The sequence below is a fragment of the Silene latifolia genome, chromosome 6, assembly GCF_048544455.1.
Source record: "Silene latifolia isolate original U9 population chromosome 6, ASM4854445v1, whole genome shotgun sequence".
Classification (NCBI taxonomy): Eukaryota; Viridiplantae; Streptophyta; class Magnoliopsida; order Caryophyllales; family Caryophyllaceae; genus Silene; species Silene latifolia.
Window position 1 is genome coordinate 133,898,071 of NC_133531.1, and position 72,089 is coordinate 133,970,159.

Genomic DNA, 72,089 nt, shown 5'->3' on the forward strand with positions numbered 1-72,089 from the left:
TTAGATTAAATCATCTTTCCTTTCACCCATTGTTAGATTGTTGCATGTTTAGTAGTGAATTTCATCTTCCCACCATGTTTGTGACCAAAGTTTCCATCTTTATTGTTTATTTTGCAATTAGGACAATGATTAGTGAGTAGTCCTCCACTAGGGCTCGGTTTGACCCAACATGAGTAATTTCATTAATTGAATTTCTTAAGGGCTAATTAATTGGGGAAATTGGTGAGGGTAGGTTAGAGGATTGACTTGGTTTATGGGTTGACTTTTGGGTAGTGTTGACTTACGACCCTTGACCACCAACGAGAGTTGGTTAGGTTGTGATTTGGATACCCATGATTTGACCCTATTGTTGACCTTGGTTGAGACCGAAAGGGAGAACCGGGGTAGAACACCTCTAATCTAGCGTTTGAAATCGACCCTCGAGAGAGGGAGTGGGATGACCAGGGAATTGTGGGGCTTAATGACCTTAGCAAATATTGGACTACCTTGGGAATAATGCATGTTTTTGGGGTAGTCGGGTATTGAGTTAGGGATTCCGACCTTCGAACCCGAGAGGGGTTGGTGGGTAGCACTAGTGTCCTATTTCGAACCCGAGAGGGGGTCTTAGGCGAATTAGAGTCGTCACCTCCTCACCTATCTACCCTTGTGATTAGCCTAGAGATTTGATTGTGTGGAATTACGAATTGTTTGGGGAGAACCGAGTCTTAGGCTTTTAAATTATTTGATTTCCATCTATTTACTTTGTCTAGCTCTTTCTCTTATTTCTTTATTTAATTTGATTTACCTTGTTGTTAGTTGTCCTAGTATAACCTTCATCCCTTATTGTTGACTTAGCTAAACGATAGGATTAGAACAATTAGTAATCTTTTCAACTCCTTGTGGGATCGACCCTTAATAGTGTACAACGATAAAATCGTGCACTTGCGAGGTATAGCTTGATACCATCAGTCAACGAGCCAGGGGTCAAAAGCAGAGGTAGATGCAGTAGCGGTATGTGCTTGGGGACGAGAATTGGGATAGCGGTTGGGACGAGTGTATGGTGTGAGAGTGAAGGATGGGTGATTTTTCTTTGATTTGTAGGATGTGACCCCGAGAAGGGTTGGCAAATGTGGAGGAAAGGGTCGTCCAAGCCTCACGTGCAGACTTGGACTGTGTGATGAGCGGGGAAATTGAAAAAGTTCGAGACCTTCGAGGAAGGATTGGATTTGGAAGGCCCATTGAGTGTAATTGGAGGAGGTGAGTTTGGTGCTCTGATACCATATAAGATTAAAGACACTGTGAATGAAAATTGTAATTATATTGATGTGTTTTACGTACAAGAGCTATGTATATATACATGAGGTTGTTCCTAAATATAAGCTATTGATAACTATAAAGAAGGAATAAAGTCAAGACTAAAAGATAGGCTATGAACAAACTATAAGCTATACAAGATATTTGCTAATGATATAAAATATCAAGAATAAAAGTTGTTATTCTTCCCTTGACTGAAGATGCGATTGATTTGTTTCCTTAATAGTAATTACCCTCCTGCACTTTGTAATCCATCCTTTAATGTAAGGGTTTGAGCCATGATTTTAGATGCGTATTCTAATAAACAACGCTAAATTACTTATAATAATTTCCGCTCATAATTCTCAAACTTAAACACATGAATTCACAGCGACACTTATATATCAAGAAGATTCAATAATACAACATCAACTAGAGTCTTCACAAGAGTACTTGTGGATACTAAATTACAAACTAAGGGATAGATGGTTGATTACCTCAATGATCAGATGGGCTCGCCGCGCTACGTCTAAAACTAATGCTAATCTAATCTAAGGCTAAAAATCTAAAATCTTAAGATAGACTAAGTTGTAGTTGTTGTTTGAGTTGTGTGTGCTTGCTTGGATGAATTTTTTCTTTATATAGACAATATCCGACACCTTAGTAATTACTCCTTAGAGGAGAGGCGGTTGAATAACTGCCGAGTCTTCTTGAAACTTCATCCATGCGGTTGATATAACAATCCTCTGGCTTGTGGTTCTCCTCCTTGGACTTTGTTTATCTTCAATGTGGATCAACATACTCTTAAAATATCTTATTCTTTAGTGTATAGACCCACATACTCTTAAAATAATTAATGTGGCAGTCCGTCTCATTGTAGACGGCCACTATCCGTCTAAAGTTGAAGACGTATAGTGATCCTCTCACAAAATGCAAGTGGAAGGGTAATTGGGGTATCCATTTTCTACCCACTTGCACTATTCACTTACATTTTGTGAGAGGGACACTATCCATGTTCAGCTTTAGATGGATAGTATCGGTCTACAATGAGAATTTGTGTTAATTTAGTACTTTAACTAAGTTAGGCGGCAACACTTATATATACAAGTGATATGATATTTGACCCATGTTAAATTTAAAACGGATACCTCCCTTTTAAATAAGGGGTTAACCTGGAGGATACACACTACTAGACATAACTTTTTGTGAGACAGCATGTTCGGCTGTGATCATGTTCAAAAGAATGTTTGGGCTGTTGCGCGGTCTTTCTTAGCGGCCTGTCTTCTTATTTTTCATAAAGTTAACGGTTTACTTGGCTTTAAATTAAAGGATTGTCATTGATTTTTGTCTTTTGACAAAAAAAATAAAATAAAAAATTAATGCACAATAGGATGAGTTTTAAGAAGGAGAAACACTTTCACGTATGTTTATATTTCCTTTACTTTCCCCCACAAAATAAAAAAAGAGTAAACATATTATCGGAACGGAGGGAGTAGAACAATAAAACTCTCTTACCCTAATTATCAATTATTATTATTATAGATTATAGACTAGATTCAACACTTTGCCCTTTAGATTATTGTATATCAGATTTGTTCTTTACATTCAACTTGTTCAGTCATGAAGTAATCATGTTTTTACTCTCTCTTGATTTTTTTCTATTGTTGTTTTAGTTATGGTTTGTTTGCTTCTCGTATTACGAGTAACTATACTCTTCTAGGGTTTGTAGGATCATTTTAGGGACGACAAATATAAATGAATACGGTATTAAATATCGATTGATCAAATTACTACCTTAGAAGCAATTAATTGTCAAAGCAAATTGAGAGTTGTTTTGTGAAAGGCCTTATCTACATCATCTGGTTCGGGTTATAACTAAATAAATCATTTTAAAGAAAGTTAACCTTGTTTATAATCGATTACTCCCTCCGTCCCGGTCATTTGTTGTCCTTTGATTTTGGCACAAAGACCAAGGAAAGAGGAGATGACCAATAACTAAATGACAAGTGGAACAAATTGAGTGTGAATGATCAAACTACTCATCAAGTTCATTATTAAAATAGAAAGGACAACAAATGACTGAGACACCCCAAAATGGAAAAGGACAACAAATGACCGGGACAGAGGGAGTATTATTCATAGAAGCGTCTAATTGACAATTAAGACTACGCTATCAATGTTAATGCCTCTAATGTTGGGTCCCACCCAAGTTTTTCACTTGGTGAAATTGTTCAAGAAATAGTATGAGCTAGCCTTATTGTTCATTTTTCGGCTACATGCATAGTAGCTCATTATTGTTGACTTTTGCATGTGGACATAGGAAAAATGGGATTGGTAGTTTGCACGTTTCTTGTGTCCCTGACAAATAGTGAAGTTGCACTTGCCTATATATAGGACGCTCCTCACTTGGAATTGGCAGAGGGAAGGAAACAAAAAGAGAGCTTATATCGAAATTGTAAGTGTCTCTTTGGTATTATACTTCACTGAAATTTGGTGGAGTATAAGGCAGGCCTTACGGTATTGGTAAAGTAAGGTACTCACACAAATAACAAGAGGTTGTGATTCGGGTAACGGTTCAACCGGGTTTGAGTGTGTGAGGCAGTATAACGGGTCTTCCTCTTACAATAATTTAGAGGGTTACTCTAGGGGTATAATTGGTGGTGTTTTCCAATTATACTGGAGGGTCTAGAGGGTACTAGTTTGTATTCCTAAATTATTGTCGGGTCCAAATTCGGTGTGTAATTTGGTACCGGTTACGTTGTACTGACACTATCTTTATAGTGGCACTATTTTATAGTGGATTCAGTCTTTTCGGCTGGTGGATTTTACCTCCGTCTTGGAGGGTTTTACTCTGGGTATTGACCCTAAATCTCGTCTCAACTTATTATTAGCTTGCGGTTTATTTTACTTTTACATTATATATCGATCGGTACTTCCGTTGCGTGTGGGAGATTGGAGCTAATTTCCCAACATCTAATTCGGTTGAACTATTCACCTGCATGAGTACGAAGTTTAATCAATATAAGTAGTTTAATTTATTACTTGGTAAGGCTTTGAATAGCAATTTGGGTAGCGTCTAATTCGAGTGGTAATTCGGTAATCATCAAACTTTAGCTACGCTTGTCGGCCTATAACACGACCATGAGCGTAGACTCTTTTGATTAAATCCACTGTAAAAGAGTAAAACAAAGGAAATTTATTGTTATATTACATGGAACATTACACTATAAAGTGTCAAGCATAGGATACACTCGACTCTCGCGCACACTACACACATGCAAACATGCATATTATAATAAAGTCGTTCACGAAGATGAACACGAACAAATACTCGACACGATCTTAGCTTCATCTCCATTTTGTATAGATTGTCTTGACGAAAGCATTAGTGAAAAACTTGACGTCCTGTCAAAGTCAATAGAGATCGATGTCATGAACTATCCATACATTCATATTTATACTTTGATGTATTTCATGCATCAAATAGTAATTAAAGAGAAAGCACATAGTGATCGAGGTGAAATGAGTTACGTACATTAAAAACATAGAGATGAAGTCAATTCACTTGAGTTAAGGACTGGGGAAAAAACCTAGAAATAAAATAAAACGATTAGTAAAATTGAAACATGGTCAAGTAATTTAATAATTAATTAATTAAGTATAGGTATGTATGTATGTATATAGAAAGAATGAATACATACTCGGGCACAAAGATTGTAAAGTGCCGTCAATAGCACACAAGGTCAAGAGGTCGGCGACATTAGTGGCAAAGTTAGGGTCTTGAGCACCGGTTGCAAGTATGCCACAAAAGCATGTCCTGTCGGTATCAGCGACAACACTAAGGCCGTCACAACAAGTTGCCAGACCGCTTGCTGTAACGAGTTCATCATCATTGCATATGGTTTTGAGTTCCATCGAATTAGTCCCGCAGTCTTGTGACACGACCTTTGTTATCTGTTGCGAGTATATGATCGCCATTATCGCCAACCCCATCATCATCATCTTCATCTTCATGCTTTTTTAATTAGTGTGTAATTGGTTTAATTGTTATGATATTATTATTTGCTTGCACTGATCTTTTCTTAACAAACTTACATCAAATTTATACACTTTAAGTGTGAAATAATCAATGGTATGTATAGTGAAGCCTTCATTTTTTAATAATTGTGGAAGGATTCTGGATATTACAAGTAATTTTTTAGGGCAACTGTAATATATACTTTATTCATTTTGGACTATGGAGTATTCAACATTACAAGTACCATTTGATTACTATATTTGTTTAATATAAAAGAATGGTTCGTTATTGTAGATGTATCCTAATATGACAAATAACGTCCCTAAATTCACCCCTTCAAAATTTTGGAGTCGTGTATACTCCATTCGTCCTGATTATATATTTACAATGGATTAACATTCCTGTTAATAAAAATAATTAAAAATAAAAAAGGCAAATAATTTACGAGTAATATTTTAATAAAAGGTAAACAAATAATTAGGACAGATATAACTTTTTTGGTTGAACTTAGTAAATTTTCTAATATAGAAATACAATAATTTCTAATTTTTATAACTCAATACTGATCAGTTACTCCTAATGAGCCATTCTAATTTCTATATATACATGCAATAATTTCAACTAGCTTAGTAGGGAAATTAAAGTTATAAGAGGAAGTGCTCATGACAAAGGTTCAAATCTCGTCATCATCAAAATCGCACTTGTGTCTCCCTTTTACACAAAATAAAAATAAAAATGAGCCATTCTTAATACAAGTATATGTTGTTTATTATGATAACGAAGAGTTGTTCAATTCGATTGATAGTAGAAATATCAGCTTGTATAGCCGAGTCATTCTTCAATCTCTTTCAAATGAAGGATGACGAAGGAGTTAACACCTTGTTATTATTAGCTAGTTCGCATACAATGTCATCAATACTTTGCTTTCATCTCCTTTCATTATCTAATAGCGGTAGCTTACCCGCAACTTAATCTCTGTTGAAATCGTAGCAAAATAGCCTACTCTGATCTCTATGGAAATGTTCGACGATACTACGGAGTATTATATTACGATGAACACAATATAACACCACAAATTCTTTATATTAGTGCAATATATAGAGTCATCAGTACTGGATCAATGCTCAATCTTTGTTTGGGATAATACTCCGATATATTAGCATGGATCAACACTGTTAAACTAGCATGCATGGGATAATATATTAGCATGGTGCATGGATCAACACTGTTAAATCTTAAATCTTAAATAGTTAATATATTAGCATGGTGCATGGATCAACCCTAATCATAAACTCATAGACTTACTACCATCACCAATAGGGCAATACCTATATATGGCCATATCATTCTCTACAGTATATTCCAATATGCCGTATCCCTGGTCATCTTTCGATCGTACCATATCGATTTAAGCTTAATCACCAGATCAATTCAAAATATTATCAAATTAATCTTGGTAACATTGTTAAAATGAACAAGTAACCAGTGTAACGTGTCTGGGTAACTTAGAAATGTTCATAGCATGAAGAACATTTCAGTGAAAGAATAGGCCATTGATGATCTGATTGATGCATTATTACTAATTATTCTTCTCCAAAATGAAGAATTAATCTACAATAGTAATTTACTAATTAAACAAGTGAGTGATTCTCATTGATTAATTCATACTATGTAGTGTATAAATTAGATGCATTACAAAGCCGAAACACAAACAGTAGACACACACAGTAAGTAATTATAGATACATTTAATTAACAACAACAATAATTCCAATAACAAATAAAATGGAATTCTTGAAATCAATGAAGATAATAATGGTGTTAGCAATAATAGGAGTATTATTTATACAAATAACCCCGTCAATGGCACAAACCACATGCACTATGACGGTGGATAACATCGTCGCTGATTGCAGCACACTCGATACTGACCGGCAACTCAAAAACTGTTGTGAAGAAATGAATGTGGCAGCTGAAACCGATACGGTCTGCTTCTGCCTTATCGTTGCCTCTATCTACTCTGACAGCACTACTTTCACCGACGACACCTCCGCACTTTTCAGCCTGTGTTCCATCGAAGGCTCCTTTATGTCTGTATGCCCTGGTACGTACTACTACATCATCTTTACTTAACTCCTCCTTCCTTGACTAATTTTAATTTAAAATTAAAAAGTCAACTCATTTTTAATTTTATCGTATTTATTGAAGTTTTTTCTCCGTCAGAATGTTGAATTTCTCATATAATCTTTTAATATATGCCCTAAAAATATGCTTTAGAAAAATAGAATGATAAATAATGTTTAAATCATTGGGTTATTTTGCCAGATTTTGCGACGCCAAGTCCATAGTTGGAGCTTAACTCAGAGTATCAGACAACTGAAGTCACAAGTTTGGTTTAATTATGAAGCTAATAATAAGATCGTGTGAAGATCATGTTTGCAAATGTCTAATGAAGTTTGAGAGTTGATTGTGTTTGCTTGAGTGAGCGTATTGTGCTTGAAATGAGAGAATATTAATTGTTGATTATATTTTATCATATTTTCTTTGTAATCTATCATCAATAAATAATTACCTTACTTATATATCATACGGAGTACTCAGTAACTATTCTTTGTTAATTTATCGTTTTGGAGATATCCGTAATTCCATTATAAACCTCGAGTATCGAATTTCAAGTCTCTCTAACAACACGTACAATCCCCTATAACCCCCTCATGGAAGTCCTGGCTCTCCTCCAAGTCTCTACAACTCCAACAACCTCCCTAAACTTGTCGCGAGTACGTCTCAACAACTGCATGCGACAACCTCAGCAACCTCATCCAGCCTCGTCCCGAGGTGCTGGCCACCCCGGGCTAAGCCAAGGTCTCTAAGGTCCCCATGACCTCATCCTCTCTCCCGAGCCTCGGACTCGCAGCCAACAGGCCCCGAAACTCCATAACACTCTGTAACACCTCCATACACCAAGGTGCCTTACCGGGACCACCTAATGCATGAGACAGCTACCATTTCGGTTACCCGAGACAATGAATATATATAAAATAGACCATAATAGCAGGTACTTTAAATAGATAAGTTTAAAGTGATTATATAACAAAATCCAAAACTGTGAAAAGTGATACAACTACTGTTCCAAATCCAAAAACAAACTAAAGTAAATGAAAAGTTCGATGGCACAACAGAAGACTTTTAAACGACTCGTGAAGACTCAAGCCCAGCTATCCCTCGCACATCCATATCATACATGCTCAATAACTGCTCACCATCTCCGAATGGATCACCACAATTTTTAAAACAATTAAACGGGGTCAGTTACTGATTACACAACATAAGACAATACAACAACAACAATACACACAGTTCTCCAACACCGTCACATCACCAATTACCTGACTAGTCTGAAGGTCTAGTCCTGCCAAATTACGGCCGCAACCAGTAATCCACACCGCAAGTGAGGGACCGCAGCCGTTCCCACTTAAGCCTCACTCATCTATACCGAGCGCAAACCCATGTTCCTTAATGTGCATATTCCCTCTTGTGGCGGGTTCCACAAAGGACAAATCAAGGGCGTGAAGCTACTCCCGAAAGTGACTCTACTCAGCCGAGGGCGCACCTCGCGAACCACAGACAACACAACAACCAACTACAACATCAACAATTGCCAATTCAAATACTCCCTCCTATTCTACATAACTCTCCCCTTTCATGGACCGCACGAGAATTAAGGGAGGGGAGTATTATATGATAAAGTATTGGAGTGGGGTAGGAGATTGGAGAGAGGGAAGGTATTGTGTGGTTAAAATAAGTATTGTTGTGGGGTAAGATGATTAAAATAAGGATTGTTGTGGGGTAAAGTGATTAAAATAAGATAAAATATGAGTATTGTGGGATATTGTTGTGGGGTGAGGTGATTAAAATAAATATAAATGTTTGCCAAATAAGGAAATAGGGAGAGTATTGTGAATACACGAAAAAGGAAATAGGGAGAGTTATTTAGAATAGGAGGGAGTATGATATATACAAATGCCATTAATCAACAATCAACAAGCAATCAACCATCTCGTATCATGTAAACAATAACTGAGTAGGAAACCCTACCCGAAAGTGCAATCACCACAACCGTCACAACAACGAATCAGAAATGTTCCTCTATGAAATCACTTCCTATCAATCATACAATCATAGAATAACCATCTAATATCAAAATACTCCCAAAACCCCCAAATTACCCAATTAGGGTAAACCAAAATCAACGAAACAATATAAAAACTATACTAAGATCTTACCCCCAATGCGACGGTCCGTCAGGAAAATCAACCAAAATCAACGAAACAATTTGTTAGGAAAGTCAACATTTTATTGACTTTACTGACGGAATTTTCGTCAGGAAATCCTAATTCCAGACGATTTTTCCGTCAGTAAAGTCAACCAAATGTTGACTTTCCTAACGGATTTTCCGTCATGAAAATTATAGGCATTGGCTGAAAACAGCAGCTTGCTGCCCAGGCACAATGCAAAATTTGCATTGTTTTACACACCAAACCTGCAAAAAACCATATATAACCGTCGACCGCCAAGCGGGAATCCATTATCATGTCAACCGCATGAGCGGGAATCAAGAGTAGACAACGAAATTATCGATAGAAAACCGAACACGATTAGAAGAACGAAGTTGTTACATAAAAACTAAAGGTCAAATTTTTACATGTCTCATAAAACAATGTCTTTTACATACCAACTAAAATACTAATCCATAATCATAAGTTTCTAAAATAAGGTAGCCTTAACTGTGGGAAATAATCTTTATACTTCCCTTAATATAGAAGGATTATAACGAATTTAACAGTGATGATCAATAGTCATAAACAAAATACATAAACAAAGTATAAACGATTCAGAATTAACCTTCGGTCCTAGCAAAATTGGCCTAAGAACAATATCAAAATTGATATTCGCCTATCAGTTGCACCCAAGACAATATGAGATATGCCCTATTGATTGTGCTAGAATCGATCTAAAATTTTTTGTAAAATTTAGTTGTTTTGTGTTTTTTTTTTTCTAATGAGAGAGGAGGCTAGGTCAAGAAAAAGAATTAGGGTAGAATAATCATCCACCTTTCTTTCTTATACTGACCGAGATATGGAGTCAATTAGGAAAGAATAAATCTTTCCTAATTTCGGCCCATCTGACCGAAATAAGGAGTATAATCTCCTTATTTTTCGTCTTTCCAAAAATATATAAAATGTGTTGAATTGTCATCTAGTGAGGATCAAACCCAAGACCTCTTGGTATGTGTACCCTCACTATTACCACTATGACACATTCATCTTGTTGATATTAAATATAACTGATTATATTTAATTACGAATTAACAGATTAATTCGTCCAAGCTAACATTACATACATTTAATTAGATATAACTTATTATATTTAATTTACGAATTGACAGTTAATTCGTCTCAACTAATATTATTTAATTTTCATTAAATAATTATCTCATCAACACATTGACTAACTATTTAGTCATATTGGGCATCAATGTGATTATATTTCTATAACCACATTTCTCAAACACATCCTATAGGTGTGACCTTTAGGGACCAGTTGATCAGCGCCATCTGTATGATAATAACGTCAAACTTTCTAGCAAGCCAACCGTTATTAGGTAAACGTTAATCAACTGATTAAATATACGAAGTATACCCTTGTGAACCTGTAAGAGATTTACAAATGTTATCACACTAATTTGTGGAGGACACAAGCTCCAACATTAACATACTAACATAAGAACATAGACGACGATACTAATAATTACCTAGAGGCTCAACATGTTCATTACCAAAGCCATGCCCGTCATCCGCATTGTCGTCTCTACCAAAAGGGCGGGGGAAACCTGCGCACGAGGGAGGGGGTTGAGATTGCTGCATCTCAGCCAAAACTTTTTCCATGGCTGCCATCTGCTCAGCTTGGAGACGGACTATTTCTTGAGTGGTGCGCATTTGTTCCTCAAGACTTTGTCGTGCGGCTCGCTCATTGTTTATTTGGGTTACAAATTGAGAAACCACGGTAGGAGTGTAAGAAAATGATCGACGAGTACCTTTGTTACACGGACGTTCATACCACATTTCGGCCGCTACATCACTGTTCCCTAAAAATCTTCCACGATTGTCAAAATCATCGACAGCGGTATAGAACGAACGGTACTCGTCTGGAGCCTCTCTGATCCGAGGGGCGTTGTTCGACTCATCTCTTCCTGATAAACGGCCTAAAAGAACAACAAATAAGGAAAAAGTAATGTTATATTTAAAAATGAGGAAAATACAATAAATATTAACATTAAGAATTAGAGAAATACAATAAATATTAACTTGCGTCGGTCTTAGCAGCTCGAGGATTAACCCACTCCCCCTTCTTGTTTTTCTTGGTCTTTTGAAACAACTTGTAGGGTGTGGCCAACTCACCCTGAAAGTAGCATAAAAACATAAATTGATTATATTCGGCAATCAGTAATTCTAACCAATTTGTGAAAATAATAAATACAATACTTACCAATTCCTTGAAAGCATCGGAGGAACTCTTACGGCATAGAGTATGAGTGCCTAATGCTTTCCCGTCTTTAGCACTCGACTTTCTATTTGTCGTGTTTATTTTAGAAATTTTGGCAAATTCAGGGTCTTTTTCCTCTCAAACCTTGAGATTCACCCACCAAGTGGCCGGGACCCAATCCGGATTTTAGAAATTTTGGCAAATTCAGGGTCTTTTTCCCTTCTTGACCCGAATTAACCCGCATTCAATGAGAGACCCGAACCCGACCCGTTGACCCATTTTTCCAGGTCTAGTTCCAATCAACTTCCAGTGACATCTGCCGACTGAACCAGCCATGCAAATTTCAAGCGTTACCGAGGACGGTAACAGATTTAGGTTGCACGGACACGCCTAGTTTTGAGCGTTCCAGTGTCGAACACCGTGTCGGATACCAACACTCGTAGGACACGCCTGAAAACGTTTTGGACACGCCTTAAACCGTATCCCCGGTTTTTATGTTAAAAGAAAACATGTCGCACACGGTCCAACATGGTTGGACACGGCCCGTGTCCGCTGGACACGCCAAAAAAGCAGCTTTGAAATCAAAATCTCACTATATCGGTTATCACGACATCTCACTTTTCCATTTTCCCCTTACATCCCACTTATCCCCTTTTTTCTCTTGCATTGCGACACCTTCCAGCCTCCCCTCGCCTCCGTCCGGCCTCCCTTCCACGTCGGCAACCTCTGGTCGCCGTGTAGCTCGCCTTTTCATTTTCCCCTAATTTCTCAATCTATATTTTATTTCTATATTAATCTCTATATATATTATACATATTAATAAGTTTCTAAATAATCAAATTAATCAAAATAAATCGTTATAATGATTATTATTGTTGTTATTAAATTTGGGGGTTTTAAATTTGGAGATTGTTGATTTTTCGGAAGCTAGTGTTTGTTTGATTTAGGGTTATTTTCGGAAGCGAATAACTGAGTTGTTATTCCCACTTATTGAAAGAAGTAAATGAATAATTACAATGGTACAAAAAGATGATCCGTGAACTCCTTTTTTTAGTTTTTTGGGAGCATTGTATGTCCAACTTATTTCTGGTGCCTTTTAATGTTAATATATTTTGCGGAAAATATTCGGTTTGATAATTGTGACGAATAGTATTGTAAGACTCGAATTTGAGTTTGTAATTTGGAACCTTTGATACTTTTTATTTAATTTTGTAAGACTTGGGTGCTTATTTAAATTTGGGTTTGTAATTTGGAAATTTGTAGCTTTTAAGACATGTTGATTTTACCGTATAAGACATTAATATTTGTTGTCATTTTACGATTTTGTGACTTTAAAATATTTAAATGACCAAAGTTTAGATGTTGGTTATGATGTTCTTCAAATTCCCTTTATTTTAATATGTATATTGATTTTTTTTTTGCCGTGTCCGTGTCCTGAAAATTTCGAAGTGTCGTGTCGCGTGTCCGTGTCCGTTTTCGTGCAACCTAGCAACAGATTAGGTGGGGGGAGTGTAAGGAGCCGCACTTTTAGCCGCATAATCCCTGAGAATTGTGCGCGTGGTCCTTTCACTTAGACCCTTTATATTTTATATTTTCGCTTATGTATTTTCATATCTGTTTTCATAGTCATGTAGTACTCTAAGATTAGTTCCTGGGTGTCGAATCTTGGAGCTAGATTTTTAGTCTAAGTTACATTTTTGGGCATTTAGATTTCATATCGCTATTGTGCACAATCAATGTATCCTGCTACCAGGACCAAAATATCAAATTTGCCTCTATGAGAGGTGCTAGTCAATGAAAACCACTTCTCATCCAAAAGCTTGATATTGCTTGTTTCTTGCTTTCAATAATCGTATTGCTTACTTTTATTGCTTTCGTGTGCCAGACTTGATAATCGTGACTAGGATTCTCGACACACGCCAACCAAGACCGATTACGAATGCACTAATGATCCCTCACTAATGTTTGACGCTCTCACTTGCATTCTTGTCGTGTGATAGACAAGGGTGTTCGCCACGTTCCGACTTAAAGTTTCGAACCGTGACACATTGCATGTAATATGTGGGGACTCAATAATTAAGGGTGCATGTAAAAAGGTGTGACGTCGAGATTGGACGCTAACCGGTGGCGCCTTATCATTATCCCAGTACATGCTATAGTCACCTAGCTAGTCTAAGCAGTGTCGATCCATACATGCTAATATAAAATCCCAAGTGAAGAATGCTTCATCTTTGGTATACAAATCCAACTTGTCCAGGATTTGAAGGTAGCAGGAGCGAAAAATATCAGCCAGGATTTGAAGGTAGCAGGAGCGAAAAATATCAGCATGGATGAACGAGTAATAGGATTATATGATAACCCTGGAAAACTTCAAAAATTTAAAGTTAAAATTTCAAAATTTTCATACGTAATAAATCGACTTAAATAAAGAATTGTTGGTGGTGTATTGTGTTCGTAATAGAATAGTATCAACGAACATTTCCGTATAGACGATCAGAGTATGTAGGCTATTTGTTTAAGATTTCAACATTTAAGATTTCAACAAAAAATAACTTGCGGGTAAGCTACCGTGCTATTAGATAATGAAAGGAGAAAGCAAAGTATTGATGACATTGTTTGCTAACTAATGAGGAGAAGTCAACTCCTTCGTCATCAGTGGCGAATCTAAGATTTATGAAATGGAGGTGTTTAGTAAAATTTACAACATAAAAAAACGCCAAAATATAATTACTCGATCAAACCCGCCCCGACATTTAACAAATAATTTGAATGTCAATATGTTTATGGTTAGACTGTATTACAATAACTTATGGTATATCATTTTACAAACAAAAATGAAAAATACTCACATTTGTAAAGATTTCAGTGCTCCCTGAATAAAAAAATTGCTTACACAATCATAATAATAAATAAAAGAATTATTTTAAACTAAGGAAAAAAATTTCAAGAACGAAATTATTGAGAAAAGGTTGAAATTTTAGAAAAAAAGAAAGTAATACCACCTTGCGAAATACACTATATGCTTCTCATTTAGAAATTTATTTAATTACCGTATATTCGGAACTTTTTTTAATTATTCTTTCCCGGGTCATGGTCCAAATCAAAAATAAAAGTAAAATGCAGTTGCAGGGGCTCGATCCCTGATTGTTTTGTTGGTGGATGAGAGTTTCTATCAGTGAGCCACTAAGGTTTTGTATAACATTAGCACACAAACAAATCTGTTATTTCTCAAATTAATGGGGGTGGGGTTCACCTCCATCACCCCCTATAAATCCGCCCATATTCGTCATCCTTCAATTGAAAAAGATTGAAGAATGCTATACAAGCTGATATTTCTGCCATCATTCGAAATTAACATCTCTTCGTTATCATAAACAATATATATACTCAGTTAATGTATTATACAACCGGTTGCATATACAACTTGTTCAGTGTTGTTGAGCTTTGTTACAAAGTTGTCGAGCTCTATTAACAAAATTATCCAGTTATGATACAAACTTGTTGAGCTTAACAAAATAATTATTAAGCTCAGTAACTTCATAAAATAGCTCAATAACTTGTAAATTAACTCAACAATTTTGTCTGAGAGCTCGATAACTTTGACGCGGTTGTACAAAGCTCTTATACAACTAGTTGTAGGATACTATTTGTGATATACACTTGTATATAGAATGGTTCATTTTTATTTTTATTTTGTGTAAAGGGAGCCACGAGCTAGGGCGATATTGATGATGACGAGATTTGAACCTGTGTCATGAGCACTTCCTCTTATAACTTTCCCTATTAATCTTAATTAATTATTTATGTTTAACTTATTTTTATTAAGAAGTATTTTAATCGATGGTAAACAAATGATCAGGACGAAGGAAGTATACGAGACTCCGAAATTTTAAAGGGGTGAATTTATGGACGTTATTTGTTATATTAGGATACATCTACAACAACGAACCATTCTATTATATTAAACAATACTCCCTCCGACCCAGACCAAAGGTAACAGTTACCTAAAATGGACGAACCATACCAAAGGTAACATACTATAAATGGCATGTTTTTGGACAATATAATCCTTATACCCTCCTCATATTTACACAAATACCATCATGTGGCCCACCCACTAACTCCTTATTTAACACACCTAAACTCATTTAATAATGCCCACTACCCATGTGGCCCACTCACCAATCTTTCCATCTTTGTCCCTCCTTTTTACCTCTTTTCTTAAATAACCCATTTTTCACCATGTTACCTTTCGTCTGGGTCGGAGGGAGTATACAAGTAGTAATCATCAAATGTTACTTGTAATGTTTTTATAGAGTAATAAATAAAGTATTCCACTTGTCCTAAAAAATTACTTGTAATATTCAGAATCATTCTACAATTACTAAAAAATGAAGGCTTCACTATACATACCATTGATTATTTCACACTTAAAAGTGTATAAATTTGATGTAAGTTTGTTAAGAAAAGATCAGTGCAAGCAAATAATAATATCATAACAATTAAAACAATTACACACTAATTAAATAAAAAAGCATGAAGATGAAGATGATGATGATGGGGTTGGCGATAATGGCGGTCATATACTCGCAGCAGATAACACGAGTAGTGTCACAAGATTGTGGGACTAATGTAATGGATCTAGATATCATCTGCAGTAATGATGAACTCGCAACAGCTCGCGGTGAGAAAGCTTGTTGTGATGCCCTGACTGTTGTCGCTGACACCGACAGGACATGCTTTTGTAACATACTTTTGACCGCTGATGTCGCCGTACTCCTCCCCTTGTGTGAAATCGATGGCACTTTTGAATCTTTATGCCCAAGTATGTATTCATTTTCCTACATATAAATACCTACTTAATTATTTACCTGATATTTTAATTTTTTTAATTGTTTTATTTTTTTTCTAGGTTTTGGGCCCAGTCCTTAACTCAAGTGAAATGACTTCATCTCCTTGTATTTACTGTACGTAACTCGTTTCACCTCACTATCTACACGCTTTCTCTTTACTATTTTATAAAATACATCAAATTATAAATCATAACATCGTTTCTACTAACTTCGACAGGACGCAAGTATTTCACTAATGCTTTCGCCAAGACCATCTATACAAAATGGAGATGAAGCTAACATCGTGTCGAGTTCATGTTTGTGTTCATGTTCGTGAACGAATTTATTATATTATGCATGTTTGCCTTTGTATTATTGTGCGCAAGAGTCGAGTCTATCCTATGCTTGACACTTTACGGTGTAATGTTGCATGTAATATAACTAAATTAATTTCCATACTTTGCCATTTTCCCACACTTTACGGTGGATTTAATCAATTCTTAAGAGTATAAGGCTTATAGTCATGTTATAGGTCGACGAGCGCGGCCAAAAATTGATGATCACCGAATTACCACTCGAATTAGACATTACCCAAATTACTATTCAAACTTTCAAAGCCTTACCGAGTAAATTAACCAAGTCGAACCTGTTTAGTAACCTTACAATCCCTAAAGGGCGGCTACTTATATCGATTACACTTCGTACTCATGCAAGTGAATAATTCAACAAATCAGAGGCATTAGCATTGATAGCGTAGTCTTAATTTTCAATTAGACACATCTATGAATACCGCTTTTGCAAACGTAGTTACTCTTTAATGAACAAGTTTTACTAATTCATGGAGATTTTACCACAACTTTTTCATATTTGCCCTTTTCCTTAAAAAAAAATCATCTCTTTTAATCTCCATCTCAAAATTAATCAAATACACAATAAATTATTGATTGATTATAGATCTTAATTCTTGTTCAAGTCATGATTCGTAACTTTATGGTTATACGCCAACTTTTTTTTGGACCAAATTAAAAGTAGATTTAATTAAATTAGAGATCATAAAAATTAGGGTTTATGAGGAGGGGATGGCTTGGGTGTCAAGAAGGTAGGTCGGATGGTGGCCGTGGAGGGGAGGCAAGTGGCGGAGTCAGCCTAGAGTGGTGTGCAAGAAGGGGCGCTGGTGGTCGTCGGGCTGCCAGTGAAGCTGTCGCTGCGCATGAGAGGGTTGAGGTTGGTGTGGGCGGATAGAAGAGGGCGGACTAGATCCGCCCGGTGATAACATAAAACGAACCTTCAGAATGATGGTTTACTTTGCGAACCTATTTTTACCAAGCTCTGCATCCCAAAGAACCACAACCTTTTGTACCAACCCTAGACTCGGGATTTAACAATACCTTACAGGCTAGAATAGGATACGACAAACTATCTTAGGTGAAACCTTCGAGTGTGTACACATAATCAAAATGCCAAGTGTTCCGGGTGTAATTCCAGAGCAAGTATCGTTACCACCCGTGGCTTGTAGAATAATGTCTTTGGTTGAACCCTTCTCGCTCCTATCGCCTCTCTCGGCCTTTCCTGCAACAATGAACGAACTGAGGGCTTGGCTTTGTGCCAAGCGTACCCACTCCGACGCCCAAGTCAGTGAACTTAGAGGTATAAGTTGTATACTAATTGGCTAGGAATGTATTGTAGAGAGATAAGGGAGATATTACCAGATGAATAGTGTATTTTAGGTTAAGTTGTGGGATCCTTTCCTCAATGAAGGTTGAGGAGTATTTATAGGCTTTCACCTTTTGGCACGTAGTGGCCAAGTGGCCAAGTGGCTTATCAGGTGGAAAGACCGTTCTACCCTCGGCCGATAGACCTACGGCAGGCCGGCCGAGGGTCTTGGATGTGAGTACGCGGATATGTGCCCCGGCTGGCGGGTTGCCATGCCGAGACCTGGCTAGCGGGCCGATGGGCTGCATCGGCCAGGCGGTCTAAGTCGTTGACTTGCTGTGGACATCCTTGACCTTGCTCGGTGTGTTGACTTGGTCGGCGGTGGTGCAGAATATGCCCCATCAATTTGCCCCCGGCGTAGTCTATGCCGTGGTATGGGCTCCGATGTATCCGAGCATATATTCGCACTAAGTAAATTTCGCAAATTTTTACAGTATCGGCGTCTTCTTGTGTATCGGCGTGGCTTTGTCATTCCGCACCATATACCATATCCCCCTCCACATGGGTGCGTGAAGGGTAACCGATGTGGAAAGGAACAAGACGTGGCCGAGACCGGTGAGAGTCTTAGGTTGAATTTGATTGCCCCGGCCGTGCTTCCTGGCTTGGTTTGTCGGAAGCGGCGGAGACTAGATACCTAGGAATTTGTTTGAGGGAGATGAACAATTGAAGAGATGTGAACAGGCGTGTTGAAGACGCTTGGTCACTGTTGCATTGATTGACATTCAACTGTTGCAACGATTGACATCCCGCGGTTGCATGCTTGACACGTGTGTGTTCGCTGATTGGTTGACGCTTCACGGGTGTGCCCTGATTGGTCCTTCTCCATGGGCTTTTCCTATAAATAGGGCAGTTATTAGTGATTTTGGCCTCCATTTCATTTTCGAAAATTTTCTCCAAAATCTTCATCTTTCCAAACTTTCAAGGGTTTTCTTCTTCTTAATCTTCGGAGTATTCGATCCGGCGAGTATTTTTCTTTAAGGTAAACAAGCAAACTTTTATTTTTTTCTTGTTAGTAATTTGTTGTGAACCATGTCCTCTGATGCTGGGATTGGTACTTCTGCGCCGGGGGGTTCCCCGTCGCGTCTTGATGAGGAGGAGGTGTCTTTGGAGGCCATCCCGCTAAGGTTTGGGGCCCTAGGTCTCCTTCCCCGTAGGCCGATATGCCCCTCCTGGAGGAGTTGGAAGATGAGGATGAAGATGAGGAGGCTCCTGGTGATGGTGGGAGGATTACTACTCCGGATCGTGGTGAGGGGGCTCCCGTCGGTGGTGGGAGGAGGCCTATTCCAGACCATGGTGAGGCCTGCACGACTGGCCTTGACCGTACTTGGACAAATAAGTTCGCAAGCGACTCAGGAGAAACTCTTTTCGGAGATCACTTCTTCCTTGGTGAGGGGTATAAAATTGTCCTCCCGGGAGGGTCAGTGATCTCTTGTCCTCCCGGGTCACATCGGCGTATACATCGGGCATTTGGAGTACGGGCTCCGGTTTCCTTTGAACGAACACGTCGTGGCCATCATCAGAGCTATGAATCTTGCCGTGGCCCAACTGCATCCGTTGGCCATGAGGACGATAATTGGCTTTGTGTGGCTCTGTCTCTTTAAAGGGGAGGTCCCTACGGTCGACTTATTCCGCCGACTTCATAGTCTTCGGCCCTCATTCGCCCGAAGGGTGGGGTGGTACAGCGTGCGAGATGGAGCGGGATATGTCTCCGTAAACAAGCTTACTTCCGCAAAGGCGGCAAGAGCGATGGGTGTATGTCCGAGTGCCGGAGGATTACCCGTTGCCTCGGTCTTTTCAGGGCCCCGTTCACTTACGGTGTGAGACCCGGGACGAGTACGACAAATACGTCACCCGGGCAAAGCAAGGTTAAGATGGACGCTTCTTTTGTCCCTCTTACTGCGGATGAGAAGCGGGCAATGCAGCTATTTGATGCTGAGGAGGGATGGCTGCCCCCGACCCAGATTATTCTTCAAGACGAGCTGCTATGCCGCGTCGGCCTCATACCGGCCCTCAACTGGGGTGAGTGGGGTCGGTGTGAGGCCCACCTTTGCTCGTTATGCTCCTTTTTTCTGAGCTTTGTTCTTACTCTTTTTTTTTTATTTAACTCTTGTTCGGTCTCTTGCAGATCGGTTTGGTCGGGATCTGTCTGAGAAGGACCTGAAGAGGTCAGGGCTTGATAAGGACGGAAGGTTCTTATCCGTCACCCTACGGTGAAACGAAGGATCGCCGACTATCCCTAACGAACTCATGGACAAACAGACGAGGGCGTTGGATCCGGAGACGGCTCAGGCACGGGTTCTTGGCGGCGTCAAGAAGAGAACAAAGAAGGCAGCGTCAAGTCGGAGGTCAGTATCAATGGCAACTCCTCTTCGACCCGGTGGCCGAAAAGGTTCATGTGGAGGTGATCAACATTTCGAGGGGAGGTGACCGTTGCTAAGGCCCCTTCTCCGAAGAAGAGGAAAGACCCACCGTGCGCCTGCCGTGGCCGCGGAGGAGCTGCTCTCACCTGACCCTCCGACTAAGAGGGTTCGAACGGTACGGACTTAACTTGTGGTTCGGATTTGGCGGCTCGTTGGACATTCCGACGACAAAGCTTTTCGACGTGTCAACGCAAGGTGACATGGATGCTCTGTGTAAACTTTTTGTAGATCCACCGCAAGGCAGTCGTTCTCCTTTGAACGGCAAGTAGGGAAGCGACTGTGAAGGCGGCGAGAAAGGCTGGCGGTCGAACGTCGTCGTGGACTCCTCTCCCCCAGAAGGTTACTCCGCCGAGCTCGTGGCGGAAGGCGAGAAAATATATAAGAGGTTGGGGAGATGGAGTCGTCTGGCGGCCTCTTTCATCGTGGAGCAAGAAAAGGCCACGCCCGATCTGGGGGCGGCGATTGCAAGGCTCAAGCTTGACCTTTCGCTGCGAAGGGGAAGCCGGGAAGGCTAAGGTTTGGATCTTCATCTTCTTTGCGACGCGTGCGGAGGAGGCCGAGAAGTCTTGAGGGCCGAGAGAGCCAAAGTTGAGAATCTTTTGATGGCGCCACGGCCAAGATGATGGAGGAGCGGGATAGGTATAAAGGCGCCTACGACTTTGTGGTTGCCAAGAGGGACGAGTGGGAGGATCGATTCCACAAGCAAAGCGGAGGCGCTTAGTGACATGCAGCTGTCCTTGCTCAAAAAGAGAAGGATATTGCGATGCTCCAAGATGATCTCCTCCCTAGAATGTGCGCCCGAGTTCCGGGGCCGGGCCGAGGAGGCGGCCGGGGAGGCAATCGAAGGTCTGTCGACGGCTCCTTCCCGTGGGATAAATATGACCGATTCATGGATGAGATAGCGAGGGCTGCGGAGGCGGCTCTTTGAGAAGGCGGAAGCGGCGAAGGCGCTCGACAGTGAGGCCAAGGAGTTACTTGGAGATGGTCGGCCTTCCTCAAAGCCGGCCACCGAAGATGCGTTGCTGCGATGGGGGGGCACGGCAGCATGGGGAGACGGGCGGTCGTCACCGGACTCACCGGCGTCTCGGATAGCCGGTTTGTTCGGGGGCCAACTATTGAGCCTTCTCTCCCTGCCATCCTTTTGGCGCTTCAAATCCCAAGTCCGTAATCTTTTGCTTTTTTGCTTTTTCGCTTTTTGTAAAACTTTGGTAGGTAGAGTTTAGGCTACCCTTATGGGGACGGCCGTCGTTTGTACTCTCCTTGCAATTACCTGTAATAAAGTTATCTTTTAGGCCTTTGGCTTGGCGGGGCTTGGTCATAGTTCTTCGTTTGTCTTTTCACGTTCTCGATTGAGTGCGCTCGTTTCCACACTCGGCATGATCGAGGTAGTTCGAATGCACGTCTGTTGTGCTCAACGTCTTTAGCGTTCAGAATCTGTGTAGGCATATTGACCGCTAGATTGGCGTCTCAATTGCGCTGAGTATCGTCTCCCTTTTAGCGTATCGGCCGTCGTGTTCCCCGTCGCTCTCGGTTTTAACCGAGGTAATCGGGGTTGCGGCTTCGATAAGCGTCCGTAATAATGTAGGCATATTGACCGCTAGATGGGCGTCTCAATTGCGGCGAGTATACGTCTATCTTTTAGCGTATCGGCCGTCGTGTTCCCCGTCGCTCTCGGTTTTGACCGAGGTAATCGGGGTTGCGGCTTCGATAAGCGTCGAATCGTGTAGGCATATTGACCGCCTTGATTGGCGTCTCAATTGCGCCGAGTATACGTCTATCTTTTAGCGTATCGGCCGTGTTCCGTCGCTCTCGGTTTTGACCGAGGTAATCGGGGGTTGCGGCTTCGATAAGCGTCGTAATCTGTGTAGGCATATTGACCGCTAGATTGGCGTCTCAATTGCGGCTGAGTATACGTCTATCTTTTAGCGTATCGGCCGTCGTGTTCCCCGTCGCTCTCGGTTTTGACCGAGGTAATCGGGGTTGCGGCTTCGATAAGCGTCGCAGAATCGTGTAGGCATATTGACCGCTAGATTGGCGTCTCAATTTGCGCGAGTATACGTCTATCTTTTAGCGTATCGGCCGTCGTGTTCCCCGTCGCTCTCGGTTTTGACCGAGGTAATCGGGGTTGCGGCTTCGATAGCGTTTCTTTCCTCGTTTGGTGGCAAATTTCGGAGGGGATGAGACACTTTGATGGGGAACACAGGCGTTTCATTCATATGTTATGATTGTGCGGGGTGTTCACAATGGGTTTGGATACCTCCGCCGCTATACAAAGTATTTTCTCAAGTTGTCGGTGTTCCAATGGCTCATCAAGGGCACACCTCCCATGTCTGTCGCCCAGTATGTACCGGCCTCATCTCCTCAACTACTGTAGGGACCTTCCCGATTGGCCGTCGGTTTGCCATGAATATTTCCTTTGTTGGTGGCGGCCGACTTCCTTAGGACTAGGTCCCCTATTTTTAAGTCCCTTTTGTGGACTCTTCGATTTTGTAGGCTCTCTTCATCCGGTTCGATATACGGCCAAGTTCGGGCGTGCCGTGTCTCGCTCTCTTCGACAGATCCGGGAAGCCCTTAGGCCCTCCTCGTTTTCAACCGGGTCAAAGGTGGTCGTTCTGAATGTCGGCACCGTCGCTTCGATCGCGGGGATCGCCGGAGCCGTAGACTAGGTGGAAGGGGTGTATCCCGTTGCTTCTTTCTCTGTGGTTCGAAGGGACCATAGGGACGAGTAGCTCGTCGGCCCACCTTCCCTTAAGGTCTTCGACTGTCTTCTTTAAGCCGTTGAGGATGGTTTTGTTGGCGCTCTCGCCTGCCCGTTACTGCGGATGGCGGGACGGAGGAGTACGCAAACTTGATGCCCAGCTCCTCTAACCAGTTCATTATTAGGTCGCTCCAAAATTCTCGACCGTGGTCAAATACCATAACTTGGGGCAATCCGAAGCGGGTTATAACGTTTTCCCAGATTACCTTTCGGACGGCCGCTTTGTGGTCTTTCTTTGGTACTGCTACGGCCTCAACCCATTTGGTGAAGTAGTCAACGGCGACTATTAAGAATTTCCTTCCTCCGGAGAGGTGTCGGGACTTAACTTGTGGTTCGGATTTGGCGGCTCGTTGGACATTCGACGACAGGCTTTCGACGTGTCAACGCAAGGTGACATGGATGCTCGTGTAAACTTTTTGTAGATCCACCGCCGCAAGAATCGTCGTTCTCCCGAACGGCAAGTAGGGAAGCGACTGTGAAGGCGGCGAGAAGGTCAAGGCGGTCGAACGTCGTCGTGGACTCCTCTCCCAGAAGGTTACTCCCGCCGAGCTCGTGGCGGAAGGCGAGAAAATATATAAGAGGTTGGGGAGATGGAGTCGTCGGCGGCCTCTTTCATCGTGGAGCAAGAAAAGGCCACGGCCCGGTCTGGGCGCGATTGCAAGGCTCAAGCTTGACCTTTCTGCTGCGAAGGGGGAAGCCGGGAAGGCTAAGCCGGATCTTCATCTTCTTTGCGAAGCGTGCGGAGGAGGCCGAGAAGCGCCGAGGGCCGAGAGAGCCAAAGTTGAGAATCTTGATGGCGCCACGGCCAAGATGATGGAGGAGCGGGATAGGTATAAAGGCGCCTACGACGCCGTGGTTGCCAAGAGGGATGAGTGGGAGGATCGATTCCACAAGCGGCGGAGGCGCTTAGTGACATGCAGTTGTCCTTGCTCAAAAAGAGAAGGATATTGCGATGCTCCAAGATGATCTCCTCCCTAGAATGTGCGCCCGATTCCGGGGCCCGGGCCGAGGAGGCGGCCGGGGGGAGGCAATCGAAGGTCTGTCCCCGACGGCTCCTTCCCGTGGGATAAATATGACCAGTTCATGGATGAGATAGGCGAGGCTGCGGAGGCGGAAAGCGCCGCCGAGAAGGCGGAGCGGCGAAGGCGCTCGCATACAGTGAGGCCAAGGAGTTACTTGGAGATGGTCGGCCTTCCTCAAAGCCGGCCACCGAAGATGCCGTTGCTACTGCGATGGGGGCAACGGCAGGCATAGGGAGAGGGGCGGTCGTCACCGGACTCACCCGACGTCTCGGATAGCCGGTGTTCGGGGCCAACTATTGAGCCTTCTCTCCCCTGCCATCCTTTTGGCGCTTCAAATCCCAAGTCCGTAATCTTTTGCTTTTTTGTTTTTTCGCTTTTTGTAAAACTTTGGTAGGTAGAGTTTAGGCTACCCTTATGGGGACGGCCGTCGTTTGTACTCTCCTTGCAATTACCTGTAATAAAGTTATCTTTTAGGCCTTTGGCTTGGCCGGGGCTTCGATCATAGTTCTTCGTTTGTCTTTTCACGTTCGATTGAGTGCGCTCGTTTCCACACTCGGCATGATCGAGGTAGTTCGAATGCACGTCTCAACTGTGCTCAACGTCTTTAGCGTTAGAATCGCGTGTAGGCATATTGACCGCTAGATTGGCGTCTCGGTGCGGCGAGTATACGTCTCCCTTTTAGCGTATCGGCCGTCGTGTTCCCCGTCGCTCTCGGTTTTAACCGAGGTAATCGGGGTTGCGGCTTCGATAAGCGTCCGTGAATCGTGTAGGCATATTGACCGCTAGATGGGCGTCTCAATTGCGGCGAGTATACGTCTATCTTTTAGCGTATCGGCCGTCGTGTTCCCCGTCGCTCTCGGTTTTGACCGAGGTAATCGGGGTTGCGGCTTCGATAGCGGCCGAATCGTGTAGGCATATTGACCGCTAGATGGGCGTCTCGGTGCGCTGAGTATACGTCTATCTTTTAGCGTATCGGCCGTCGTGTTCCCCGTCGCTCTCGGTTTTGACCGAGGTAATCGGGGTTGCGGCTTCGATGGCGTTTCTTTCCTCGTTTGGTGGCAAATTTCGGAGGGGACAGACACTTTGATGGGGAACCTGGGCGTTTCATTCATATGTTATGATTGTGCGCTGGGGTGTCCACAATGGGTTTGGATACCTCCGCCGCTATACAAAGTATTTTCTCAAGTTGTCGGTGTTCCAATGGCTCATCAAGGGCACACCTCCCATGTCTGTCAGCCGGTATGTACCCGGCCTCATCTCCTCAACTACTCTGTAGGGACCTTCCCGATTGGCGTCGGTTTGCCATGAATATTTCCTTTGTTGGTGGCGGTAGACTTCCTTAGGACTAGGTCCCTATTTTTAAGTCCCTTTTGTGGACTCTTCGGTTGTAGGCTCTCTTCATCCGGTTCTGATATACGGCCAAGTTCTGGCGTGCCGTGTCTCGGCTCTCTTCGACCAGATCCAGGGAAGCCCTTAGGCCCTCCTCGTTTTCAACCGGGTCAAAGGTGGTCGTTACGAATGTCGGCACCGTCGCTCGATCGCGGGGGCGCCGGAGCCGTAGACTAGGTGGAAGGGGTGTATCCCGCTTGCTTTTTCTCTGTGGTTCGAAGGGACCATAGGGACGGGTAGCTCGTCGGCCCACCTTCCCTTAAGGTCTTCGTTGTCTTCTTTAAGCCGTTGAGGATGGTTTTGTTGGTTGCCTCACTTTGCCGTTACTCTGCGGATGGCGGGGACGGAGGAGTACGCAAACTTGATGCCCGACTCCTCTAACGATTCATTATTAGGTCGCTCCAAAATTCTCGACCGTGGTCAAATACCATAACTTGGGGCAATCCGAAGCGGGTTATAACGTTTTCCCAGATTACCTTTCGACCAATTTCTTTGTGGTCTTTTTGAAATGCTGCTACGGCCTCAACCCATTTGGTGAAGTAGTCAACGGCGACTATTAAGAATTTCCTTCCTCCGGAGGCTGTCGGGAACGGCCCTAGCATGTCCATCCCCCATTGCGCGAAGGGAAGGGGACTAAGCACCGGCTGTAGGTCTCTGGAGGGAGCGTGTATCACCGGGGCGTGCATCTGACAGTTCGTGCACTTCTTGGTCTTCGTTCGGAATCTTGAAGCATGGTGGGCCGAGAAGTAGCCGGCTCGGAGAGCTTTGTGGGCTAGTGTTCTTGCCCCCATGTGATGTCCACGAGATGCCCTCGTGAATTTCGTCAAGTATTAGTTTGCGTCGGCCGGACCGACACACTTCAAGAGTGGTCTTATTACGGATCTCCTATACAGTTCCCCTTCGAATACAGTACAGCGGCGATCCTTTTATTTTGGCCGAGGGATTGCGGCCCTCCGCAATTCACCGTAAGCTTGTATCTCATTATAGGAGTCATCCACGTTGTCTCGGTCTCTATGTTACCCACCATGCCGACGGTCTCAGTGATGCTTTTCGCATTCCTGATATCTACCAGCACGGTTCGGCTGACATTCTTGATGGTTGAGCTGGCCAGCTTAGAGAGAGCGTCGGCCCGGTTGTTCTCGGATCTAGGAACACACTGGATTTGGAAGGATTTCAATTTTGCTACGTCGGCTTTTACCCTCTCCAGGTACCTTACCATTCCGTCGTCCCGAGCCTCATACTCCCCTCTGATTTGGTTGGTAACCAACAGTAGTCGATCTTCAACACGATGTGTTCGCTCGGCAGCCCTAGCTAGCTCGACTCCGGTTATCACCGCCTCGTATTCGGACTCATTGTTCGAGGCCGAGAAGGTGAATTTCAAGGCGTACTCAAACTCGTCCCCGTTTGGGCTGATGATAAGGATCGGCTCTGAGCTATTCGTCGTGGAGGAGCCGTCGGTGTAGACCTCCCATATGCCAGGTTTGGCTCTTCCCGATATGTGCATTCGGCCGGAAATCGCAAGCGCTTGCCCCTTTATCGAAGGCCTTGGTTTGTCTTGAATGCGAAACCGGAGAGTTCCATTGCCCATTTGATGAGCCTGCCGGATTGCTCGAATTTTTCTAAAGCTTTCTCCAACGGCTGATCGGTTAGGACCGTCACGGGGTGTGCATCGAAGTAGGGTTTTAACTTCCTTGTGGCAACGACAACGGCGAAGGCTGCTTTCTCAATTAGTGGGTAATTTTTCTCGGCGGGCAACGCTTGATGTATGGCGACGAAGTAGATTGGGTGTTCTTTGCTTGTCTTCTTCCCCGATGATCACGGCCGTGGCCGTGGCCGAGGTAATGCTATGTATAGGTATAGTGTCTCCCCGAGATCGGCACAGACAGAGTTGGGAGAGTCGAAGGTGAGCTTTTAGTTGTTTGAAAGTCGTGCTCTGTTCCTCCCCCAGTGAAGTCTTTATTTCCTTTCAACACTTTGAAAAATGGGGTGCTTTTGTCGGCTGACCGAGAGATGAAACGAGCAAGAGCCGCCATTCTCGGTCGACATCATAACCTCTTTCCGATTCCTTGGTTCCGGTAGGTCTAGGATTGCTCGGACCTTGTGCGGATTGGCATCTATGCCCCGGCAGCGACAAGTACGCCTAGGAATTTACTGCCGGACACCGAAGTTGCATTTCATTGGGTTGAGCTTCATCTTGTATTTCCTTAGTGAACAAAATGTTTCGTGTAAGTCGGCCGGATGCTCATTTGTCGGATTTGCTTTTTACAATAGCATCGTCGACGTAAGCCTCAATGTTTCGCCCTTTTTGGTTTTGGAACACTTTGTCCACCAGCCTCGTGTACGTTGCTCCGGCGTTCTTCAAACCAAACGGCATCATTTTGTACATGTATGTGCCGTTGGCGGTGATAAATGCGCATTTAGGCATGTCTCCTTCCCACAGACGGCGCCAATTGTTCCGGGTGTAATTCCAGAGCAAGTATCGTTACCACCCGTGGCTTGTAGAATAATGTCTTTGGTTGAACCCTTCTCGCTCCTATCGCCTCTCTCGGCCTTTCCTGCAACAATGAACAGGCGAGGGCTTGGCTTTGTGCCAGCGTACCCACTCCGACGCCCAAATCAGTGAACTTAGAGGTATAAGTTGTATACTAATTGGCTAGGAATGTATTGTAGAGAGATAAGGGAGATATTACCAGATGAATAGTGTATTTTAGGTTAAGTTGTGGGATCCTTTCCTCAATGAAGGTTGAGGAGTATTTATAGGCTTTCACCTTTTGGCACGTAGTGGCCAAGTGGCCAAGTGGCTTATCAGGTGGAAAGACCGTTCTACCCTCGGCCGATAGACCTACGGCAGGCCGGCCGAGGGTCTTGGATGTGAGTACGCGGATATGTGCCCCGGCTGGCGGGTTGCCATGCCGAGACCTGGCTAGCGGGACGATGGGCTGCATCGGCCAGGCGGTCTAAGTCGTTGACTTGCTGTGGACATCCTTGACCTTGCTCAGTGTGTTGACTTGGTCAGCGGTGCAGAATATGCCCCATCACCAAGTTTATGCACCAAGATCGAACTACGTCGGATTTGATTTCGCTCCACGCGAATACGTAGGCAGTCCTTCAGAATAAGGGATTCAATCCATTCATCAACCAAGTTGTCATCTTGTAGGTTTATTACGGGTCTTAACCAAGTCAAAACGAAGCCACCTTTGAGCCGGTCTTAGCACTCGATGTAGGCTAGGATAAGGATATAGACGGATGAATACTATCAAGTCTCAGAATGAGCTTTATCTAACAGTTTAAGCAAAGATGTTGAATCATATAGATGTGGGTTTACATTGGGAACAGAAAATATGAAAAACCCGTTGAAAAGAAAGAAGGCGTGGAAGAAAAATAATAAAAGCCCGCTGAAAAGAAAGAAGGCGGTGGCAAGAAATGATGAAAAATCACTGAAAAGAAAGGAGGCGAGGAGAAGAGTGATAAAATGTTCCCAACAAGAGTGATGTGTATGTGATGTCTAAGTGTTCTCATAAAATCAGTCTGTGTTTAGTGTCTGGGCGAAGCCAACATTGTTGCTCTGTGAGTTTAATCCACCTTGTCAATGCCAAGTGATCTTGATTCCCATGTGCCCTCGGGAGCACGCCCATGCCATAAGATATCTCTGTCCCAAGTCCGACGACCTCGTGATTCCCATTTGCCATCTTTTGGCGCCAGAATGGCCAATTTACATTTCTACCCCCAACAAGTCAATAATTGAATTAAAACTCGTGCACACTTACAGTTTTATTTCCTTTTTTGTTTTACGGTAGCGGGCTACGCCCACATTATTTACGGGGCATACAGAGTGTCTGAGTCGTATTTCGTGCTCACCCATCAAGGTTCGTTTTCAAAATGTCAAATATTTAGAATTCCGAAATTTCGAAAAAAAAAACTTTTTTTCCGAATTATGGACAGATGATCCAAGTAGTGGTACATTTCAACTCAAGGTTCAAATCTCAATGTTTAATTTCAAATTCAATTTCAGGTCGACGACCGAACATCCAAGTGATTCGTTTCAGATTCAAATTTCGGGTTGATGGCCCAACTTTTCAAATTCAATTTTCGGGTCGATGACCCAATATTTCAAATGATCCAGTTCTAAGATCGATAATCCAAATGTTCTTATGTGATGATTATTGCTAGTACGTTATTTGTGTTTCAAATGTAGCTGGATATGCTTCAACTGGGGGACTTTAGAGCCATCGCAAACTGGGAGCTCTGAAGCCGTTGGCTTCAGAGACCATTATAAAGATGAAATCGATGACATCCACTCAAAATTCAATTCAATACAAGAGTATGAAATGGAAGAATTCCGTAGCTGAAAGCAAATGATGAAAGCACCGACAACCTCCTCGGAAAGTACCGTCCCATTTAGGCACCTGCCAGCGGATGATAAGTTTTGGGCAAGTGTCAACAGATGATGAATTTCGGACAAGTTCCAGCAGATGATAAATTTTGGGCAAATGTCAGCAGATGATGAATTTTGGACAAACGCCAGCAGATGATAAACTTTGGGCAAGTGTCAGCAGTTGCCGAACTACGACGCGGATTTGATTCCGTCAGAAACGAATACTTAGGCGCCTGAGGATGAGGCTAAACCCACCATATATGCAAGTTTATGGGTCGACGACCAACGATGATAATTTGACACAACAGAAGCAAGAGTCAATCCCCAGCGAAGTTTCAGGTATGTTCTCTTCTTATGGCTGGCGAGCTTATATACGCAAGTCTAATGGACTATAAACGACTCGCGGAATCCTCAGGTCGATAGACTTGGGGTATACTTTGACTTTCGCCTTGTCCAAGCCTAAGTCAAAGTGAGGGCTCTGTAGATACCCGTATCCGTCGATATTGGAATTTACAGAAAACCCGACAAACACCCGATGATGATAGGACGACATGTATTCACTAGTTGGCATTGTCATTATTTGGAGCACATTTTACGATGTAGAATGGGCATAGTCGATGAAGTATTTTATTAATTTAAATGATAGTATTTAAATTAATGTTTTATTAAAGTGAATTCATTTTATCGTTTTTTATTTGAAATTATTTTAGGGTTTTTTGATAACTACTACCTTTGTACTACACGGTTTTAAGAACTACTACCAAAATAATTTTCGTTTTAAAACTACTACCTGTAAGTTTGATTTTTTTTAAAAACACTACCAAATCTCATCCAAACCCAATAAAACACAATTTTAACCATTTATTTTTGAATTTTCATCTTAAGTTGTAAACTTTATCCCTTTAACACTACCAATACTACCGTTTGCCAATCATCTTGGGGCAAAATCACTTTAAATTAGCTTAATCTAATTCACCTATCTAACGTAATTAGTGTAAAAAGTTGCTTAAACGTCATCAAATTAACTAATTTAAGGGATAAAATTAACAACTTAGGATGGAAATTCAAAAATAAATGGCTTAGATTGTGTTTTATTAAGTTTGGATAAGATTTGGTAGTGTTTTTTTAAAAAATTCAAACTTATTGGTAGTAGTTTTTAAGCGGAAATTATTTTGTTAGTAGTTCTTAAAACAGGGAAATACAAAGGTAGTAGTTATCAAAAAAAACCCTTTATTTTATTAAGTTTATTTTATTGAAAATAAAATAAATATGAGTTGAAAAATCATTCTTAAGTTATTTGATTTGAAAAATCAATTTGCAATTTGAAATCGTTTTATAATTGATTTGAAAACTCAATGATTTTATATTTAATTTAAATGGTTTTTTTCGACGATAAACTTTTTTTAATGATTTAAATTTTAATAAATTCATGTTGATTTTATTGTCAAATGTTTTAAGTCGTTTTTTAAACTTTAACTAGTTTTGAAACCCATGAAAAATCACGGGTCCTATACAAATTTCCTTTTTTATTAATACTACTTGTATAAAATACTCCCTCTATTTTTTTATATATGACTTTCTCACATTTCGAGATACTCCCTCCTCTCTTCAATATCTCCTAAAATATAAGACTAAATAATATGATATGTATACTCATATGAAAGAGCTTTTCGTAAAGAATTTAATGGTAATGTTTTTATAATTTTTGAACAAATATATTTATCTAAATATTAAAGTCAAAGGCTTACCTCGTAAATATAAAACGTCATATATTAAAAAATGGAGGGAGTAGATTTTGATTTGGAAACATTGCAGACGATAAAATAGGATGAAAATTATGAGATTGAACATAATAACACGGTAATATAAGCAATAATAATATGATATTAGTGGGGATTAAGGCATTGTATTTGTCGTTAAAATGTGTGTCTTTGTAAAAGATACAAAAAAAATCTAATTATGAGTAACTTTTCTCCTCTATTAGCAACCTAGTAAATTAATGGGATTTAGGCATTATAGAGTTTTTTTGAATGTATATGTTGAACGAATGTCGTAGCTCATTCCTCTGATGATTCATGATTTATGCTAACTCGTAAATTCAGTAATATTTTGCATTCTCAATTCATCATACTCAAATTAAATAGTCTAATTACATGTATATAGACATAAGTTCTTTATATAGAAATCAATGATTAATACTTATACATGGGTTATGTATTATGTAACTTCAAGATATTGGTGCTCCGAAGATTGAGCAGTTTCTTAACCGCCAATTTATCAAAGGCGGTCAACTTTTTCTCCTCCAATAGGTAAAAGAAAAATAGCCTAACAAAGTGTATGAAATAAGAATAATATAGTAATTGAATACATTGAATACGTGTCTCTCAATTTCAAATTTAATTATCATTTAATGTTTTTTTTTTCTTGTAAGAATTATCCGTTAATGTTGTGTCGATACTATCACTACAATTAAAAGGCCAAGAATAACTAATATGCTAAAAACCTTAGCATAATTATTGGAGCAAAAATAGATAGGCTAATATCAATTAAAATGATCAACGGCATAAAAATGCATCCTCAATATGGTGATTACTTCATTCAAGAGCTTCAGATTTGATCATCCATATGAACACATCCTCCAACATCAAATATCGTGTTAACTGATATTGAACTAATATCTGAAATAAAAAAATGATAATTCTTAATGTTCCGTGCTCACCGATTGTCATGTATTAATAATTAAAATAGGAAAATCTCCCAAAAAAAAAGAAATTCCAAGAAAAAAATTAGAAACATCATACTACCTCATAAAAAATCCATATACTTGTCGATTATCATTTGCACGTATTGATCTCCAAATATGTCATGCTTCTAAAAATTCAATCAATTGTACAAATTAGTATTATGCCAAAATCAATTGTACACGAAATACAAAATTGCATAAGATATATCGAGTATATGTAAAATATTATCAAATGATTTTTGTATTAATAATTAAAATAGAAAAATATCTCAAAAAAATATTTCAAGAAAAAAAAAGAGAAACATCATGCTACCTCTTAAAAAATCCACATGCTTGTCGATTGTTATTTGCACGTATTGATCTCCAAATATGTCATGCTTCTGAAAATTCAATCAATTGTACAAATTAGTATTATGCCAAAATCAATTGTATACGAAATACAAAATTGCATAAGATATATCGAGTATATGTAAAATATTATCAAATGAGTTTTGTATTAATAATTAAAATAGAAAAATCTCCCAAAAAAAGAAATTTCAAGAAAAAAATTGAGAAACATCATGCTACCTCTTAAAAAATCCACATACTTGTCGATTGTCATTTGCACGTATTGATCTCCAAGTATGTCATGCTCCTGAAATTTAATCAATTGTACAAATTAGTATTATGCCAAAATCAATTGTATACGAAATACAAAATTGCATAAGATATATCGAGTATATGTAAAATATTATCAAATGAGTTTTGTATTAATAATTAAAATAGAAAAATCTCCCAAAAAAAGAAATTTCAAGAAAAAAATTGAGAAACATCATGCTACCTCTTAAAAAAATCCACATACTTGTCGATTGTCATTTGCACGTATTGATCTCCAAGTATGTCATGCTCCTGAAATTTAATCAATTGTACAAATTAGTATTATGCCAAAATCAATTGTATACGAAATACAAAATTGCATAAGATATACCGAGTATATTTAAAATATTATCAAATGAGTTTGACCAATATAGTAAAATCTTATAATGGAAAAGAGAGCATGAGAAAAACGAATGAGCTGTAGGCTGATAAAAAATTATAATAAAAATGCATGTCTATTGTTGTGCTCATGGAATAAACATTATCATCTCAAGAAAAAAAAAGTAGTAATTAAGAAGTCATAATATCATCAAAAGTTTTAAGGTAAACTAAAAATATAAATCACTCTAAAGAAACTTGAGAAATGAGTTGGGGAGAAAGAAGATTAAAAGTATGGTTAAATGCTTGTGGTGAATTGAATAAAGTATTGAAGTGAAGAAGATAAAAAGTTTATTGTCTTCTTTAATTTTTCCTAATATTGTAATTGTAAGAATAAATATTAGGAGACATAATGTGGTTATATCACATGGCATTTAAAAATGTACTCAATGTTAGCCTTTTTTAGATTTTAAAGAAATAAATAAATGTATACTTTAATTTTATGAGTTGTGTTAATATGAAAAAATTAACCGATTCACTAACATCTATGTTCTCTTCTAAAAATTTCAATTAAAATGTGAAATATAAATGTAAATTATGAAACTTTTATGTGAATTTTGGTAAGTTACATCTTTTTTTGGTTTTTTTTAGCTCATCAAATCTTTAATATATACATTTAATTTAAGAATATTAATGATGTCTTTTGATTTTCTTTATTTATATGTTATACAAAATGTAATGACATTTTTGTAAGGACTTTTAGTAATCATTCATTTTTTTAAGAATTATATCAAATAACCAATAATATAATAATAATTAATAAATAATAATTAAATAGTCAACAAAAATTAATAGAAATTAATGGGATATAAAATATTAAATGCTAATGCCATGTGAAATTAAATTAAGTGATTTAATCTAGCCTCTTAACTATATTGTATAGATTTACTTAAGTATTTACAGACTTTGTTGTAAATTACTTAAATTAAATAAATATTTTCTTTTCCATATATTTTATATTTTCCAAAACCTTATCCTTTACGTGAAATAATTTTATGAACTAAATACACGGTATTACTACCCATTTAAAATTCTATTATTAGTGTTTAATTTCACTCAACTCTTTACAGAATTTGTTTATAAATTGCTTAAATTAAATAAATATTTTCTTTTCCATATATTTTATATTTTCCAAAGAAAATATTTTATATGATCTTTAATACTCATTTGTCGATTAATTAGTTCTGTAAAACATCTTCTATATACAACAAAGTTATAGTAACAACAATAGTGAATTAATGCCTTCCAAAAAAAAGTAGTGAATTAGTGACAATACATTTTTTTTTCAACTTTATTTATTCTTCTTTGTTCTTAATTTCTTATGTATTCATTTTTTTTTTAATTTCGAATACATATAATACTACTCCATATCAAATATCTTGAAATTATTAACTTATAGTTAATACGTATTTTTTTATTGTAGTTTTTTTTGAGTTAATTAATTTTTTTTTTTGACAATCGGGTTAACGAGATCTACAATTTAATAGCACGCTTAGCTATTCTATGAGCGGCTTTATTACAAATTCTAGGAACATAAGCAAATGAAATGCAATGAAAGTTTGCCGCTAGATCGGTTATATCGTCAATAGTATTCCAGTCCAATGCTTGAGTTGAGAAAACCGTATGAATTAATTAAATTTAAATCTAATGGAATATGGATGAATTTTTAAAGAAAATAAGTGAATTAAATTAATGCAATATAATAATAAATTGGATAATCCATGTCATACTAGTTTTCCAAGTCACAATGTTATTGTGTTCGTGGCTTTTTTTCATCCTATATGGCATTGTCTACATTAAATAGAATATTTAACTCGGTTTTTATTTTAAGTTTTCAACTCGATTTCAAGCTCGTTTTCTACTCAATTTGGGCACAAATTTCGATGCAACTTTGGCCCAATCCCCTCTCCTCCAACCCGTGTTCAAATCCCAGCCAAATCCCACCATAAAACCCTGGCTTAGCCCTCCCAAATCACGTCCCAAACAACCTAACACCACCTTCGCTGCTCTGTTTTGCAGCCCCAAAACCGACACCAAAACAGCCCCGTATTCGACTCCAATGCGACCCATATCTCACCTCACACCTAGCCCACATATCAAGCTATAATTCCCAGCCCTTTACCATGAAAACCACGTCCAAACTCCCTCACAAACCTCACGCAACAAACAGCCCCCTGTTTTCGTTCTCCAAACCCGAGCCCAATAAAACACTTCCAAACCTGCTCGAAACGGCTACCAAACCAGTGTCCATGACCACCCATCCACACCTGACTATCCTAACCATATTACCATGCCTTTCCCACCAAGAAAACACATCTTAAACTCTCGAAATAGCTGTTGGACAACAGTTATGCGAAACAGACCCAAGTTGTTGTTCACCCTTCGAAACCCTACTTTAAATCCCTATAAATACCTCCCCTCTGACATACATTCAATCCTCTAAGTTCTCCCTACATCATACTACAAATAACAACCATCAATCGTCCAAAACACCTAAAACTAAAGCCGCGACAGCCGCTTGAAAACAGGGACACAAATCTTGTTTTTGAGTTTCTGTCGTGGTCTTTGGCCTTGATTCTCGTGCTCAAATCCTATTAAAACTTCTGGTTTTTTTCCATATTCACAAAATTCGGTCTTTATAGTTTCCAAAAAATCTTTCGGATTGTAAAATTATTGAGAAACGAGTCGTGGTGAGTGATTGAAAATCGCTGCTCAAGTCTGCCTTTTGAACGTGTTATTTCGTGATTTCAAAATTCAATTTCAGTTGTCTTCGTCGACGACGACCCCTCGAGATAAAATCTATGATCAATTACGACCCAAGACAGTGTCATCGATACATGTAGGTTGAGGGTACATCAAATCCTCCTTCTTTCCCCTTTTATTTCGTTTTTTATTTGTTTTTCTATCGCTTATTTTATATATTATACATCGTCTAACATCGTTAACTATGAAACATTAGTATAGTATGAGTACGAGTTAAAGTGCCATTCCGAATACCCGCGTTGACTTGAGTTGGGAAATAAATCCGCCAGATTGGCCAGTCGTATCCCCTTCTCATTTACATATCCTCGTATTTGGAATCGGACAGAATTAAATCAATCTAATTGACGTAGTATGTCGTTTGTATCACTGTTTTAACTTCGAACTTTTCATTCATCGTAATAGTAGGCCACCTTTACACAATTCCTTAGACTAAATTAACATCTCACATTAACGTCTCACATTAGTTCACTAAGTAATGATGAAAAAGAAGTTGACAAAGTTGAAACATGAGCTGAGAATAAAAGCGAGAAAAATCATAACAACGAATATGCCAAGGTTCTACAATCGAGTAGCATCAGGCTCGACCGAGGAACTTCAGTACTCGATCGAGTGTCATCAGGTCTCGATTGAGGAACCTCCCTGGTTAATGACGGTGTTTCAAAAGTTGATTCTAAAGTGAAGGAAGCCGAACCGATTACTATTGCACTACCTTTTCCGCATCGTCAACAAAAGTCTAAGCTGGACAAGCAGGTTGAAAGGTTTATGGAGGTAGTAAAAAACCTTCAAGCGACAGTACCATTTACTGAATTGGTAACTCAAGTGTCGGCGTATGCTAAATTTTTAAGAGAACTATTATCTAAGAAGCGGTCTTTTGATGAAGTGAAGACAGTAAAATTTACTCAGGAGTGCACGGCCGCATTACAAGCTAACTCACCACCAAAGCTTAAGGATCCAGGGTGTTTTTCTATTCCTTGTCATATTGGTAGTATAGCTATTGATAGAGCCCTTTGCGATTTAGGGGCTAGTGTTAGTGTCATGCCATATTCAATATGTAAAACGTTAAATATGGGTCAACTCCGTATCACTAATATGACCTTACAAATGGCCGACGGATCTTTAAAGAAACCTATGGGTGTCTTAGAGGATGTGCCCATTAGAGTAGGAAAGTATTTCATTCCAGTTGACTTTATTGGTATGGATATGGCTGAGGACTCTCAAGTACCCATCATTCTTGGTAGACCATTCCTTCACACTGCAAGAGCGCTCATAGATGTTAGGGATGGTAGTCTGACACTAAGAGTTGGGGATGACACTATTAGATTTGTTCTTGATAATGCTTTAAAACGTCCTCCTGATTTAAAAGCTTCTTGCCATATGATTAATGCTCTTGATCTTACTTTTGATGATTGTCTTACTTTATGTTTTGACAGAAATCCACTTAACGCCCCTGTTGTTGCGTCATATCCATGGAATAAGGAAGTGGATGAGATAGAGAAGTTGATTTATGGAGATGATCCTCCTCCTGAGATGGTTTACAGCTGTGATGAGAGTGTTGATATAGAAGCTGAATTGGATGCTTTGGAAGCTGAGATTTTTAAAGAGGAGTCAATCAAAGTTTTTGATGAAGCTCCTATGACGGCTGAAGTGCCCTATCTCCTACCAAGTGATGATGACTTGAAGAACGATGAACATTGCTCATATTTCACATTAGACTTTGAGTTTGATGAGCATGAACTTTATTTGTCATTTATTTTCTCTTGGACTATTTATTGGTGCTACTTATGCTTGTGTGTAGCACTTGCGCTACTTTTTGATTTACTGTTACGAGCTTTAACTTGTATTGATTATGATTTGTGTGCGCATTTATTTTAAATGCAGGATTCTGCTCGACGGGAAGGTTCCTCGATCGAGTGTCATGGGGCTTGACCTAGTAACCTCGTCTTTTGGGTCAATAACGTAGCCAGACGATGATAGGATTTGCGCGGATGATTATTTTCCCCTATTTTGCAGCTGGTTTGGAGGAATCATAAGCTCTTACCTGGTATTCTCTTCCCTTGTACCTTCTTTAATGGTATTATCTATTTCTTTTCTATTCCTTTTGTTAGTTGTGTCCTTTAGGTTGTTGGATTTGTGTGATTGCTATGTTGTAGGCGTCACAATGAGGACACTGTGACATTTAGGTTTGGGGGAGAAGTTTAATTATGTCGTGTGATTTATTTATTGTTGTGTGCATTTATATAAAAATCCATAAAAATTAAAAGTTTATAAAATACAAAAACACGTTTTTCCTTTATTTTGAGTCGAGTCTTGGTGAATTTAATAACAATGATGTTAAATTGCATTGTTTTTGCACTTGAATCCCAAATAGTTGTTCATGTACTTTGTTTTGACCCGTTAGCCATGAAAACAAAGCTCATAATTAAAGTCTTAACCGTATTGACATGCCTTATATTGATTAGATTTGACACAATTATGTTGGTAAACTACTCAAATTCTGAGGTCTATAGAGCTTCCTAGGGCAGGAACATCAATAAGTTGGTCTCATTGTTATTTAGGCTTGAGTGTGATTTCTCCTTGTGGAATATGTAATATCAAACTGCATAAGTGTGACATTGATTTCTTGATACTTTTATTGCTTTCATTTGACTAAGTACATGTGGATAGGCAATTCTTACCGTTAAAATAAGCCTTACAATTGCCTTTTTGTTAGCCCGTTTGAACCATTGTAGCCAATCTTAAATTACATCCTATGAGCTACAATCCATGAATTTCCCTACCTTTTTGGGATAGTCGCAGTTGCTTGTTTATCATACTTATTTTGCTATTATGGTTGGGTTGGGATTCATTATTGTCATGTGGTTATAACAAGATCATTATTTGGCAATTGTGTTGTATCCTTGTGTTGGAAAAAGAAAAATATGAAGAAAAAAAAAACACAAAAAAATAGAAAAAATAGAAAAAGAGAAAATAAGAAAAGAGAAGAAAAGAGATTGCTTCATTTGGTTTTGTCAAGGATCAAAAGGATGGTTGTTAGAGTCTAATGCATAATTGGAGAGTAATTTATTATCTCTCATACGTTGTAAAGTTGAGATCATTTCTCTAAGTTGGGTTCATTTGTTATTTTAAGATTTGGTTTTGGTTTTGGTTTAGCGCTGCGACTACCGTCTTAGCTCCACTTATGCATAACGTGCTTTGGCACAAACCATTTCTATCCCTTTAAGTCATTTGCCACCCTTATTGTCCTTGATACATGTACTTTTGCCTGCGTATGATGATTGCATATTAGTTGGGGAAATCTCTATCACATTAGATTGCATGCATATTTCATAAGTTGAGTGAGTGTTTCTACTTCTTTTTATCTTCACATATAACTCACCCTATATACTTATGGGTGCATGAGTGAATCCGCTTGAATCCGACTAATTTGTCTTGCAAGATTGAAAGGTATTTGACATTTGTCTATAGTATGGTGACTTGAGACTGAGCTACGTTTTCTATTTACTGTACCTTTGAATTTGTTTTATTGGTCCACTTTAGTCATTACTTTGTTACGGATATGGATAGCTTGGGATTTGTATGTGCATTAAACATTAGCTCTGAATTGTTTATTTGCCTTTTGTATTGTGTGTTGCTTTGCTTGAGGACAAGCAAAGTGATGGTTTGGGGGAGTTTGATGAGTCATAATTATATACATATTTATGCCTCCCCTTTATTACTTTTGATACAGTTTTCGTGCTAGTTTATATCATTTACATGCCTTTTATGTTAGAATGTCGATACTTCCGCTTTTTTATGTCTAATGCAGGAATGATGCATTTGAGGAGTAAAGGAATGAAATGGGCATCACGGAGTGGGCATGAAGGGATACACGAAGCATGGAACGAGAATCCATAAGAATGAAGGAAGAGAAGTTAAGAAGAAAACACGAAAAAAAGAGTTTCTTATTACAAGTGCCTACTTTGAAGAGCCATATCTCGAGTTATACAACTTATTTTTAAGTTATTCAAACTGGAGGTGAAATCTTATCTTCTTAGCTTTCCAACGCCGTTAAAATCGCTTGTTTCTGAAAAGTAACGAAGAAATGGCGACCGTTTGAAGTTCAGTGCGCGAAGCAGGAAAAGTTGATGCCTCGATCGAGTACAGTGAGGGCTCGATCGAGGAACCACCTTGATCGATCGAGTGGTATGAGGGCTCGATCGAGGAACCAATTTACAGCAATGTCGAGAGTTGGGGTATCTGAGAATTGGTGCCTCGATCGAGTGCACCTAGGCTCGATCGAGGAACCACTAGTTTCTATAATATTCAGCAAATTTCCTTAAGTCGGTTATGACTACTATAAATACCAAAACTCGTACTCTAGGTTACTTTTACGCTTTATTTTCTGTAGGTTTAGTATAGCTACTCTAAAACTCTCTCAAATACTTTTAGTTTAGTTTAGTTTCATTATTATTGTCCGGATCTATTGCCTTTAATTACGGTATTGTTCTAATCTTTCTTCAATTATTATTTCAATTACTTGTTCATCTTTATTATTGTTCATCATGTTTTCCATTACTATTATTGTCGTTCTTACCTTTAATATGAGTAGCTAAATCTTCTATCTAGGGAGAAAGGGGGTCTAGGTTGTTAGAAGGGGATTAAACTAATGAATTGATAGTTAATATTGCTTATTTGTTGTTGTTCATGTTATTGTTCTTCATCTAGTAAATTAATTACTGGCCAGGGTTAATTGATTAGTATAGCGAATTGAGACTTCCACCGACTGGTTTATAATCAATATAGGCCACAATAACTGAATAGAGATAATTTAATGATAGCGATTGCATGTTAAATTAGATCTAAAGGAATATTGAACCGATCGATCATATAACCTTAAGCAACATAATTAGCTCTATCAATAAATTAAAATCACACCCCGTATGACTGCCTAGTGAACCCGAATCCCTAGACTCTTTAATATTATTGTTTATCATCTTTATTTAATTTGCTATTAATTGTTAGAAATCAAACAAATCAAAACCCCATAACTTGTTACCTTTAAGACAGATTTAAATATAAACAAACTAGATAATCACCGCCTCCCTGTGGATTCGACCCTGACTTACTGCTAGCCATTTTGTTAGTACTAAGCTAGGATTTATTTGGATTAAGGCAAACGACTGAAAATAACCTTATCAAATGGGTTGCGAGAAAATAAACTAAAATGCAAAGCAAAGAAAACTTACTAGACTAGCTAACCTCCCCCCAAGCTAGAACTTATACGGGGGACTCTTCCATTCATCAATAATTCAAGAAAAGAGCCAAAAATTGAAAGTTTTATGAAGGAATGATGTTTGCAAGTGATTAGACACTTTAAAAAAAAAAATCTGGAAAAAGTTGCGTCCCCCATCGGGGTTGACCATATTTCTCCAAATTTTGACTTTTTCGTCATTTCTTTTAGCTCCTCCGTTTGTTAAAAGTTACGACCCCAAATGGGTTGCATGCATGGGGAAGCGTGAATTTTCTTTTCTTCCTTTTTCATCTTTAAATCACAAAACAAAACACCGTCAAGTCCAGTAATTTTATTTCTAATTCTACGAAAACATTAAATGGCGGAAAAAAAAAACAAAAATAAATAAAAGCTTGGGTTGCCTCCCAAGAAGTGCAAATTTTAAGTCTAGCTAGACTCCTATTTTTCGAACGTTGCGACCTTCATCATCCTTAAAAAATAAGTCGAAGCCCTTAGAAGTCGATCATATACTTGTGCATGGGCAATACAAAGCATATATATGCAATTGATAAGATATTAGTTTGAAAGATCAAAGATAAAGTAGGATAAATCTTATTAAAATGTGCATCCGAGATTTCAAAAAAAATCACCGTATCACTCCACTCGTCAGTAAGAGATGGAACATCATGCTTAAGACCATTAAACAAATTGTTAGTGCATAACATATCATCATAAACGGTCTCAATTGAGTGGTATGAAAACTCTAAATGGTAGGAGTTTGGGGAATTGGGGGTTTCATCCCTATTAACCTCTATGTCACATAGTCCACCATCTACTTCTAATGGGTCCACTATATCCACCATGGAAGGATTTGTAAAGGGTTCTAAGGTCTCGGGTAAAACCTCGTCTTTTTCATTAAAAACGGGCCCAACATCGTCCAGACATGGGTGTCATCTACTACAATATCAATATCATGAGTCTCTAAATGGTCAATCGAAGTGATGTTATGAGGAATTTTAAAAGATTAATTAGGACCGTCATCATTATCATCTTCCAATAATTCTAAATTATTAGTTACAAAAGACTGACATTGGGAAAGTGGAAGAGTAGAAGCTTCGATAAATCGCTCATTTCCTTCTCGCATTTCTGTGAGCATGTCTTCGAGCATTTTTACGATACGAGCCTTGGACGCTTGTTGCTCCAAATGATCTTGAAGAAGCATTGCACGCCTCAATTATTCTTGGCGAGCTACCTCCCGACTTTCGCAAGCCATGAACTCAAAGAAATTCCAAAGCTTCGGCCCAACCATGTAGTAGACACTCCCATTACTCAATCTAAGAGCCTTTTCACGGGTCTCAAGATTCATGCCATCAAGCACGAGACGACCCAAGTAATCCGCATCAAAGACATACCCAAGAGAAATGAGGGGGATGAGTCTAGTGTTGCTGTAGTAGTAAAATCGAGCATAATAGTCATGGAAAGGCTCATCCTTGGGTTGTAGAACGAACTCATCATTCATTATGAGAGGCTAATAGCTTTATCGTCTACAAAACTAGACACTAAAACTACAATAAAACCGTGAGAATATCCCAAGTAACAAGTGTTCCCCGAGATAAAATAAAACAAGATAAAATTCAACAACTAATTAGCAAACAAAACCGTGTCCCCGGCAACAGCGCCAAAATTTGATAGACTATCGCACACCTATGCAAATATAATATTTATACCCTAGGTAACAAATTAATGTAGTACTTAGGGGTCAAACCCAAAGGAGACGGGAGTTTATAATTTAGTTGTTATGGATCGAATTTTATCAAGGTCGATTACGTTTTCTTTGGTTGATTGGTTTGATGTAAAGTAAAAACGACAATAAAAATAAAATGTCTAGGGAGGTCGGGTCACACATACTAATTACATAAATGCTTATGTCAAGTTAGAAAGGTGATTTTATGGTAAATGTTTAGGCTTAGAGACACCCACCTTACGATATTAGTGTCAACCATAGACCGGGTCCTAGAGAAACTCCCGTCCATGACTAGGTCGTCCTACTACACATGCTTAGTCTAATTCAATTCCATGCCTCTCGACTTTTAGAACGAATGAAAAAACTTAATCTACGATTACGACCAATAACCAAAGATTAAACGGTGTGGCGCAACCATGTGATAGAAACAATTAGACATTATTAACTTATCCTCATTTAGATATTGACATATTACTTAATCATGCATGGCTTCCCTTACTCCTTAGACAAATGCAACTACTCTAACATGGTGGAAATATAAATTAAACTAATGATAAATGAAATGGCAAACATAATGAAAATATGAATAAGAAATTACCTTGCACTTGGGAATGGAAATGGAAATGGAAGGACAATAATTGTAATATAAATAACTTGTAAATGTGAATTGTTTTATAACTTGAAATGTAAATGGGAAATGTAAATAACATAAATAAAATATAAACTAAACTAAACTAAGAACTAATCTAAACTAACTACTAAATTTAGAGAGAATTATGAGAAATTGTGTATGTGAATGGTGTGAAAAGGCGTGTGATTAACACCCCTTATATAGGAAATAAGAGAGTAAAATTTGTAGAGGAATCCAAAATGGCATCCTAAGCACACTCTTAATTTTCTCTTCAATTCTTTGTTTAATGCTCAAGGAATCCTAAGTAAAGCCTTAATGCTCCTTTAATCACCCGGTTGAATGCAATGTTTGGCATCTTAGAAAGGATCTCTATGTGACTTTAGCATCCTAGGAATTTGTTGACTTATGAATTATGGGCTTGACTTTGCATTTGTAATTATTCAAATTAATCCATCATTTTATCCATGCAAGTCCATGCACATCTTCCATGTTGGTCCATCATCTCTTCTTTAGCTTAGCTCATGCTTCTAGTATTTGTACTTGAGTAGAATTGGGCTCATTTTATCTTATTTTCCTACAAAACATGAGAAAACGTACAAATGGAACTAGAAAGCAAATATTAGCTCATAAACACTAAAGGTAGTACATAATACATATAAAATGGAGCTAAATATTGGGGTAAATATGTATAAATTATGGACTTATCACAAATCCCGGGTACCCGATTCCCAACCTAACCAACTCTCGTTGGTGGACAAGGGTCACAAATCAACATTACCCAAAATTAACCCATAAATTAAATCAATCCTCTAGTCTACCCTTACCTATCTCCCCCAACAATTAGCCTTTATATGAATCAATTAATGAAATTACTCATGTTGGGTTAAACCGAGTCCTAGTGAAAGACTACTCACTAATCATGGTTGTCAAGTCAAAACAATTAATAAAGATGGATTCTGTAAGCATAAACATGATGCGAGAATAAATTCTACTACTAATCATGCAATAAACTAACAAAATTATGAGGAAAGACAAATTAGTCTAAGATGGGTAAGAATTAAACCAAAAGAAACAAACTTTGATACAAGAAACCCAAAGACTCAATCTTTGGGTGAAAACAACAATGGTGAACAAGGAAAACATGAACAAGAGAGAGAAAAACAATAATCAAACAACAATTCTCAACAACTACTAGCAAAAGAGAATTAAAATCAACTATTGAAAGCAATTGATGAACAAAAGAGAAAAAGGAAAGTGTAAAGAAGCAATACCAACTATGGAAGGATGAATAATAATGAAGAACAAGGTAAGAACAATAATAATAATCTTTGATTGATGAAGAATGATTGATAAGTTACAAAGGATTTGAGTTTCACCTCTCTAAACCTTACAAATTTCTTCTCAAACTAGGATTTGATTCCTAATTTTCTGGAAAATTAGATATTTATATCAAGTACAAAAAGGTAGGTAGAAATACAAGAGGAAATGAAAACTGAAGCCGAGGGGCATAATTATGCCCGTTTCGGGCATAATTTTGCCCGTTTTGGGCATAACTTTGCCCGTTTTGGACATAACTTTGCCCTGTCCGGGCAAAACTTTGCCCGGTCGGGTAAAATGTCAAAACAGGCTAAAAACGCGAAACGGGTGAGAGGTCCCGGCCGGGTATAGTTGTGCCCGGTCAGGTAGGATTGTGCCCGGTTGAGGTAAAGTTATGCCCCTCGGCTGTAATTTCTCCTTGTTGCTTCCTTTCTTCAAGCAAATCCCGTTTCAACTTCGTCCCGCAATGAGCTCCCAAGCAAGATACCTTCAAGAAGGTCAACAAAAGCAAATAAAATAGCTCGAAAACTCGTATAAGCAAGGCAAGGTAGGAGTGACACGGATCAAGCTAAAATAAGTCAAAGCGACATACTAAACTAGACAAAGGGGCAACAAAAAGGGGTCCTAAGCATTGCTTTATTAGGGGTAAAATGGAGTTATCATTGGGATAAAAAAAGGAAAATTATTAGAGTATGAATATCATATCATTTGCACAAAAAAGAAGTACGATTATTAATAGACAGTAAAGGATGTCGAACTAGGCGAGAAAAAGAAGATGTGCTTCTTTGTATGTTATATGTCACGCATTGAAAAAATAATGTAAGTATGGTGAACATACAACGTATAAATAGTAGAATCGTCCCACATCGGAAAATTACCATAAGATGTGGTCATCCAATTATAGATAATAGAATTATCCCACATCGAAAGATTAACATAAGGTGTGATGATCCTATGATTATATATATGAGTCATCCTTTTGAACTTAAATATCAACTCAAAATCTTTTGAGTCTCTTAAGTATTGTCTTAAAAAGCTTTTACTTGTTACAGTTGTCTTATATGTTACATTTGTTGTGCTCTAACAGTTAAATTGATACAAGTGACCTTGATTTTCTTGATTCAATTATTTAATTATATTATACTTTAATCTAACAATTGAACACCGATAAGGCTAACTAACAAATGTAACAATAAGTATACACGATCTCCATGATTAATAAGTCTTAAAAGCGATTAATATTGATTAATTCAATTTAATGAGAATGAGAATATAAAAATGAGTTAGGTATGATTTCATTACAATGGGACCAACTCACTGAATATTATTAGTCAAACAATTAAGCGGACAACAGTTGAAGAAATCAAATTATAGCAAAGAACTCAAGGTTCAGCTACCATATTAGCTCTAGGAACTGTCAACACACTCATAATAAAATGCTACAAAAACATTTTCCTAAAAAATCCATAGGCCATAACAGCATATGTAGTCTTAATACCAAATTTATTTGTATTTTATTATCCACGGATTTATATTTAAGACGGAATTATCCGTCTTCAACCTTTTTTTGTTTAAATATGGACTTAAATTAAAAGACTTACAAAAAGAGTTCATACATCTGTTAAGGGGGGAAAATGCAAAGAACATAACGTTATTAAATCGAGTTCGATGTCGAACTAGATGCGAAAAAGATGATGTAATTTTAGTATATTATATGTCACACATTGCAAAATAATAAGATGTGGTGAACATTCTACGTATAAATAGTAGAATTATCCCACATCGGAAAATTACGATAAGGTGTGGTCATCCTATTATAAATAGTAGAATTGTCACACATCGAAAGATAAACATAAGGTGTGTTGATCCTATTATTATAAATAATAGAATTGTCTCACATCGAAAGATTCACGTAATGTGGGGTGATCTTATGATTATAAATATGAGTCATCCTTGAAATTTAAACACCAACCCAAAATCTTTTGAGTCTCTTAAATATTGTCTTAGATAGTTCTTATAAGGGTTTGTATTATTACCTCCACAATTATATAATTATATATTGTTATATCATCTCCTTTTCTACTCAAATTTAGTAGTTTAACAATAAGTTATATATTTTTTAATTTTTAAGCTGAATTTTTAAATAACAAATATACATCAGTAGTATTTTTATTATATAAAAGTCTTTAAAAGTAAAATTATATAATGTTAATGTTTCAAGTTTTAACATTTTTTTAATTATCTAGAGAGAGTCCTACCCTTATAAACTACTTAGTATTTATAAGAAAAAAATGTTGATTTTATACGTATGAAAAACTTTGGACTTTAGATAAGATTAGTTTGTTAGCAATAAGATAAAATTGCACAAATGTTATACATGAGAAAACATTTAGACTCTAAATAAGATTAGTTTGTTAGTATTTGCTCATTATTAATCGGATTGGATGTTGAACGTACAAATATTAACATATAGTATTTGATCATATTATTAAATATTAAATATAACTACTATTAGATATAACGAATAACAATTGTCCGTATTTCGGGATTCGGGTTGGATGTCGAGCTAGGTGTGAAAAATATGGTATATTTATTAGTATGTTATTTGTCCCACATTGAAAAATAATTGATGTGTTGTGAATATACTACGTATAAATAGTACATTTGTCCCACATTGAAATATTAGCATGTAAAAGGTAGATGAACGTATTATTATAAATAGAAGCCATCTTTGAAACTTGGGAATCAACCCACAATATTTTGAGTCACTTAACTATTGTGAAAGAGACCTTTTAAGAGTTTCTATTATTAACGGTTATAATCAAAATTTAACAAACTATAATTTTGTTATCACTAAATTGTATGTTTGCTTATAGTGGCCAAAAACATAGGCGGTGGTATTATTCTTATGTAAGACGGTCTTATTAATTAGACGATCATAGGAGTATAAATTACATGTGCTTTGTACAAGAAAGAACATAAAAATGAACTCTATCTATCAGTAATTAGAAGATTAGTTGTTATTATTATTATGTAAGACGGTCTTATTAATTGAACAAAAAAAATTGAAATGACTAACTTATAAGAATGACATGTGTAAGTAAATTTTCGATATTTGAAGGGTAGGTATATGGTTCAAACAAAATATATACTCCCTCTGTCCCGGTTAACAGTTTACATTTGGTTTATTGTAATACTACGGTTTTACGAGTCTTTGGGTACTCTGTCGAGTGGGGCTTACTCTGTCGATTAAGTATGTTTGGTATACAAAACAATAGTCTGCCTGTAGGGTACTCGATCGAGTAGCCTTGGCACTCGATCGAGTAAGTGGCACTCGATCGAGTACGTGACTTACTCGATCGAGTAAGTCGGATATCGGGTGATTTGCGACGGGTTTTTTTAATAATGCGGACTAATATATAATACTCCATCATCTTTTTCCTAAACTCTTTTACAAACCTAAAAACACAAAAAGGAGAGATTGCAAGTTACGTTGATCGATTCATTCGCATTGTTAGCAAATCCCGGAGCTAGAGGTGTCGGTTTACTTTGTTCTTTGTACCGTTGTGATCCTTGCGTCGTGGGTAAGTTCTACATATCATTTTATAGCAATTGGTTAATATTGGTTAAACCCTAATTTGGGGATTTGAGGGTTTTTATGATTGTATGGTTAAGGTAGCAATTGTATGAATGTATGTATAGGAGGAGGGTTCGTAGAAGAGAGGTTTTGAGACAGCTGCTAGATCGTCTGATTCCGTGATTGCATTCCAGGTAGGGTTTCCCTACTCAGTATTACTTACATGATGTGTGTGGTGATTATGCTGTAGTTGTTGATTAATTACATAGTTGGTGATCTTGACGGTTGTTGGCTTATACTGTTGATTGTTGTTGTATATAACTGTCTGTGATCTTCGGGGTGCGTCCCTGGCTGAGTGTGTCCCTTGCGGGAGTGGCTTCACGCCCTTGATTCGCCTTCTGTGGAACCCGCCACAGAAGGGATGTGCACATTAATGAACATGGGTTTATCGCTCAATGGAGATGAGCGGGGCTTAGGTGGGAACGGCTGCGGTCCCCCACTGGCGGCGAGGAGTATCTGTTGCGATGGGTACTCTAGCAGGGCTACACACTTTAGTGTGTAGTCTGTGATGAGGTTTTTAAAGATGGAGACTGGGTTTGTGTGTGAGATGTTTGTATGATTGTTTCAGTGTGGCTTTGATTGTGTAATTAGTACTTACCCCGTTTAATGTTTTAAAAACTGTGGTAATCCATTCGGGGATGGTGAGCAGTTATTGAGCAAGTTTGATATGATGCATATGGGCTAGCTGGGATGAGTCATCAATTGCAGTTAGAAGAGTCTTTCGCTGTGTCAGACGATGTCTTTTAGTTGTTCAGTTTTATTAGTAGACAATTTTGGATTGGTTGTATTTCTTTTAACGGTTTTGGTTTAAGACATGTAATCACTTAAACTATATTTAATTTTAAAGTACGTTTCTTTATTGTTTTATGATTATCATTGCCTCGGGTAACCGGTATGGTGACGTTTCTATACCTGAGTGGTCCTGGTAAGGCACTTAGAGTATGGGGGTGTCACAAAGTGGTATCAGAGCGACGATCCTGAAACCTGTCAACAATGAACCTAATGAACATAGGGAGTCAAATTAAAATGAACCCGTGGTATAAGTTGTAGGAGCTAATGCAAAGACTTGGGAGACGTCCAAAAGTCGCGAACTCGCCCTACGATTTTGAACTGGTCACATAGGGTACGTGTCGGGATCGTATGTGTGATCTTCTTGTTTGAGTATTTATATAGTGACAATCATGATGTGAATCGGTGGATGTGTGAATGTGGAGGATAGGAGGTATGGAATAAACGTTGATAGATATGTGAATTGTATGTTGGATGAATGAAGCATGTTGTTTGTATTATAATGTGGCATATTAGTGATATGAAACAGAGTTTTATGTTGAGTTTATAAAGAGCCGCGTTTATACATATGAATTGGTGTTGTCGTTATGTTGATAGTATAAAGGTTGTATGTATGTTGGGAAAGTAAGATGAACATGCGGGTAGTGTTTACGAGTCAGCATGGCTCGATCGAGTGGGTAGTTTACGTTTTCTGGGCAGAAGTGAGATTTTGGGCACTCGATCGAGTAAGTAGGGGCACTCGATTGAGTGGGGTCAGCTCGATCGAGTGGGTTAGAGGCTCAATCGAGTATGTGTTAGAAAAGTTACTGGTCAGATTCTGGAGTCGAGGCACTCGATCAAGTAGGAGGGGTAACTCGATCGAGTGGCCTCAACTCGATCGAGTGGGTTGAGGGGCTCGATCGAGTAGGTTTCATACAGGTCGTGTGCATGTTTTGGGTTATGGTATGAGTGTTTATGTTTACCTTTCTCTTATATAGTTCCAAGTTGCCGCAAAAAAGAAATGCCTTGTATGCTAGAGCTGAGAGTATGACGGTTTATGATATAGTGAAGATGTTGGAGCACCAGGATGCTCTTAAGGATGTCTTGAAACGAGTGGGAAAATATAAGGATGTTGATCACGCCAAAATCAGCATTCACATAGCTAGGTTCAACCCTAAGGAGTATAAGGGTACAGGGGCGTCAATTCTGCTGGATAATTGGCACAGAGAGATGGAGAACATTCTTGAGTTAGTTCATTGCCCGGAGGAGTTAAAGGTGGAACAAGCTGCGTTCTACCTGGGGGAAGCGGCTGGTGAGTGGTGGGATAAGGTTAAGGGGAATGCTAGGGAGATATACATGAAGTAGGGAATACCTGCAATACCTTAGGATGAGTTTAGGAAAGCGATGAGGCGTGAGTTTGTGCCGGAGCATGTGAGGAGTAAGCCGAGGGAAGAATTTGATGAGTTTAAGATGACATCCGATATGACGGTAGCTGATTATTACCGCCAGTTTAATGAGAAGTCCAGATATGCTGAGGACATGGGGCTGAGTGAGGAGAACTTAGCTTTGAGGTTTGAGAAGGGGTTGACCCCCAAGATCATGGAGAAGATACCGGTGGGAGTCCTTACAGATGTAAAGGAAGTTTATAAGCGAGCTGGGAGGGCTGAGAGGTTAGTTGAGATGACCAGAGAGAGGGGTACTGAGAAGAGGAAAGCTGAAAGTGAAGGGGGTGGTCAGTCCAAATATAAGAAGAATAACCATAATCAGGTGAGAGCATATTCATCGGGCTCGGGGTTCAGTGCTGGGGCTTCATACGGGCGAGGCCGTGGTAGTAGTGGTGGTAGTTGGGGTATGACCTGTTTCAACTGTGGCGGTATGGGCCACAAGAGACATGAGTGCACCAGTGCGATGAGTGGGGGTTTCCAGAGACCGTCACAGGAAAGCTTTTCACAGGGTCCTACACAGAGTTATGCTAGTAACAGACCGGTTGGGTCATGGAACAACAGGGGAGGTCAGAACAACAACAGTGGGGGTAACCTCAACGGCGGTAATTCTTATCAGAGACCAGCTACGAATACCAACAACAACCAGGGGTCGGGTGCTAAACCGGCTACCTCAGCGAGTACTGTCCAGGGAGGTGGGCAAAAGACCAGTGGCAAGCTGTTTATGATGGAGGAGAAAGCAGCTGAGGATGATGCTCACATTATCACAGGTACATTTCTTGTTAATGGTGTTTATACCTTTGTTTTGTTTGATTCGGGAGCGTCACAGTCGTTTGTATCATCGATGTAATACTCCGTATTTATGAGTCTTTGGGTACTCTATCGAGTAGGCCTTACTCTGTCGAGTAAGGGTAAGTTGTGTTTTAGAATAGGTTCTGACCTGTTGGGTACTCGATCGAGTAGCTGGGGTACTCGATCGAGTAAGGGGTACTCGATCGAGTACCTTGGGTACTCGATCGAGTGTCGGTTTTACAGGAGTTTTCTCGGGTTTTGTTAATTATGCGATTAAGGTATTTAAACATATTCGTCATTGTTTTAATTCACTTTTACAAAACCTAAAACCCTGTTTAAGAGAGAAAGCAGCCACTTCATCTTCTTAATCGCACTCTTAGCAATTCCCGGAGTTCAGACGGTCGGTTCTTGTCGTTTTTCGTGTCGTTGGATTCCTTGCGTCGAGGGTAAGCTTTTAATATAGTTTTTATAATGTGTTGTTAAGATTGGTTAAACCCTAATTTAGGAATTGGGGGTTTTGGTGTGTAGTTTGTGATGTGTAGTCTTTATGTGCTGTATGATAGGAGGAGAATTCGTAGAGGAGCCGTTTTCATACAGCTGTAGATACCGTCTGCGTGTTGTGCTTTCCAGGTAGGATTTCCTACTCAGTATTAGTCCCATAATGGGATATTGGTGATGTGCTGTAGTTAGTTGCTTGATATGATGATTGTGTTTGTAATTGTGCTTGTGGTTGTGTTGTTGATGGTTCTCGAGATGCGTTCTCGGCTGAGTGGGGTCACTTGCGGGAGTGATCTCACGCCCTAGTTTCGCCCTTCGTGGAACCCGCCACGGAAGGGGATGTGCACATTAATGGACAGGGTTATCGCTCGGTATGATGAGCGGGGCTTAGGTGGGAACGGCTGCGGTCCCCCATCGCGTGGTGGTCCAGTGGACGATCAATGATTGAGATGATTGGAGTTGGTTGATTTGTGTGTGTGACACTAAGTTGTCTGTTTATCTTATTGTTGATATATGTATTGAATTGTGTGATTAGTCCGACCCGTTTAAATGTTTAAAAACTGTGGTGATCCATTCGGGGATGGTGAGCAGTTATTGAGCGGGTGTGATATGACGCGTATGGGATAGCTGGGATGAGTCATCACGTGGCGGTTAGAAGTCTTCATTTGTGTCGACGAAGTCTAGTAGCTTTGATAGTTTTAGTTTGAGACCGTATGAGAACCTTGTAATTCCTTTTATTAGTTTTGGTTTGAACATGTAAACACTTAATCTATATTTACTTTAAAAGTACGTTTCTTTATTGTCTTATGATATTCGTACCGGGCAACCGAGATGGTAGTATCCTTATACCGAGTGGTCCTGGTAAGGCACTTGGAGTATGGGGGTGTTACAAATGGTATCGAGCGACGATTTTGGAACTGTAACAAATGAACATAATGAACATAGGGAGTCTAATAAAATGAACCTGGTGTATGTGTAATGGGAGCCCCAGCTGATGCTAGGTTTTGGGTGAGTAGGCGCCCTCACTTCAAAATCTTGGCCCCATGATACCTAAGCCAGTCACATGGTATGGGAACGTGGAGTCCGTGTGTATATGTGCGACGTGTATGTTAATTGTGTTGTATATGGTTTGTTGAAAGCATGTTGCATGATAGTTGGTTGACATGTTGGTTGGAATCGTTGGAAAAGTATATGAGAATGATGAATGATATGGTAGAAAAAGAAAGTAGTTCGTATATGATAATGTGTGATGAAGTGGATTTGTAATGTTGTTGTATTAGCAACATGGAAATAGGATTTGTAGTGTATGGGTGTGGTTTGTGTTATGAAAAGTTATGAAAATTTAAAACATGCGGGTAATACATGATTGAAAGTTGAATGTTATATGAGCATGATAGATGGTAATGTTTGACTTTTGGTAAGTAGTAACATGAAGAATAGAGGTTCAATGATATGTGTTTTATATAACGAATTGGATGAAAAGCATGATGGTTGTTTATAACGTGGCACTTGATAACACGAAGTAGATTATTTTGTTAATTGTATGAGGAGTCGCGCAGATTTGAATGCGTAGTTGTAATCATAATGTTGAAATAATAATGAATGCATAGTACGTTAGGGTATGTGAGATAACATTCGGGTAGTATTCACGAAGTGCATGACTCGATCGAGTGGGTTTGATTCGATCGAGTGGGTACTTGTCGTTATTTTGACAAGAATCGTGTTTTTGGGCACTCGATCGAGTACCTCGGGAACTCGATCGAGTATGAAATCACTCGATCGAGTAGCCAGGCTACTCGGTCGAGTAAGTCGAAGATCGAAGGTCCGTTTGGGTTAAGAGTCGGGGCACTCGATCGAGCATGTTGGGCACTCGATCGAGTAGCCTCAACTCGATCGAGTAGGTTCTGGTACTCGATCGAGTGGGGTCTGTGCAGGTCATATGCGTATTTCGGGTCATATGTTTGTCTTTTGACATTCGTTGCATATTATGTTTAATTCAAAGGTGTTGTATTACTTCTTTATGCATTGTTTTACGTATGTGTTGGTCCTAAAGCGTAAGTTACCCAATCTTATGATGTAAAGAGTGGCACTATGATGAGTATGAGTCCGGTGGGGAGGACATGAGTTATATGTGTAACACCCCCATTTATTTAAGGGCCTATATTAGGACTCCCAAATAACTAAGGGTGTTACCATCTCGGTTTCCCGAGGTAGTAGATAACAAAGGGAAAGAAACGCAGTACTTTATTAACAAGATAATGTCATTACAACTGAAATAAAGGTTGCCTCGGAAAATAAAGTGAATGTCTGAAAACATGAAATGAAACTACAAAAGTGATCTAGACTCTAGTCTGGTCCGGATCCAAGCCCTCTCTTCCCATCCAGCTTCCATGGTCTCAAGTACCTGTCAATCTGCTCCCCAATAATTTGGTTCATCACAGGCGTACACGAATACACGGGGTCAACTATGAAGTTGAGTAGGAAAATAGAATAAGTACGACAACAAAATGCATAACTCTATTTCCAATTCGTCACATCCTCCACCTCTCCATATCACATGCCCTGAATAATCTCCACACCGTATCACAGACCCTGAATAGTCTCCGCTCCATATCACAGACCCTGAATAATCTCCGCTCCATATCACATACCCTGAATAATCTCCGCACCATATCACAAGACCCTGAATCACAAGACCCTGAATAATCTCCGCTCCATATCACATACCCTGAATAATCTCCGCACCATATCACAAGACCCTGAATCACAAGACCCTGAGTAATCTCCGCTTCATATCACAACGTAATAGGATTTGCAATCATAACAAAGACTAATATAATAAACAATATCACCTGTAATTCTCAAGACAGTTCAAGAATTCAATTCAGCATTTAAGTGAAATATAAACCCAGTCTATTCCCCTACCTCGAATTGCAGAATGACACTCCAACAGCTGCTAAAAATACTCCACGCGAAAACCGTCACCTTGCTGCCACCACTACGGCCACCACGGCTACCTTAGGTCGTCGACAATAGGCTCTTGCTCGTCCCTGCTGCACCGTCAACAGCCACTCTCTCTCTCTCTTTCTCTCTTGCACGGTTGGGTGTGTAAAATGCAAAGGGAAAGGGGTAGGGTGTCGGGTTTAAGAAGGAAGAAGAAGGACAAAGGGGTATGGTTTGCATTGTTGTTGGTGTAGGCGTGGGATTGGGGTACGGGATTGGGGTATGGGTAGTCTAGGATTAATAAAAATAATCAGGCATGCTTCACATTCCCCAAAGACACGGTCCCCTTAATTATTTTGGGTCCGATTGGTTTCTTATTTGCGTTTAACCGATACCCGCAATCCTATATTTAATTATCTTATGTGAAACGTAAACTTACGAGAATACTTCCGTATTATCCCGACACCAAGTATCATAAATATGTACCTACTTTCATGATTAAATTTAACGTCTTGTGATAATAGTTTGTTATTTATTATATTATAATATTATATTATTTAGCGACACAACACGGCCGGCTTATAATAATCTATTAAAAGTCAGGGTATTACAGTCTTCCCCCCTTAAAATGAACTTCGTCCCGAAGTTCACCCAACGTAACCGCTTAAAGGGTTTACTCAACTTCTTTTACTTGTTCCTTATTTGGTTGTACTTTATAAAGCTACAGGAAAAAAACTTCGAAATGTTACATTCTACCCCCCTAAAAAAAAAATGTTACGTCCTCGTAACTCACCTTAGGTGAACAAGTGCGGGTACTTCTCTTTCATAGATATTTCAGTTTCCCACGTAGCTTCCTCGACATTGTGATTAGTCCATAAAACTTTCACTAAAGATGTTTCTCCCTTCCTAGTTTTCCTTACTTTCCTGTCCAGGATCTCTTTTGGCATCTCCACATAGGATAACTGTTCGTCTACTTCAACAACATCATGGTTCAGTATATGCGAAGGATCACTCACATACTTCCTCAATTGTGAGACATGGAATACATTGTGGACCTTAGCTAGAGATGGAGGTAAAGCTAGTCGATATGCCACTTCTCCCACTCTGTCCAATATCTCATATGGTCCAATGAATTTCTGACTCAGCTTTCCCCGCTTCCCAAATCTCATCACCCCTCTCATCGGTGATACTTTCAGCAAAACTTTCTCTCCAGTCTCGAAAGAAATATCACTTCTCTTGAGATCAGCATAGCTCTTCTGCCTATCTTGGGCAGCTCTCATCTTCTGCCGGATAACCCTAACCTGTTCCACCATCTCTTGGATCATCTCTGGTCCCAACACCACCGCATCAGCTCGATCATCCCAACACACGGGACTCCTACACTTCCTCCCATACAAGGCCTCAAAAGGAGCCATCCCAATGCTAGCATGATAGCTGTTGTTATACGAAAACTCTATTAACCCCAGTCGATCCTCCCAAGATCCCCCAAACTCCAGCACACAAGCTCTTAACATATCTTCCAAGGTCTGAATAGTTCTCTCAGTCTGACCGTCGGTAGCTGGATGAAAAGCTGTACTCATCTTCAGCTGAGTACCCAATGCAGATTGCAGCTCCTGCCAAAACCTAGATATGAATCTCGAATCTCGATCTGAAACAATGTCCTTAGGCACGCCATGTAATTTGAGCACATTCTGAACATATAACTTAGCCAACTCAGCCTTACTCCAGGTATCCTTCATAGGAATAAAGTGAGCAGACTTAGTCAACCTATCAACAATCACCCAGATCATATTGTTGCCTTTCTGAGTTCGTGGCAACCCCACAATGAAATCCATAGATATACTTTCCCACTTCCACTCTGGCACCTCTAGAGGTTGAACCTTGCCCTGTGGCCTCTTATGCTCCCCTTTCACTCTCTGGCATGTCAAACATCGAGACACAAACTCAGCAACTTCCTTCTTCATGTTTGGCCACCAGAAAGTTTTCTTAAGATCTTTGTACAACTTGTCACCCCCCGGGTGAACGGAATATGGCGTGGCATGAGCCTCGGTTAGAATCTTCTTCTTCAATCCTTCATTGTCAGGGATGCACCACCTCCCATTGAACCTCAAATTCCCATCAGAATGAATGCTGAATTTGGAGTTGACCCCTCCATCAGCTCTCTCAATCATCTCACGCCATTTCTGGATTTTAACATCGTCTTTCTGCAACTCTCGAATCTCTCCATACAACTCTGGCTCCACAGTCAAATCCCCAAGGGTCTCTCCCTTCCGGATCATGAAAATCCCCATCTCTCTCAGCTCATTATACATTCTTATTCTTGATCTGGCACTACACAAAGCATGGATGGACTTCCTACTTAGTGCATCCGCTACTACATTCGCCTTGCCCTCGTGATAGATAATTTGCATGTCATAATCACCAATCAACTCTATCCACCTCCTCTGCCTCATATTCAACTCTCGCTGGGTGTAAATGTACTTCAAGCTCTTATGATCCGAAAACACCTTAAAAGTCGCACCGTAGAGATAATGACGCCACAATTTAAGTGCGAAGACTACTGCTCCCAACTCCAAGTCATGGGTAGGGTAATTCTCCTCGTAGGTCTTCAACTGCCGTGAAGCATAAGCGATCACCCTCCCATTCTGCATCAATACACACCCCAGGCCATGCTTGGAAGCATCAGTATAAACCTCGAAATTCTCACTCCCATCTGGTAAGGCCAGTATAGGAGCTGTAGTCAGGCGTTCCTTAAGGGTTAAGAATGCCTTCTCGCAACTCTCATCCCAGACAAAACGATTCTCTTTCCTCATCAACGATGTCAAGGGCTTAGCTATCTTCGAGAAGTCCTTGACAAATCTCCTGTAGTAACCCGCCAAACCCAGGAAGCTCCGAATCTCGCTCACATTCTTAGGACTCTGCCACTTAGTCACTGCCTCAATCTTGCTTGGATCGACGGACACCCCTTCCTTAGAAATCACATGCCCTAAAAAGGCAACTTTCTTCAGCCAAAACTCACACTTGCTCAATTTTGCATTTAATTCTTTTTCCTCTAGTACCTTCAATACTTTCCTCAGGTGATCTTCGTGCTCCTCCTCATTCTTGGAATATACCAGGATGTCGTCAATAAACACGACCACGAATTTATCCAGGTATGGACTGAATACCCGGTTCATTAGGTCCATGAAAACTGCTGGTGCATTAGTCAACCCGAATGGCATTACCACAAACTCATAGTGGCCATACCTCGTTCTGAAAGCGGTCTTGGGAATGTCTTCATCCTTTATCAACAGTTGGTGATACCCCGATCTCAAATCAATCTTGGAGAAAACTCCAGCTCCGCTCAACTGGTCGAATAAATCATCAATTCTAGGCAACGGATATCGGTTCTTGATGGTCACATTGTTCAACTCTCGATAGTCAACACAAAGCCTCAAACTCCCATCTTTCTTCTTTACAAATAACACCGGTGCTCCCCATGGTGACACACTAGGTCGGATGAATCCTTTTTCTGCCAACTCATCCAACTGCTTCTTCAACTCATCCATCTCTCTCGGTCCCATCCGATACGGTGATTTAGATATCGGTCTGCTCGCTTTAGATCAATGGAAAATTCCACTTCTCTCTTTGGTGGTAACCCAGGGATATCATCTCGAAATACTTCCTCGAATTCTCGTACAACAGGTATCTCACTAGCCCTAGGGGTCCCCGCCTCACAATCCCACATCTGACACAAGATTAGTTGGTCCCCCTTCCTCAGGCTAGACTTAAGGGTGTTAACAGAAATAAATTTGACTTTAGGTTTTACCAAGTATCCCTTGTAAGACACCCTCACTCCCTTAGGTCCCCTTAAGGAAATCTTCTTCTGGTGACAGTCGATAAAAGCTCTATACTTCCCCAACCAATCCATTCCCAGAATCACCTCAAATCCCCCCAAGGGAAACTCAATTAGGTCACAATGAAAGACAACCTCCCCGATCTTAATTGGCACACTCCTATAGACTCTACTACAGGACACAGACTTTCCAGAAGGTATAGTCACAGAATCCGTAATCAAATCAAAAATTTCAAGATTCAACGTCCTACCATGTTCTCTAGACACAAAGGAGTGGGTAGCTCCGGAATCAAAAAGCACAAAGGTAGGTTTCGAGTTCACAAGAAATGTACCAGTCACCACATGAGCATCATCTTTAGCTGCCTGCTTCCCCATGGCATAAAGTTTGCCCTTGGACTTAGCTCCACTGCGGGCCGGTAGTAGCCACCCACTTTGGTTCCCTTCGATTCCGGTCTGTTGATTATTTCCACTTCTGCTGTACTGACTCTGCTGAGCACGGTTCTGGTAATTGTTGTAGCTCCGCTGGTAATTACTGCTAGCCCCAGACCTCATACCTCCTCCGTAGCCTGACATGGGGGCACGGTATCCACTACTTCCAGATGCATGCATGCGCGAACCACTATATCCAGAGGTAGATGAGTGGTACCCTCGGGACTGATTCCTACCAGATGATCGACATACAGCCTGCTTGTGCCCCGTCTTTCCACAACCATAGCAAACTATCCCAACGGTACCGGACCCCGTACTACCACCCTTGTAGCCACTGCCACCCTGATTGCGGTTACCTCCTGAAGCATTGTTGGTGAAGTACCCACTGTACCTGTTGGAGTTCTGCTTTTTCGACCCAGCGTTCTCACTTTCAGCTTTCCTCTTTTCAGCCTTTGTCTTCTTCTCATCCCTAATCATTTCAGCAAGCCTCTCCGCCGCCCCAGCCCTCAGGTAGATATTACGGACTGTGGTAGGCGGAGCGGATATGAGTCTTTTCTTGATGCCAATTGTCAGTCCCCTCTCAAACTTCATAGCCAACATTGCCTCATCGAAGCCCATTTCTCCTGCATGTTTAGCTAACTGGGTAAACTTCTTATAATATTCTTCCACTGTCATATCCTCTGCCATCTTGAAGATGTCAAATTCCTCTCTCAGCTTGTCCTTCTGAAATTCTGGAAGGAAGATATTATGTAAGATCCTCTGGAACACATCCCACTCTACATACTCACTCCCATGCTCGGGTGCGAGACTCACGAATAGACATTTTGTTTGCGGACCACCAATCTCCAGCCATACCCGGAGATAATGAGCGGCTTGATCGACTTGCAATTCCTCCGGACAAGCTATAAGCTCGAACAAATTCTTTGAACTCCGGCACCATTCTCCCAAAGAAGTGAGGCTCTCCATCCCCAGTGAATTGGGTAGGGTTGTGCCTCGCAATAAACGTGCTCATCTTAGCGGAATCCATACGCTTGGCTTTTAAGGCTGCATTCTCGGCTAGCAACAGATCTAGCTCCTCTTGTGTGATGTCAACTGCCGGTCCACTCCTTGCTCGAGGCATTCTATACTATTAAAGGAAATCAGTAAATCTCACTGATTAAGAGTACCGATCTAGATTAGGCTATATGCCCCAAATCATAATAATCATCCCTTTATAAATATGCGCAACTATTCTCACTACAACCTACATATAAACATGGTTCAGGGATCACATAACCGTATATCACTAGACAGAATACTATACTTACATAATATAAGGAATTTCATAATTTCACTAGTCACAACCCCGTCATATATCGTAATTAATTGTTAGGCATATTAAGCATTCTTTCACAAACCCTCGGCTTCCATATTAATATCGTTGACATCCAAGAAATCTTAATAACTCCTTTATCACCTCCAAAATTCCCATCTCTTCCTACTCTACCCTTTCTCTCGTATGCACTCGGGGTACCCGGGTAAAACTGAGAGGGCCAAAAAGGTTCGGTGTGAGGGGGCCCCTAACTCATCCCTTACCTTAAGTGTGCTCCTAACAGTCCTATCCCGGGGATTCATTTTATTTAGACTCTTCCTATGTTCATTGGATTCATTTGGTTAGGCCTGAGGATCGTTCGCTCTGATACCACTTTGTAACACCCCCATTTATTTAAGGGCCTATATTAGGACTCCCAAATAACTAAGGGTGTTACCATCTCGGTTTCCCGAGGTAGTAGATAACAAAGGGAAAGAAACGCAGTACTTTATTAACAAGATAATGTCATTACAACTGAAATAAAGGTTGCCTCGGAAAATAAAGTGAATGTCTGAAAACATGAAATGAAACTACAAAAGTGATCTAGACTCTAGTCTGGTCCGGATCCAAGCCCTCTCTTCCCATCCAGCTTCCATGGTCTCAAGTACTGTAACGCTCCCAATAATTTGGTTCATCACAGCGTACACGAATACACGGGGTCAACTATGAAGTTGAGTAGGAAAATAGAATAAGTACGACAACAAAATGCATAACTCTATTTCCAATTCGTCACATCCTCCACCTCTCCATATCACATGCCCTGAATAATCTCCACACCGTATCACAGACCCTGAATAGTCTCCGCTCCATATCACAGACCCTGAATAATCTCCGCTCCATATCACATACCCTGAATAATCTCCGCACCATATCACAAGACCCTGAATCACAAGACCCTGAATAATCTCCGCTCCATATCACATACCCTGAATAATCTCCGCACCATATCACAAGACCCTGAATCACAAGACCCTGAGTAATCTCCGCTTCATATCACAACGTAATAGGATTTGCAATCATAACAAAGACTAATATAATAAACAATATCACCTGTAATTCTCAAGACAGTTCAAGAATTCAATTCAGCATTTAAGTGAAATATAAACCCAGTCTATTCCCCTACCTCGAATTGCAGAATGACACTCCAACAGCTGCTAAAAATACTCCACGCGAAAACCGTCACCTTGCTGCCACCACTACGGCCACCACGGCTACCTTAGGTCGTCGACAATAGGCTCTTGCTCGTCCCTGCTGCACCGTCAACAGCCACTCTCTCTCTCTCTTTCTCTCTTGCACGGTTGGGTGTGTAAAATGCAAAGGGAAAGGGGTAGGGTGTCGGGTTTAAGAAGGAAGAAGAAGGACAAAGGGGTATGGTTTGCATTGTTGTTGGTGTAGGCGTGGGATTGGGGTACGGGATTGGGGTATGGGTAGTCTAGGATTAATAAAAATAATCAGGCATGCTTCACATTCCCCAAAGACACGGTCCCCTTAATTATTTTGGGTCCGATTGGTTTCTTATTTGCGTTTAACCGATACCCGCAATCCTATATTTAATTATCTTATGTGAAACGTAAACTTACGAGAATACTTCCGTATTATCCCGACACCAAGTATCATAAATATGTACCTACTTTCATGATTAAATTTAACGTCTTGTGATAATAGTTTGTTATTTATTATATTATAATATTATATTATTTAGCGACACAACACGGCCGGCTTATAATAATCTATTAAAAGTCAGGGTATTACAATATGTGATTATGATAGATGGTGGAAAAAGAAAAGGAAGATTGGTATAGTTTATTGAGGCATGGCGCACGTTTTGCGAGACGGGATGAGTGATATGATTGTGTGTTGAGTAATGTAAAAATAAGTGAATGTAGACAAGGGATGATGTGAGTATAATGAACGTGAGAATGAAAAGATTGAAAGTAAGAATGTGGATAGTGGCAGCTTGAGATGTGTAAAGAGTTATGGAGGGAAATGGTTAGGAGTCGTGTGGGTTATGGATTTATGTAGTGAAAGTTCGTTTAAAGGGGTTGAGAAGAGTAATATATAGTGAACTTTGTGGAGACATGTCGCGAGGTGTATTTGTAGACAGTGAGTGAGTTTGGGGAGGTTTGGTTTATTAAAAGATGAAACTACTGTGTGATTTCCTTGGATAATTAACGGTATTAAATGAATTCTGAATTCTAGAGATGTAAAAAGGGAGATGCAATTGTTTGAACATTAAACGTTGGTTCTATGGATAGATTAGTGGCAAGTATGAGTGATAGCATAATAAGAGAAGATCCATGGGAAGAAAGAGTGAGATGATGTCGGTAGAAAATAATGGAACTGAGTTTTGGAGCAACGAAGGGGTGACCAGATTTCTAAAGAGTTAGCTAGAAGGAATAAGGAGTTGAACTATTAATTGGTATTATTGAGTGTAAAGAGAAAAGAAGGATAAAAGTAAGCTGAGGAAAATGTTCACCGGAGCTATGTGATATAAAGATAAGGAATCATCGAAATGTGTGATGGTATCACGAGGATGTTAGCTAAAGGTTATATAGGAGTTTCAGGACAACATGATTGGTAATGAGTTTCGAGGAATTAAGGGAGTAAGAAGTTGGCGGAGTATTGGCACGATACGAGATATTTGGTGGAGAGTTGGATGACAATACAAATAAGATAGCATTGGGAATAATGTTGAGGTAATTTTGTGGATGGGTTTGATATTCGTTATTTGCAATGTTAACCAAAAATAGGAGAAAAACCATGTTATTTTGATATGAGTGTAAGAGATTTGATATACGAGCAGCGGTGTCATTGTGGTGTTATCACTAATGGCTAAGAGTGATGGAATATTAGAAAGGTAACAATTCTAAAGAGGTTGATTTGGTAGGGACCTGATTGTTGTGTATGATTGTGAGAGGGTATAAGATGTGGTTAGATGAGGTGGACGCTATTAGTTGAATAGTGAAGGTGTGATTATATTTGGCAGGAAGTGATGGTTGTGCGAATGGGGGAATATGTTATGAGGGGCATATGAGTTAAACTCGGGCGCCAGGTAACCTTTTAGAGTGGTGACTTACGTGGTCAGGATTGACTAGTTGGTTGTGATTACGGGTCTGTGATTTGTGTAAATGTTTGTGTGAGGTTCTGACCTCACAAGAAGTGGTATGGTATGATAATTATAAAATTGTTTTATGAATGTTCGGTAATATATATGTTGAACACGGTAATTTAATTTAATGATATCCAAAAAGGTAATAATTTGATTGATTTGACATGGCTAGTTATAATTTTATGTGTATTGATAACACATGTGTATTCCGGGAAATGGCAGAGAGGATGTTCATGAGATGCTTATCTGTTTATCCATATAATATGTTGCGTGGTGATTTAATAAGGTGGATTTAAGTAAGTTTTTCTTGTCTGAGAAGTTATGCTGAGTCAGTATTTATGGGAATTGTATGCAGTTGTGATGTCTATCGGTGTGGTTGTGGTGCCTCGGGTGGTGATCCGGGCACGGTACATAGTCTTTGTGATGCGGGTATTTTCGCACTACGGTGTGGGCTGTTGGTGGCGGTGTTGTGATGCCGTCACCGGTTGTGGTGGAGTAGGCGGGATGATTATGATTCGAGTTTCGAAAGTACATACCGGTTATACATAAATTGTTGTTTTGTTTGATGTTGCTCTCTGCGAGTTTCGGTTTGTCTTTGATAGACGGTTGTCTTGCTTATTCATGTTTTCTTTACCATGTTAAGTTGGGAATGAGGTAGAGTATGATATGAAATAGAGTTGTATATGTTTCGTTGTTGTCATGGGATAGTGATAATCTGTTGATGGGACACGGTGGTGAGAGGTTGTTACGGTAATTTTGATCTTGTTTTCAGATGAGACATCGTTAGACATGGTAATGGAAAATGATTCGTGGAACATGTGTTGTAATGATCTGAAAACGGCAGGTAGTTCATAATCTTTTGATGAGACAGTGAGGGTAGGGTGTTGGGGAAATTAGTGTCATGTTAAGTTGTGTATGAATTTTGCGGTAATGAAAGAAAGAACTTGAGGATCTAGTGTGCGTGTACGTAACGAGTGCGGATCGTGAGTTATGCTTCCGGGAGATAAGTGCCTTACATAGAGAGGTATGTTGTTTGGTAGTAATCTTTTGAAGAGTGGGTATGGTAATTTGCTACGAGTTTATGGTATAGGTTAGGTGCTATGCCGAATGAGTTGAGGAATGGGAAATGTTTATGTATGGGAGCCTTGGATATAAGAATGGTGAGTGTTTGGTTTATAGACGGTTATCTTTGACATGTGGTGGTACGGAGGGTAATGAGATATAGATATGGTTTGGGTATTAGTGAGTTACGAGGACGTAACATTTGTCTTAAGAGGAGTAGGATGCGATAAAAAGAGATTTTGATGGTTGTACATATGGTAATATATTCGGAAGTTGAGTCTTGATGTAGAATAAAAGATCGATTCGTGTTGTGGGTGATTTTATTAAAGGTCATGACCGTGCTTGTAGTAGCGTGATGTTTAGGAGTGTGAGAATATTTCGCTAGTATTGTGAGTTGGATGATGAGGTTACGAGTGTGAGTAAACTTCAAGGACGAAGTTCCTTTTAAGGGTGGTAGAATGTAACATCCCGTTTGATGTCTATGAGTGTCTTGGTATTGGATTTGATAGTTGATGATATTATGGAGCTAGCAGCATTAGAGGATGGTAGTTGGTTATGTATGGAGTTGGTATCGTGAGAGATATATATGTGGTAGATACGGTATAGTGAGTCATGTTGTGGAAGTAAACATAGTTGGTGGAGTGGGTGTTAAGAGTTCATGTTCTATGTTCGGTCGAGTTCTTGAGTCCTTAGCTAAGTTGTTGTGTCTTGGTCGAGTCTGTATGGTTGTTTTTATGTATGGGTTGAACTTCGAGGACGAAGTTCCTTTTAAGGAGGGAAGACTGTAATACTCCGTATTTATGAGTCTTTGGGTACTCTATCGAGTAGGCCTTACTCTGTCGAGTAAGGGTAAGTTGTGTTTTAGAATAGGTTCTGACCTGTTGGGTACTCGATCGAGTAGCTGGGGTACTCGATCGAGTAAGGGGGTACTCGATCGAGTACCTTGGGTACTCGATCGAGTGTCCGGTTTTACGGGGAGTTTTCTCGGGTTTTGTTAATTATGCGATTAAGGTATTTAAACATATTCGTCATTGTTTTAATTCACTTTTACAAAACCTAAAACCCTGTTTAAGAGAGAAAGCAGCCACTTCATCTTCCTAATCGCACTCTTAGCAATTCCCGGAGTTCAGACGGTCGGTTCTTGTCGTTTTTCGTGTCGTTGGATTCCTTGCGTCGAGGGTAAGCTTTTAATATAGTTTTTATAATGTGTTGTTAAGATTGGTTAAACCCTAATTTAGGAATTGGGGGTTTTGGTGTGTAGTTTGTGATGTGTAGTCTTTATGTATGTTTGTATGATAGGAGGAGAATTCGTAGAGGAGCCGTTTTGATACATCTGTAGATACCGTCTGCGTGTTGTGCTTTCCAGGTAGGATTTCCTACTCGTTATTAGTCCCATAATGGGATATTGGTGATGTCTTTGTAGTTAGTTGCTTGATATGATGATTGTGTTTGTAATTGTGCTTGTGGTTGTGTTGTTGATGGTTCTCGAGATGCGTTCTCGGCTGAGTGGGGTCACTTGCGGGAGTGATCTCACGCCCTAGTTCCGCCCTTCGTGGAACCCGCCACGGAAGGGGATGTGCACATTAATGGACAGGGTTATCGCTCGGTATGATGAGCGGGGCTTAGGTGGGAACGGGCTGCGGTCCCCCCCGCGTGGCGGTAGTCCGGTGGACGATCAATGATTGAGATGATTGGAGTTGGTTGATTGTGTGTGTGTGTGACTAAGTGTCTGTTTATCTTATTGTTGATATATGTATTGAATTGTGTGATTAGTACTGACCCCGTTTAAATGTTTTAAAAATTGTGGTGATCCATTCGGGGTGGTGGTGAGCGATTATTGAGCGGGTGTGATATGACGCGTATGGGATAGCCGGGATGAGTCATCACGTGGCTGTTAGAAGTCTTCATTGTGTCGACAATTCTAGTAGCTTTGATAGTTTTAGCTGTAGACCGTATGAGAACCTTGTAATTCCTTTTATTAGTTTTGGTTTGAACATGTAAACACTTAATCTATATTTACTTTAAAAGTACGTTTCTTTATTGTCTTATGATATTCAGTACCTCGGGCAACCGAGATGGTAGTATCCTTATACCTGAGTGGTCCTGGTAAGGCACTTGGAGTATGGGGGTGTTACAATCGAGTCATGTTAAAAGGTTGGGCTTGAGTGAGTATGAGTCTGTAAGAGAGGAAGTTTTTATACCTTCGGGGGAGTCTGTATCTTGTGGGAGGTTGTATAGAGGTGTGTCCATGATAGTTGGGCAAGTTGATCTACCTGTAGATTTGTTGGAGTTTCCTTTAGATGGGTTTGAGATGATAGTCGGGATGGACTGGTTGGGAAAGTACAAAGCTAAGATAGATTGTCATCAAAAGAAAGTTTGTTTGAGAGGTCCTAAGGGGATTAGTGTGTCTTATCGTGGGTTTGTTGTCAAACCCAAAGTTAAGTTGATTGCAGCAGTGACCTTGAAGTCCTATCTGAGGAAGGGGTGCCCGTTGATCTTGTTCCATGTGAGGGATCACATAGTGGAGAGTCCGACAGTCGAGCAGATACCAGTTGTGGGAGAGTTTCCAGATGTCTTTCCATAGGAGATTCCGGGATTGCCACCGAAGAGGAAGATAGATTTCAGTGTTGAGCTGAAACCGGGGACGGGGCCAATCTCTAAGGCACCGTACCAGATGGGTCCTAAGGAGTTGGAAGAGCTAAGGAAGCAGTTGGATGATCTGATTGAGAGGGGATATATTAGACCTAGTGTGTCACCATGGGGAGCACCAGTTCTGTTTGTGAAAAAGAAAGATCGGAGCCTGAGGTTGTGTATAGACTACAGAGAGCTGAACAGAGTAACAGTGAAGAACAAGTATCCTTTGCCAAGGATAGATGATTTGTTTGATCAGTTGAGTGGTGCAGCAGTGTTTTATAAGATTGATTTGAGGTCGGGTTACCATCAGGTGAAGATTAGAGAGGAGGACATACCAAAGACAGCTTTCACGTCGAGGTATGGTCATTATGAGTATGTGGTGATGCCGTTTGGGTTATCTAATGCACCAGCTGTGTTTATGGATTTGATGAACCGGATCGTTAGTCAGTTCTTGGATAAGTTTGTGGTGGTTTTCATATATGACATCTTAGTCTTTTCTAAGACTAAGGAGGAGCATGAGGAGTATTTGAGGATTGTGTGGCAAACCTTGAGGGAACATGAGTTGTATGCAAAGTTGTCCAAGTGTGAGTTCTGGTTGGAGGAAGTATCTTTTCTTGGGCATGTAATTTCAAAGAAAGGGGTAGTTGTGGATCCTGCAAAGATTGAAGCAGTTACCAAGTGGGAAGCACCAAAGAATGTGGCTGAGATCAGGAGTTTCTTGGGTTTAGCAGGTAATTATCGACGGTTCGTGAAAGATTTCTCCAAGATTGCTAGACCAATGACAGCTTTGATGAGGAAAGAGAATAGGTTTCGCTGGGATGAAAGTTGTGAGACGGCGTTCCAAACATTTAAGGAGCGTTTGACACATCACCAATCTTAACATTGCTTGAAGGAAGTGAGAACTTTGAGGTATATACGGATGCTTCAAAGAATGGGTTGGGTTGTGTGTTGATGTAGAATGGGAAAGTGATTGCCTATGCTTCTAGGATGTCGAAGCCATATGAGGAGAATTATCCGACGCATGATCTGGAGATGGGTGCAGTTGTGTTTTCTCTTAAGATTTGGAGACATTACCTATATGGGACGAACTTTAAGATATTTTCTGATCACAAGAGTCTTAAGTACATCTTCACTCAAAAGGAGTTGAACATGAGACAGAGGAGGTGGATGGAGTTGATTGACGATTATGACATGGACATTATCTACCATGAAGGGAAAGCCAATGTGGTTGCTGATGCTTTGAGCAGGAAGAGTGTGTATTCTTTGTGAACAGCTATATCGTTGATGAGATTGAGAGATGAGGTGAGGAAGTTCGGGATACATATGATCAAGAAAGGGGATGCTATGGGAAATTTGACAGTGCAGCCTGACCTTTATGAAGATATTAGTGTTGGAGCTTGTGTCCTCCACAGTTAGTGTGATAACATTTATAAATCTCTTATAGGTTCACAAGGGTATACTTTGTATTTTATCAGTTGATTAACGATTACCTAATAACGGTTGGCTTGCTAGAAAGTTTGACGTTATTATCATACTGATGGCGATGATCAACTGGTCCCTAAAAGTCACACCTAAATGATGTGTTTGAGAGATGTGATTATGGAAATGTAATCACATTGATGCCTTATATGACTAAAAGGTTAGTCCATGTATTTGACTAAACAGTTAGTCAATGTGATGATGAGACGATTATTTAATGCAATTAAATAATATTAGCTGAGACGAATTAACTGTCAATTCGTAAATTGAATATAATATGTTATATTTAATTAATGTATATATAATGTTAGCTTGAACGAATTAAGATGTTAATTCGTAATTAAACGTAATCGGTTATATTTAATTAGCTAATTATAAATATGCGATATTTATAGTTAAAGTATATATTATACGATATTGTCATAATAAATTATTACAGACCGGCATTAATAAATCGACTGCAAGCTGTTGTGTGTAGACTTATTAATACGGAATAAAATAAATGACAATTTATAAATAATACACTTTATATACATTATGTAAAACTACCAAAACAAGAAGATTTAATCTCCTTATTTTGGTAGGTGAAAAACCGAAATAAAGAGAGAAAGGAGGAAGAATAAAATATTCCCCTTTGGACTCTCATTTACACGATTATAATAGGGCAAAGAGGAGATCATTTCTTCTCATTCCTTTTGACCTAATATTCTCTCATCAAAAATCACAAAAACCCTAAATTAATTAGTGAATTTGGGGATCTCATTCTAGCAATTTGAGGGGCATTTCTCGGAGCATCTTGGGTGCAACAATTAGGAGAATATCATTTTGATATTGTTCTTAGGCCTAATTTGCTAGGACCAAAGGTTGATTCTTAATCTTTTCTATTTTGTTTATGCAATTTCATTTATGACTAGTATTCATAATCATAATTTCGTTATAATCCTAATAATCTTAAAGGAAGTATACCGATATTTCCTACAAGTGGTATCAGAGCCAAGGCCACGAAATTATTTTATATGATTTTCATAAATGATTTAAACAAAAGAATTTCGAAAAAGAAAAAAAATTCGGCCGTCAAAAATTTTTTTGCCGTGAGAAATTTTTTTTTTTGCCGATTGGTTTTATGTTTTTTCTTTTGTTTTTTGATGATTTGTTCCATTTTGATTTATTCATATTATTGTTTTAATAGGTTAAGATGATAATATGATAATTTGTAGATGTTTTGATTTAATAAAAATTAAATTAAAATGTAAATGGAAACCGTCTTGATTGATGATGTTAAATTTGTTTTTGCTATATAGTTTTTGGCATATATGGTTTTAAATTGTTTTTTAGAATCATGTTTCATTAATTTATATGTTCATGATTATGTCAATCTTGTTCTAATAGCAACTATAAAGGAATTTGTTCATCTAAATATTTTTTTTAGATTTTAGGGCATCATGCCGCAAGAAAAAAAAAAGGGGAAACTGTTTTTGTTTTTTTTTTCCAGTTATGCCGAGTTAAAAGCAAAAAAAAAATTGTTTTTTGGTTTTGTGGCTATTGCCGAAATAAAAAAAAAGGGACTGTTTTTTTGTTTTTGCAATTTGCCGAGAGCACAAGAAAAAAACCAGTTTTTTTTTCGTTTTTGCTGAATGTCGTGGGCAATTTTAAATAAAAAAAATCTGTTTTTTTTTTTGTTTCTTTTGGCCAATTATTATTATCAATAATGTATAATAATTGTTGTGAAAAGGTTCACAAATTAAAGATACCTAATTATTTTAAAGAGGTTTAAAATAATGTTGGATTAATTCATATTACAAGATTAATATGTATTAGGATTAAAATTATTGTGAGTAATTGAGGAATTGTCACATAATTTGATCATTTAAATAGGTGGTTTGGATAAATTACTCTACATAATTAAGGAATTATGTCTTGAATGTTTAATTTATAGTTGATGCATTTTTATTTAGTTGAATGTTTTGTTGAATGGTTTATTTACGTATTTTTGCAATCGGTTGTAATTTGTAATACCTAGTGTGGCCTTAGTTAATTATGTTTTCATAATGATGGAAACATAATTTTTATGTAATTTTGAGATCTCATATCTCCGTTTGGTTTTCTTTTATATTATGGTTTTGATATTAGAATGTAAATAGGTTCTTTTTGTAATTTTTAAATTGTAATTTTGAGAAGACTAAATATGGAGATTGGATTGCTCACTCCCGCTACATGGACCAAGATGGAACATCAAGACAAGCTTCTAGGGTCCTAGCAAGGATTCCAAAGTTGTATTTATGTTCATTTTGGTAGATAGGCCACACTAGGACTTTGCTTTTGTTTTACGTTTTTTCCATTCTTATTGC